At 38.9% G+C, this 60,948-nt stretch overlaps 6 protein-coding genes and 1 long non-coding RNA gene across 10 annotated transcripts in view; all 7 read left to right on the forward strand.

Moving 5' to 3' along the window:
* Positions 1-1,687, forward strand: part of LOC129350277 (signal-regulatory protein beta-2-like) — a 1,795-nt gene extending 108 nt beyond the window's left edge. Inside the window, exons 2-6 of the mRNA XM_055016291.1 lie at positions 123-455; positions 567-926; positions 1,063-1,194; positions 1,313-1,350; positions 1,452-1,687. Of these exons, the coding sequence (XP_054872266.1) occupies positions 123-455; positions 567-926; positions 1,063-1,194; positions 1,313-1,350; positions 1,452-1,577 (989 nt within the window). The 3' untranslated portion in view covers positions 1,578-1,687. The remainder of the gene's footprint in view (positions 1-122; positions 456-566; positions 927-1,062; positions 1,195-1,312; positions 1,351-1,451) is intronic.
* Positions 1,688-8,956: 7,269 nt separating this feature from the next.
* Positions 8,957-9,994, forward strand: LOC111581224 (uncharacterized). The gene is made up of 3 exons (XR_008603619.1): positions 8,957-9,087; positions 9,172-9,233; positions 9,325-9,994. It is a non-coding gene; the product is annotated as an uncharacterized LOC111581224 (long non-coding RNA).
* A 5,178-nt stretch (positions 9,995-15,172) lies between these two features.
* LOC129350275 (signal-regulatory protein beta-2-like) lies at positions 15,173-17,049 on the forward strand. Of its 2 annotated transcripts, XM_055016288.1 has the most exons (6): positions 15,173-15,226; positions 15,360-15,692; positions 15,804-16,163; positions 16,301-16,426; positions 16,552-16,589; positions 16,712-17,049. In XM_055016288.1, exons 1-6 carry the CDS (start codon positions 15,184-15,186, stop codon positions 16,844-16,846), a joined length of 1,035 nt encoding a protein of 344 aa, XP_054872263.1. In that variant the 5' UTR covers positions 15,173-15,183; the 3' UTR covers positions 16,847-17,049. The 2 variants fall into 2 exon arrangements, with proteins under 2 accessions (XP_054872263.1, XP_054872262.1); XM_055016287.1 differs by having other exon boundaries at positions 16,301-16,589.
* A 6,929-nt stretch (positions 17,050-23,978) lies between these two features.
* On the forward strand, positions 23,979-26,326 carry LOC129350276 (signal-regulatory protein beta-2-like). 2 transcript variants are annotated; one of them, XM_055016290.1, is made up of 6 exons: positions 23,979-24,032; positions 24,170-24,502; positions 24,614-24,973; positions 25,111-25,236; positions 25,362-25,399; positions 25,522-26,326. In XM_055016290.1, the coding sequence occupies exons 1-6, from the start codon at positions 23,990-23,992 to the stop codon at positions 25,654-25,656; spliced, it is 1,035 nt and encodes a 344-aa protein (XP_054872265.1). In that variant the 5' UTR covers positions 23,979-23,989; the 3' UTR covers positions 25,657-26,326. The 2 variants fall into 2 exon arrangements, with proteins under 2 accessions (XP_054872265.1, XP_054872264.1); XM_055016289.1 differs by having other exon boundaries at positions 25,111-25,399.
* A 5,047-nt stretch (positions 26,327-31,373) lies between these two features.
* LOC111581190 (signal-regulatory protein beta-2-like) lies at positions 31,374-57,305 on the forward strand. Of its 2 annotated transcripts, XM_023289283.3 has the most exons (6): positions 31,374-31,475; positions 31,609-31,941; positions 32,052-32,411; positions 32,551-32,682; positions 32,801-32,838; positions 32,943-33,784. In XM_023289283.3, the coding sequence occupies exons 1-6, from the start codon at positions 31,376-31,378 to the stop codon at positions 33,066-33,068; spliced, it is 1,089 nt and encodes a 362-aa protein (XP_023145051.2). In that variant the 5' UTR covers positions 31,374-31,375; the 3' UTR covers positions 33,069-33,784. The 2 variants fall into 2 exon arrangements, with proteins under 2 accessions (XP_023145051.2, XP_054872261.1); XM_055016286.1 differs by lacking the exons at positions 31,609-31,941; positions 32,052-32,411; positions 32,551-32,682; positions 32,801-32,838; positions 32,943-33,784 and adding exons at positions 55,083-55,412; positions 55,524-55,883; positions 56,034-56,322; positions 56,444-57,305 and having other exon boundaries at positions 31,427-31,475.
* Positions 39,718-42,483, forward strand: LOC111581267 (uncharacterized). The gene is made up of 6 exons (XM_035956974.2): positions 39,718-39,771; positions 39,872-40,198; positions 40,503-40,859; positions 40,939-41,067; positions 41,279-41,334; positions 41,434-42,483. Exons 1-6 carry the CDS (start codon positions 39,729-39,731, stop codon positions 41,554-41,556), a joined length of 1,035 nt encoding a protein of 344 aa, XP_035812867.2. The 5' UTR covers positions 39,718-39,728; the 3' UTR covers positions 41,557-42,483.
* Positions 44,354-46,777, forward strand: LOC111581276 (uncharacterized). Its single transcript, XM_023289398.3, has 6 exons — positions 44,354-44,489; positions 44,591-44,923; positions 45,034-45,393; positions 45,552-45,680; positions 45,774-45,817; positions 45,926-46,777. Exons 1-6 carry the CDS (start codon positions 44,447-44,449, stop codon positions 46,055-46,057), a joined length of 1,041 nt encoding a protein of 346 aa, XP_023145166.3. The 5' UTR covers positions 44,354-44,446; the 3' UTR covers positions 46,058-46,777.
* Positions 57,306-60,948: the final 3,643 nt, after the last annotated feature.

Here is a 60,948-nt window from a genome sequence, read left to right on the forward strand (position 1 = left end):
TAGAGAGGTCACACTTACTGCACAAATCAATGTCTATTATTTATACATGATTTTACATTCATGATTGTGTCTGTTGTCGTTAATGAGTCTTTTTCTTTCTTTTCATTTCTTTGTTTTTTCAGGCTGCACCGACGATCATAACTTTGTCACACAGACTGTTGGTGTCGGACAAAATGTGACTCTCACATGCACTCGCCAGAGATCTTCGAATGAACGATCACCTTTGCACTGGATCAGACTTGTTTCTGGAAAATCTCCTGAACTCTTGGGAGGGACACATACTCTTTATTATGATGGTGTCAGTAAGACTCCTCACATTACAGCAAAACAAGGGCCTGGAACATTTATTCTGCAAATTCATGAAACTCAGCTAAGTGATACCGGTTTTTACTACTGTATAAAAGTCAACCGGTTCGACTTGGAATTTATGAACGCAACGTTCCTGAGAATCACAGGTAAATAGATTAGATTTTTCCTTCTGTTAGACTACAAATTCATAGTTTCAACAGATTTCTTGGAGATAAACTGACTCAAAACTGGTTTATATTTTTGTACATATTTCTAAGGACCAGAACCAGATATCATTGACATCATTCAAGTTCCTCCATCTGATCCAGAACATCCAGGAGACTCAGTGTCTCTGCAGTGTTCAGTTCTCTCTAACTCTGAGAAGAAAACATGTCCAGAACAACAAGACAGGATGTTCTGGTTCAGAACTGGATCAGATGAATCTCATCCCAGATTAATTTATGCTGATGGAAACAATCAAGATGAATGTGAGACGAATCCTGAGGCTCAGTCTCCTCAGAAATGTATCTACAGCTTCTCTAAAACCGTCACCTCCTCTGATGCTGGGACTTATTACTGTGCTGTGGCCACATGTGGACAGATATTATTTGGAAATGGAACAAAACTGGACAATGAAGGTAATTATAAGACATTTTTTACATACTGGTTCAATAATATTTGTCTTTTTTAATTTAGAATCTGGTAGCATGATATTATGAAACATTTTCCCAAATGTGTAATCTTACCAAAATATTTCTGATTGTATTTTTTCAGCACTCAACATGCGAGATTTGAAGCCAGACAATACAGCTCTCTTTCTGGTGTCTGCTGCTTTGGCTACAAGCCTGGTTGTTATAGCCTTTCTCATTTATTTCATCAAGACAAAAACTTGTGATTTCTGCAACGGTAATATAAGTTTCCCACACATTAATGTATCTAAAAATATTTTGTCAAATGGGGTTTTGCATTATTTAATTGTGTAGTTTAACCAACACCCTCTTTAATCTTAAATCTCTGCAAACAGATGCTGCAGCAGCCAGTGGTCATCAGGAAAGACCACAGGTACTGTATTGAAAGAATAGATTAGAAATAACCCTACATTAGGTAATTACCACCTGTCAGCTCACATTTCATATTTTAAAAGATGTCATATTTTTCCTCAGAGAAATGAGGACTCGTTGGTTTATTCTGCACCAACCTTCAACAAGAGAAAAGCTGAGAGAAGAAATGCAAAAACATCTCAAGAAGAGACGATCTACGCTGATGTCAACACTTCTGCAAGAAATTAACAACACACTGAATTTGCAAATTTGTGGTAATGTTCCTTTTTTTCTCTGATGCAGTGTGAGAAAGCTTCAGCCACACTGGGGCTTGTATTTCAGTTCTGAACAAGTAAGAGAATATTCACTATTGGATGACTTTAATGCTATTTCATTTTAACATTATTTAGTCCGGAGATTTTTTGACAGAACTTGAGAAGAGCGATTCACTCGATTCCAGTGTAACCTGACAAAGTTTGAGCAGTTTTTTAAAAAAAAAAGACTGGCTAAAATTCATCAGAAAATGTTGGTCTTGTTTTATTTCCTGCTGATGCTCAGAGTGGCAGAGTGGGGCGTAAGTATATTTAGAGAGGTCACACTTACTGCACAAATCAATGTCTATTATTTATACATGATTTTACATTCATGATTGTGTCTGTTGTCGTAATGAGTCTTTTTCTTTCTTTTCATTTCTTTGTTTTTTCAGGCTGCACCGACGATCATAACTTTGTCACACAGACTGTTGGTGTCGGACAAAATCGGAAAGTCATTTATGGTCATTACACGTTCCTCCAATTGCTGCCTCGACCTTTCCAGAAGTGACCCCATATATCCATTGACTCAAGAGAACTAAATGAATGTAATTTTGTGATAATTAAGAGGTTTTGGATGAAATTTGCTAAATAGGAGAGGAGAAGTTCTGAAGTAAGAACTGCTGACCTGGACTGTGGACATAATCAGGCAAAGAAAAGAGAACTTCAAGGAATGCCTTTATCCAGATAATACATCCTCTGCTGAGGAATTGGGAAAACCTTCGCACATATCTATGGCAGAGGTCATCAAAGTAGTCAAGAAACTCCTCAGTGGCAAGGTGCCAGATGTGGACAAGATTCATCCTGAGAAGCTGAAGGTTCTGGACATTGTTCAACAGTCTTGGCTGAAATGTTTCTTCAGTATTGCGTGGTTATTGAGTACGGTGCTTGTAGAGGGGCAGACCATGGTGCTGGTTCCCTTCTTTGTTTTGTTTTGTTTTTTGTTGTGGAACCATGGATTCAAGAGGAGCAATGCAGATTTCTCCAAAGTCAAGTACATCTTGTGTACGTGCTGGACTCTGCCATGGCTGCCCCTTATCTTTGATCCTGTTTGTGGTTTTCATGGACAGGATCTCAAGGTGAAGGAGGTTAAGTATCTCCAGATCTTGTTCATGAGTGACGGGAAAATGCATAAGAGCGTGAGATGGACAGGCAGCTTGTTGCAGCATCAGCAGTAATGCAGACATTGTTCCAGACTGCTGTGGTGAAGAAGGTTTGATTTACCAGTCAACCTAAATTCCAGCCCTCATCTATGGTCATGAGCTGTGGGTAGTGACCAAAAGAACAAGACTGTGGTTATAAGTGGCCGACATGAGTTTCATCTGTAGGGTAACTGTGCTGAGCCTTAGAGATAGGGTGAGGAGCTCAGACATCCACTGGGAGCTCGGAGCCCCTACAGACCTCGCAGCACCCAGCTGACCACCCTGATCCTGCCTACAGTCTGCCCATACCTGCTGCCAACCCCACCGTGGCATTTCCCCAGCCTTTTCCAGCTCATCTCGCCGAACCCCAATCCCCAGAGCTTGCCTGCTCCCTTAAGCTTTAGTCTCCTGTTACGGCCTTGAAACAGAGTATCTCTGTTTTGTTACTACAGCTTAAGTCATTCATATTTGTTTTTCTTCGATTTGCCATCTCTTGTTAATTAGAGTTTTATCTAGGTTTTGTACTTTCACCCCTTTTTTTGAAATAGGGCTGATTTGCTCCTGTAGTGTTCTCCCATTCTCGACTGGTTTAACTCCCCTATCCTGTGAGTATCCCTGTTTTTGTTAGTATAGCTTAGTCGATTCATATTTGTTCTTCTTAGATTCACCGTCTCTTGACAATTAGAGTTTTTTCAGATTTTTCTACTTTCGCCCCTTTTTTGAATAAGAGCTGGTGTGCTCACGTTGTTTTTTCCCCGTCACTTAGTTCTCCCATTCTAGACTGGTTTGGGTTTACTTTCTGTGTTAGATAAACCTTTTTGTAATCTCCACCTGCTCCTGTGTTCCAGCATCCATTGTGACAATAAGGGCTTGTTGTGCAAATGGAAAATTCAAGTCAAATTTACAAAATTTTCACACCGAAACTACCAAAATATTTTCCTATTTGGCACTGACTGGTGTGTTTTTATTTCTCTGACAAAAGTGTCATCTTAAGTCAAATCTTAATCACCTTGTGAGCACTTTTGAGGAGGCCTGTATTTTTATTATATTCTAATGTATCATTTTGTCAGTCTTTTATTACAATTTGTCAAGGCATGAAAAGCACAGGAGACACTTTGTGGTTGACCCTTCTAACAATGCAGTGCAGCAATGCAATTGAACAGTGGAAACCAAGAACATGAATAAAAAACACCGAATGTATGGAACAACTACGCTAAGAACAATACAAGAATTGAAGGGTTTGCAGTAGAAAAACAATAATGGGAACCAGTGAAGGCACTTGTTTAAGTTCATGATCTGCCACTGAGTGATGTCTGAGAGAGGGTTTTACAGAGAAGAGTGGTAATTGGTGACAGGAGAGCCAGCCTCTGCCCAGGTGTCTACATTTGTGACTGAAGGAGGAGGAAAGACTGACAGCAAATCAGGGCAGAAGCAGGGACTCTGACACCTTTACAAGTTTCACATGATGTGTTTGCCATGTGTGCATACAGACACAAACTGAGAACGACTGAAACTTAGAGACAGACAGTAGTTCTGACAAAGTATTTGTACACCACAGCTTTCCACAGCTGCAGATAGAAGCATGAAATTTTATGATGTTGACACAATGTCTATGTTTTAAATTTAAAAAAAGTTAAATGTAAATATAAATATATTATATCATATTATTTCCTGGTGTCAGAGCACTTTGTAAAGGCCTCCTGCATGTCTGTCAAGAGAACAAGCAGAGCCACATGCAGCAGCTACACTGACAGAGAAAAGCTGTGGTGAAACATTTCTCCACCTTTGACCAACCACTGAAACTGTTTACAGAGAACAGACCTAATTATGGCCTCTAACCAGATATGAAGTTAAAGAAGAACTGCAAAAGGCTTTAACGGCCTAATTTTACCTGAACAAAGTGGGATTATTGTTGTAGTTTTACTGTCTTCTTTTTTAAAATACAGCCAGTATCTCTCTTGTTTTTAAACTACAGATATCTACAACTGTGTTCATCTATAAGCTGAAACTATGCAGTATATAGTGTTAATTTCTGTTTTATTTTAAATGCATACTTCCTGATTTATTCATCATTAATTTGAAGAGATTGCCATCACTGTGCCAAAGTGATGCAAATTAGAACAGACTTTAGGAAGTCAAATCAATAGTCAATAACAAAGTCCTGCTTTTGCCAAAAAGATCAGGGTGGGGCAAGTGAATGATTAGCACCTCCCCTCGTGTCTCAGCCATTACCAGTAATAAACACAAAACCATAGACAAGTGTGATTAAAAATGCTGAGTCCAACGTGACTGAGCAGGTGTGAGTTTGTGTCCATCCCTCTTGTGTCCTTTAAGTTCCTCTGTAAGTTGTTCTGATATTATTAATATACATAACGGCAAAATCATGTTATTCCACTTGTATATTTAAAAAAAAAACATAAAATAGTCGTGCAGGACCACCTTCTGAGATTAAAGCAGAGTGAAACAGGAAGAAAAGCCCCTTTCAACTTATATTCACACATTTAGAAGTCCAACCACAGCGGTGCCAAAGTTTCCATGCATCATTTGTTTGTCAGTGTTGACTGTTAATTTGTGTTTGTGTCTCTGAGTTTCAGGTGCAAAGAAGGACATAATAAAGTTTCAGAAGTATTTATCAGGGTGCTCTGGTAGCTCACTGGTAGCTCTTTAAAATGAAGGCAAAAATACTGGAAAAATTATCTGCAAATATTTTTTTTGGTTGTTGTTCGTTAGCTTTAAATTGCATTTTAAAATTACTCTTTCTGAGCCCGCCCTTCTGTTTATGTATCTTTGAGCTACTTGTATAGCTGAGACACAACATTGTGTCACAGATTTACACACATGATTGAACGCAACACAGAGCTCTTTTGCTGATATTGAACTGGGGAAATTGTGGTTTTATGCAATTTAAACATTCCATATTAAGAACAACTTCATATTTAGGCCAACATGTCTTCACTTGCGGTTGACAATATGTTGACCTTCATAAAACCCACAAACCAAAATGTTCCAGTCTGTCAAATGTTGCTTTTTAGATTGTGTGTATACTTTCAGTCTCAGTACATGTAGAGTAGTTGTGCCTGAAACATCCACTAGACTACTTCATAGTGTCAGGTGAGGTGCATTATTATGCTGCCTCACAAATATTCAAAATGTTCAAATATTATTCCATTTGTGATTCGCTTTCACATTCACCAAGCTTTATGACCACTGACAGGTGAAGTGAATAACACTGATTATCTCTTCATCATGGCACCTGTTAGTGGGTTAGATATGTCCGACAGGAAGTGAACATTTTGTCCTCAAAGTTGATGTGTTAGAAGCAGGAAAAATGGGCAAGCGTAAAGATATGAGTGAGTTTGACAAGGGCCAAATTGAGATGGCTAGACGACAGGGTCAGAGCATCTCCAAAACTGCAGCTCTTGTGGGGTGTTCCCAGTCAGCAGTGGTCAGTTTCTCTCAAAAGTGGAACAGGAAAAAGGAAGGAACAGCGACAGGGTCATGGGTGGCCAAGGCTCAGTGATGCATGTGGGGAGCGAAAGCTGGCCCACGTGGTCCTATCACAGACAGACGAGCTACTGTTATTTAAATTACTGAAGAAGTTAATCCTGGTTTTGACAGAAAGGTGTCAAAAATACACAGTGCATCACAGTTTGTTGTGTATGGGGCTGTATAGCTGCAGACCAGTCAGGGTGACCATGCTGACCCCTGTGCACTGCCAGAAGTACCAACAATGGGCATGTGAGCATCAGAACTGGACCACGGAACAATGGAAGAAGGTGGCCTTGTCAGATGAATCACATTTTGTTTTACATCACATGGATGGCCGGGTGCGTCACTTACCTGGGGAACACATGACACCAGGATGCACTATGGGAAGAAGGCAAGTCGGCAAAGGCAGTGTGATGCTTTGGGCAATGTTCTGCTGGGAAACCTTGGGTCCTGCCATCCATGTCGATGTTACTTTGACAGGTACCACCTACCTAAGCATTGCTGCAGACCATGCATGAATAGTTTGCGGCACACAACGAGTTTGAGGTGTTGACTTTGCCTAAAATTCACCAAATCTCAATCCAATCGAGCATCTGTGGGATGTGCTGGACAAACAAGTCAGATCCATGGAGGCTCCACCTCGCAACTTCCAGGACTTAAAGGATCTGCTGCTAACATCTTGGTGCCAGATACCACAGCACACCTTCAGGGGTCCACATATTGTTCTGTTCTGGTTCACTGTTGCTGCTCTTATCAGAGTCATTTCCAGATGCTGCAGGCAGCTGTTTTCCTTAAAACTCCTTTCATAGCACCTGCCCTTCAACAAGCAAACTTAGCAAATGCATGTTAAATGTAGTGAAACATTTTATTTTTCAAGAGCCTCACACTCCCTCAGTAGTTGGTGGAGGCTAAAAACAGAGCTAAGGAGGGTTTTGGAGTCACATTTGCGAGGTTAGCAAAATGTACAAATGAAGGATAATCTCATTCCATATCTGCTAGAAATGAGCATCTGTTTGCTTTTCCTCTGTTTGTTGGGTTCTCTGATTTACAACTGTGGATTTAAAATTACATCAGTGAGCAGATTATCCAAGATATATGTTGACTAAATTCAATCACACAACATTCTTGGAAGTAGCAGGTACACACTTTAACAGCATTAGAGCTCTGAACATGTAATCTAACGCTCAATGCCACAGCAGGAAGTAAAAAGCATGATTTTGCTCATTTTCCTCAAGCAGACATGGTATAAAGTCATCAGTCATGTTTAAGTTTCAGTTACTGAAACCCACAATGAGAATCAAATCTGAGATGACAGGGGCTCACTGTTGGTGTTGTTTCATGTGTTTAGGTTAGAAAGACGGTTGATTTTATTTCCACTGGGGTAGTGCAGGGACACGCCAACATAACGAGAAGCCAATCAGATTGCTCTGAGGTTGTTTCCTCCCTCTTCATATGATTATATTTAGGTGAAACAATTTTAATACGCTTTAAATTACACCAGACTCCAGTGGAATAACAAGAAAATGCAGACTGTATTTTATTCACTGCTGATGCTCGCAATGGTCTGTAAGTATATGTAAAAAGGTTGTGCTTATTTCATTTAAGTATTTAAAGTATTATCAAGATCATTTAGAAGAGAAGGTACATGATTATCTGTTGTTCATCACTGATGTGTTTTTTGTCTTTGTTCTGTTCAGGTTTCACAGATGAGCAGATCTTTGAGACAAAGACTGTTCGTATTGGAGATGATGTAAACATGTCTTGTCCTCGCAGAGCTTCAGGAAGCTTGTTTTGGATCAAATTTGGTTCTGGAAACTTTCCTGAAATCTTAAGAAAAACATTTCGCTCTGAGTTCTCTCACCAGCTCAACAGAGTTAAAACTGAGCCTGGAACTTTAGTTCTGTACATTAGTAAAGCTAAATTAAGTCATTCAGCACTTTACTATTGTGTTAAAATTCTACAGCAAAACATTACATTTTTGAAAGGAACAAACCTGAGAGTTGAAGGTAAGTACACCAAGCTAAAGATTTTTTAGATTCCTTAAAATAATTTACATGCCCTACTTTCTTTAGTTTTGTATGTTATATGTTTGAAAATAATTTTGTTGGGAATAAAATGTCAAAATTGTTTTGTGTATAAAAATTACTAATTTGCCTTCCGTTTCTCAGGATCTTCTGTCTCTACAGTCCCTCCATCTGATCCAGTGCCTCCAGGAGACTCAGTTACTCTGCAGTGTTCAATCCTCCATGACTCTGAGAAGAAAACATGTCCAGATGAAGACAGCATGTTCTGTTGTGCTGAATCACATCAGTCTCACCCAAGTTTAATTTACACTCAAGACAACAGGAGAGATGAAAATGAGGGGATTTCTACAAAGAAATGCTTCTACAGTTACTTCAAAAACATCAGCTCCTCTGATGCTCGGACGTGTCGCTGTGCTGCGGTCACATGTGTGGAGATATTTTTAGGAAATAAATCATCAGAAGTCAACAGTCAAGGTAACTATGTTGTATTTCTATGTAGTGGGGGAGATAAGTATATTTGTGTATTTAATTAGGGTCATGTGTTTAATCGTAATATTTTGTTATGCATTATTAAACAATTAAGGAGTATATTTTAATTTTTTTTTAAGTCATAATTGCTCGCTTTTATTATTTGCTATTTTCCATTGCATGTCAGCAGATACATTGGATTCAATGAAGATCAATATGGCTCTCTATCTGTTGTGTGCTGCTTTAGCTTTAAGTCTGCTTGTTATCGCCTTTCTGATTTATTCAGTCAAGAAACTGAAGCGAGAATCACATGCGTATTGTGATGGTAAGCAAAGTCACTCATACATTAATGTATCAATCAGTAGATGGCAAAACTGGATTTATATTCATATTGTTTTTTTATTTTAAGATACAGCTGCGGTTGCTCTGCAAACAAATGCACCAGACAGTGGAATTCAGGAAAACCAGCAGGTATTTATAAAGAAGAAATATAGCTGCTAGTTATCAGCATGTTTTAATGTAACATCTGCAGACTTAACTTTTTGTTTGTTTGTTTCTTTAGACAGATGAGGAATCTTTGGTTTATTCTGCACCGACTTTCATTAATAGAAAAGCTACTAAAACAGGGAGAAGGAAGACAACACCTACAGAGGAGGAGAGCATCTACACTGATGTCAAGATTCATGGATGAACATCTTGACACCGGATTTACTTCACTATGATTTTGTTGAACATTGTGGTAAATGTGTTTTCGTTTTTCCTTTTGGATGATCTAAAAGCATTCTTATATATCTGATCATTTTTGTGTGCAAAGAGAAAGAATCATGATGCAACATACCGTTAATTAAATCAGTTTAGATGTTGCAGTAGACATAAGTACAATGTATCCCATAAGAACTTTTGTTAAAGCTGTGCACCGAGAGAATATTTTCCTAAATATATTTACGGACGGTTGATGTATATGTACGTATTTCTTCATGACTCATATCTACACCTCACTGCCATGTCAACACAATAAACTGAAAGGAAATGCTGGTTTTGTAGATGTGTTGCTTTTTAGTTATTAATCAATTATATCAATCAACCTTCATTTAAAGTTGGAGCTACACTGAGGCACAGGACACGTGGTTTAATTGCTTTTATGACATCTATTTTTAATCTGCTATTTTCAGTTGTGATGTGTTTATTTTAGAAACACCTCAATCAATGTAAGTTGCTTTGTGTTAATTAAAAGAGACTTGTTTTAAAAATTGTGTTTCCTGACTTTCGACAACACAGTGTAAATATTTACTAAAAACCACCCAGGAGGTAATCACATGTAGCAAAAATGTCTCTTGAGTCTGTGCATCCTCCACAAGCACTAAAGATATGATGTGTCCTTTTCTCATACTGGTCTTGAAGTCCTAGTATCATAAATTAGTAGGAAGAGAGAAAGGACAAAAGGTCACACTGAAAGATGTCCTCTTCTCCAAAGGTGTGGTTATTGTCTCAGCTGACACTTTATGACTATTACCAGGCTCTTGGGGAGGTAGGAGACATCCTGTTGTCTTCAAGAGAGCCGTGTGGTAATTTTGCAGTAAACATCTAATATGCAGATGCTCCATTTAGATGGGAGTTTTGGGTTAGCTTTCGCCTCAAATGGTTCCCGACCAGATTTACAGCTGTGAGAAAGGGTCTCTGGATTCTCCTGCACCTGTTGTTCTGCTTCTCAGTCCGCTACACACATTATATCACCTAAATATTCTAAACTCATTTTAGTATTGGGCTGCACAGTGGCTCAGTGGTGTTGCCTCAGCTCGAAGATCCCCGGTTCATGTCCTGGAGTTCCCAGGATCTTTCTGCATGGAGTTTGCATGTTGCCCCTGTGCATGCATAGATTTTCTCCGGGTTCTCCAGCTTCCTCCCACAGTCTAAAAACATGTTGAGTTTTATTGATAATTCTAAATTGTCCCTAGGTGTGAATGTGAGTGTGCTTGTTGGTCTCTGTAGGATCTCCTATCTCCAGAAGAGTTTTGCCTGCATCCAGTGGACACCAATGTGAAGGATGTACAGCCATAGGGGAAAACCCATTGTTAAGCAGTTGAAAGAACTCCTTCTAACACATCCTCTGCTGAAGAGGCAAAACCTGAAGGCTTAGGGGAACCTTCACCAATATCTACGTTCCAGGTCGCTGAGATGGTTGAAAAACTCTTCTGTGTCAAGGCAGCAGGTGTGGACAAAATTCGCTGCTAGGGACATTGTTGAACTGTCATGGTGGACACATAGGGTCCAGTGGTCATCGGAGACAGTTCCTGTGGAGTAGCAGACTGAGGTAGTGGTTCCCATTCTTAAAAAGGGGGCCGGAGGGTGTGCACCAATTATCGGGGTATCATACTACTCAGCCTTCCCAGGAAAGTTTACTCCAGTGAGATGGACTGAAGGCTCTGAGTGATTGTTGAACCTGGCCATGAAACAGGCGAGGAGGGTCATGGGAGATTGACAAGCTAATCCTCATATCTGTTGTGGATTTTGGGAAAGGCTTATGACTGTGTCCTTTGAGGGGCCCTGTGGGGGGTATTGAGATGGGAGTATGGAGTAACAGGGCCATTGTTACAAACCATTCAGAAACTTGTTCAACCAAAGTGAGAGCTGTGTTCGCTTTCTAAGCACAAAGTCTAGCATATTTCCTGTCAGTGTTGGACTCTTTCTAAGCTGCCCCTTGTCTCCAATCCTGATTGTGGTATTCATGGTCAGGACCTCAAGGTGCATCCAGGGTGAGGAAGGTGTCCAGTTTGGGGACCTTGGGATCTCATCTCCACTATTTGTAGATGACTTGATACTGTTGACTACATCAGACGCTGACTTTCAACACGTTGTGGTTTGTAGTAGAGTGTAATGCGGCTGGGTTTCCAGTCAGTACATTTAAGTCTGCAACCATGGTTCTCTCTTGGAAACTGGTGGACTTAAGTATCTTGGGATCTTCTTTGTGAGTGATAAGAAATTGGAGCATATGATGGACAGATGGCTTAGTGTAGCATCAGCGAAATGCAGGCATTATACCGGATTGTTAAGGTCAAGAGGGAGCTGAGCCGCAGGGTGAAATTCTCAATTTACCAGTCAGTCTAAATTCAATTTGTCTTCTGCTTTCATTAGTTCTGGGTTGTTTTCAAACTTATGAGCTTTCGTCGATATTTCTTCCATGTACACATGGAGATGCAAAGTGACAGTGAGAGAGAAGAACAGACATGTGGTCGGTTAACCATTGAACTTCAGTTTGTTTGTCCACCACAACCAGTCAAAACTGGAGACAAAAGAGTGCCTAGTAGAAATGTATTAGTTTTTGTTAATTTTGTTTCAAACATCATTAATCTGTCTTTAGTAAACTTGTGGACATTGATGAAACCTCTAAAAACTCATGTCTATCAATGAAACGCTGACTGAATTAATGTTTTTGAGATGGTCAGGAATGACTTTTAAAGATTATTTCCCTAATATGTGGTCTAGCTTTTAAAAAAAAAAAAGAAACTCCATATGGACATGTCTACAAGGTAAAAATTACTGATTTTCAAAAGAGAAATTCTTCTTATTTCAGAATAGATAGTTCCATAAATGAAAAGTTATTTTATCTTCCTGGCTTCACAGCACTGTAAAGGCCTTCTGTATGTCTGTCATGAGAACAACAAACTGAGCCACATGCAGCAGCTACACTGACAGAGAAAAACTGTGGTGAACCATTTCTCCGCCCTTTGACCAACAACTGAAGCTGTTTATAGCCGGATATGAAGTGAGAGAAGAGCTACAAAAGGCTTCAGCCGTTTAATTTTAGCTAAACAAAATTAAATGATTGTTTTCATTTTACTTTATTCTTATTTCAAACACAAACTGTATCTTTCTTGTGTTTTTAAACTACATGCCTCTGTAAGCTAACAGTAAATAGGTCATTTTTGTTTTAACTTGAATGCATACTTATTGAATCATTAATCCTTAATTTGGACAGACTGCCAGTCCATCACTGAACAAAGTGATATAAACCAGAACGGAGCTCCTCAATGCTGTCAAATCAACAATCAATCACATTTCAAACCTTATTCGCACAACATTCAGCCAATTCCAATGAAAAAACACCAAACCACAGACAAGTGTGATGAAAAAGGTCAGGAAAGTCTGACTGAGCAGGTTCGTGTGTCCATCTTTCTGATAGCTTTTAACTTCTCCTGTAAGTTATGATTCTACAATAATTACAACATTTCATAAGATATAAGTTAATTAAACTGCACTTTTGAAATAGATACACAGCAGTGCAAGACCAGCTTCCTGACATTAAAGCTGAGTGAAACAGGAAGAACAGCCCCTTTGTATTCACACCTTTAGAAGACCAACCACAGCAGTGCTAAAGTTTCCATGCATCAATTGTTTGTCTGTAGTGACTGAATTTGTGTGTCTGTGTTTCAGGTGTGAACAGTGCTGTGCACACAAAGAGAAGCCATAAAATACAATGAAGTACACAAAGTAAAAGCAACTTTTTATGAAGGTGTTTTGTTTTAAATTACATTTTATAGTCGTTACTTTTCCTGTATGTGGAACTGCATTTGTATTTTGTGTAAACTGATTAACTAACTGTTTGGACAGTAGGACGATCTTTGTGGTATATATATATATATATATATATATATATATATATATATATATATATATATATATATATATATATATATATATACAGTATATAGTTTTGTCTTTATTGGACTGTTCACTGTCCAATAAAGAACAGTGAATTGACAACATGGGGTTATAGAGGGAGCTGTGACATGTGATGCAGTCCACAGCTGAAGTTGAACCAAAGATGTTGGGTGGTTTTATGCTGCTGAGGAGCTTTGTGTTAAAAATGTCATTGTCAGACCAGCATGCTAGGCCTTGTGGTCAACAGTATGTTGAACCAGATAAAAGCCACAAACCAAAACGTTCCAGTGTGACAAATGTTGCTGCAATTTTAACATCTTCTCTACTCTTTGGAAGTTGGTGAAAGTTGTTTCAGAAACCTCTACTTTATTCCTGCCAGAGTCTCTGCTGTTGGCTTGAACTGTAGTCTTTTGTCATGTGTTCTGTTACTGTTGTAGTGAAGCTGCAGCACACAGGATTTCTTCACATTAGTCGGCTTAGTAATTTTATCATTTTACTGCAACCAGAAGCATCCATTTTATTGAAAATATCCTTGGCAAAGTCTCTCATGCTGCCTCACAATCAGGTCTTTGGTTCAGATCTCCACTGGTTTATTTTATTTTCTGACATGATCACATGAATTCTCTCTCTCACATCAGTACATGTGAGCTGATGAGTCAGAAACTTTTGATGTCTTCAGTGTGAATGTGTTTCTGTGATACTATCAGCAGTGTTCTACTTCTCCTTCTAACCAGCCTCCTGAACAGAGATGAAGCAGTGTAGAGGATGGAGGCTGAGACCACAACCACCTGCCCAACTCTGTCTGCTGTGATCTTCCTGCTGAAGTGATTGACAGCAGAGTGGGCGGGTCATCACTGATGATGTGGAACTTCTGAATTGGTTAATCCACACAATATTCAAGATCGCTCTTTTGTCTTTATTTATCATTGTGGGATCAATAATTTGTTTAAAATGAGAATGTTGAAAAAAATCACTTAACTGTTAACTTAATGAGTCATTAATCATTGGTCATAAATGTATTTACTTTTCCTTTATGTTGACATTGATGTTAAGAAAGACCAAAGGAAATTTGATTGGATAAGATCCAATGAAACACATAAAACAACAGAAAGGGAGCTGGTTTGTTGCACATACATAAACTAAGCGTTAGTAACTGAGCCTGGTCATCCCTGATAATTTCCTGCAGTGTCGCTTACAGGTCATCTTTGTCTTTGCTGCTTCACTTTTGATCATTCTTGTTAAGTCTGTCTATTTTAAGTAACCAAATTCATGGAGATTTCAGTTCTAAATTGCTAGAGTGGCATTTTAACCATGACTTGAATCACACTTAATTTATAATTATAATCTTCCTCTGACCTTCAGAAAGTAGTTTAAGCTGCTCAACCTTCACCAAACCTGAATTACAACGTTGAAAAATTATCATTGGACAAAAGCTTGTGTTCGTCTGAATTAATTATTTTAAAGGTTTTGTTTCTAAATGTGTTTGAACATCTGCTGGTTTGATTGTGAATATCGCACATTTATTTCTTGTGTTTATAGAAGCATGAAAGAAGAATTTGCTGTTGGTGTTGTTTCATGTGTTTCAGTTGGAAAGATGTTTGGTATTATTTCCACTGTGGTAATACAGTGAAAAGCCAACAAGACCAGAAGCCAATCAGATCGCTCTGAAATTGTTCCCTCCCACTTGATGCGATTACATTTAGGCATGCCATCTTCTCGTCTGCTTCAATTTGAAATCAGTCACCAGTGGATTCATCAGAAAATGTTGGTCCTGTTTTATTTCCTGCTGATGCTCAGAGTAGGGTGTAAGTATATTTAGAGAGGTCACATTTACTGCATAAATCAATGTCTATTATTTATACATGATATTACATATATGATTGTGTCTGTTGTCGTTAATGAGTCTTTTTCTTTCTTTTCATTTCTTTGTTTGTTCAGGCTGCACCGACGATCATAACTTTGTCACACAGACTGTTGGTGTCGGACAAAGTGTGACTCTCACATGCACTCGCCAGACATATTTGTATCAACAGCCAACTTTGCACTGGATCAGACTTGTTTCTGGAAAATCACCTGAACTCTTGGGAGGAACAAATACTTTTGATTATGATGGTATTTATGAAACTCCTCACATTACAGCAAAACAAGGGCCTGGAACTTTTATTCTGCAAATTCATGAAACTCAGCTAAATGACTCTGGTTTTTACTACTGTATAAAAGTCAACCAGCTCAACATGGAATTTATGAACACAACATTCTTGAGAATCAAAGGTAAATAATCTAGATTTTTGCTTCTATTAGACTATAAATTCATAGTTTCAACAAATTTCTTGTAAATAAAATGACTCAAAACTGGTTTATATTTTTGTATATATTTCCAAGGACCAGAACCAGATGTCATTGACATCATTCAAGTTCCTCCATCTGATCCAGAACATCCAGGAGACTCAGTGTCTCTGCAGTGTTCAGTCCTCTCTGACTCTGAGAAGAAAACATGTCCAGAACAGCAACACAGGATGTTCTGGTTCAGAGCTGGATCAGATGAATCTCATCCCAGATTAATTTATGCTGATGGAAACAGTCAAGATGAATGTGAGACGAAACCTGAGGCTCAGTCTCTTCAGAAATGTATCTACAGCTTCTCTAAAACCGTCACCTCCTCTGATGCTGGGACTTATTACTGTGCTGTGGCCACATGTGGACAGATATTATTTGGAAATGGAGTAAAATCAGACAATAAAGGTAATTAGAAGACATTTTTTACATATTGGTTAAATAATATTTGTCATTTTTAATTTAGAATCTAGTTGAGTGATGATATGAAACTTTTTCCCCAAATGTGTAATGTTACCAAAATATTTATGACTGTATTTTTTCAGCACTCAACATGCGAGATTTGAAGACAGACAATACAGCTCTCTTTCTGGTATCTGCTGCTTTGGCTGCAAGCCTGATTGTTATAGCCTTTCTCATTTATACCATCAAGATGAAAACTTTCTGCAATGGTAATACAATTTTCCCGCACATTAATGTATCTGAAAGTATTTTGCTAAAGCTAGCTCTGAGTTTTGCATTATTTAATTGTGTAATTGAACCAACACCATCTTTTACCTTAAATCTGTGCAAACAGATGCTGCAGCAGCCAGTGGTCATCAGGAAAGATCACAGGTACAGTACTGAAAGAAAAGATTAGAAATGACCCTACATTATATAATTACCACCTGCCAGCTCACATTTTTTACATTAAGGTGTTGACATTGCTCATATTTTTCATTCATCTGTTTTTATAGAATGATTCAGACACATGGATTTATTCTGCTGTTACCTTTACCGTGGTAAAAATTGACAGCGGTGCAATAAAAGAGGCCAAAGCAGCAGAGAGAGAGAGGATCTACACTGCTGTCAAGGCTTTTGGACTGGATTAGTGAGTTAACAGATGTTATGCAGCTGTTTGTATTGAATAATGTAGTATTGTTTGTTACTACTAAAGGGCTTTGCATATGCTGTAGTACGATGTATCGGTAACATTTAGTGAAGAAGTTATGTCATTATTTTTAAATGTATTTAGACTGAATTTTTTTTTTCAACCAAACACTTGCAAACAGGAATGACCTCAAACTGAAAGACATTTGTTTCACCATAGCAGTCATGTTCCCACTATGATTTCTCAGCTCTTCTACCCACGTTTCTTGTCGATCTTTATCACAACTCTCCATTAAAGTCAAAATGCTATCAAAGAAATCTTCATTTAATTATTGCTGGCTATTATGTTGTTTATCAGTATCAGGACAATGTATTTACCATGGTACTGTATATGTCTAAAATTAAGTTTCTTGTATCATCATCTGTGAATCTCGTGTGGAGACAAAGACCACATTGCTGCAATAAAATATATAAAACTTCATTCTTGTTTTTAATGTGTGTGTGAAATGCAAACTGATTGTCACCATGATTTATTTGTGTATCCAGTGATACAAAACTGAGGAAATATCCTTATAAGAACTAAAAGATGTTATTTCAAAGATGGCATTTGGGCGACTTTAGATTTTCAAATTAACACTTAAGACTATGAGCTACAAGACAATGGGCTACTATTAGCTGAGGAAGCTCGCTGTTTAGAAACACATCTACATTTGTCAATTTTACTGACATTATTTTCAGATATGATATCAGGAGACTCTTACAAAATAACAATTCAGCCTTATAGGGTGGCATGGCTCAGTGGGTAGAGTGGCCGTCTTGTAACCGGAGGGTTGCTGAGCAAGACACTGAACCCCTAACTGCTTCTGATGGGTCGTGGTTAGCACCTTGCGTGGCAGCTTCCGCCATCTGTGTGTGAATGGGTGAATGTGATGTATAATGCAAAGCGCTTTGGGTATCGTTTCAGGTATAGTAAAGCGCTATATAAATACAGACCATTTGCTGAGAGGCAGCAAAATATTCCTTTCCACACACTGCCATGAATGTCGTCCAACTTACTATCCTTCAAGGTTTTTGTATTCGAATGGATTTAAGCTCTTTCTGTAAATGAGTCTCGAATCTGTGATTACTGAAGTGCCCTGAATTTGCAACCAAAATGTTGTCCAAACTTTCATTTGAAATTGCTAGGGAGCTTCTGTAATTTTCTAGCAGAAAGGAGGAAGAAGAAAGGTGCACAATTATTACAAACTGACAGGTCCCCAGGTTAATACTAGTTCTTGGTGAACAGGGCTTCATAGAACACAAAGCTAACTTGAAAGTATGTGAGCTGTGTTCATCTGTGAGTTTGATGAAAAGTTGGAGGGTCTAAGGGAGAGGAAATGTGGCCAAACCCACAACAAAAGTCATGAGAAGACTGTTTGTGTGAGACAGAGAGAGAAAAATCCCTCTTAAATGTGTAATTTGTCATGTAGATAGAGCTTTGCATTTTTATCAGTGCACACAAATATTGAGAAAACAAGTGATGAATTGCTCCTTGAGGAATCGCTACCTTATGGAGAAATTTGAGTGTCTCTGTGATCCTGAAATGTTGTCAGGGGAAATGGCACTTGATGGAGTCTCCCAAGGCAAATTGTTTCTGGGGAAAAGACCACACAAAGAGCAATTTATAAAACCCAAATGACATCAAGGACAAGCAAAGGTGCCACCTCACCTGAAAAAGGGAGACCGGAGGCCCCTCTTGGGGTGAGGCTCAGGAGGGAAGCTCATGAGGGTCGTTTCTCTTTGAGTCCAGATTGTGGAGGGGACAACTCTGACTGTTGTTTGTGCAATGCACTGAACGGCAGCTCGGAGTACCTGGCTTTCTGGGAGTCTCTGGGTGCTGTCCTGGATGGGGATGGAGGAACAGCACACCTGATCTGAACCTGAGTGGTGTTCTGTCATTGGATGTCTATGCTAGTCATGGATCAGCCATAGCAAACGCCATGTTTGAGCACAAGGTGTCTCATAAGTGTACCTGGTAACAGAGTACCTTAGGCCAAAGGTCGATGAATTACTTTGTAGTTGTGTTATTAGACCTGTGACCTGTTGTCTCAGCCATGTTCAAAGCCAACCTTTCTGAAGTGGTAGTTAGGAGCTGTGACCAGAAGGTCACTAGTGCCTGTTGTGACCCACTGGTTGACATCTGTGGTGAAGGAAACAGTCAGGCTGAAGAAGGAGGTCTTTTGGGCCTGTTTGGCTTAGGGGGTCTCTTGAAACGGTGGATGGATACCAGTCAGCCAAAAGGGTTGCATCTGTGGCAGCAACAAAAACTCAAGTCTGAGAACCGTTTGGAGAGGCTATCTAGAAGGACTTTTGGAGGGCCTAAAAGAGATTTTGGAAAACTGTTCAACATCTCAGGAAGGGGAGGCGGGGCTTGGCCCAGGCTGTGTGCAGCCAGGTGGAACCGCTGACCTGGACTGGGGACACTGTCAGGCAGTCGAAAGAGGATTTCAAGGAGCTTCATAATCCAGTTAACATGTCCTCTCTTGAGGAAGCAGAACCTGAAAATTTGGTGGAGGCTTCGCCCACATTCGTGGTAGTGATTGCCAATGCCAACTCCCCTCGTATTTCTCTTCTCAAAGTACTTTGTAAAGGCCTTCCACATGTCTGTCATGAGAATAACAGGCAGAGCCACATGCAGCAGCGGCACTGACAGAGAAAATCTGTGGTGAACCATTTCTCTGCATCTGTAAGCTAACCAGGCCCAGAGTGGCTAAACGGGAGGACCGGGACAATTCCCGGTGGGCCGGTCTGATGTTTGGCCACGAGGGCCGGTGTTCACTTTCTGTTTTGGTTTTTTGGGACCGGTTTTCAGTCATGGCACTGGGTTGATCACGTATACTGCTACAGCGGTCCCTGGGCCGCCTCCACTGGCAGCTTTTTCTTCTTTTCTTTGCAGGCGCACTCTGACATAACACGGCCGTGCACACGGTCAGAGGTGTTTGAAAGATGGAAAATAGAACGAGCAAGGGTGGCGCGAAGAAGGCAAGAATTAAAAAGAGAAAAGCTCTAGAAACATCTGCAGCCAAATGTGCTGAAATTGTAGACTTTGTCACTAAAACGAGCTCGTGGTTTGAAACAACAAATGAGGATGATGAAACGGACACGACAAGATGTTGAACGTTTCCTGCAAACCACCATTCAAGTTAATTCATTATCAAGTCAATGAACTGTGTGGCGTTGTGGCAAATAACATAACATTATAGAATTTAAATAATAGTAAGATGCGACACCACATAGCTGGGAAACTGTGTCTTGTAGCCCCTCAGAGTCTGAAGAAATCCAGCACCAAGCAGCAGCCATGAGTCCACAAGTCCAAAGTGGGCAGGTCAGAGCTCATTGAGTGAATATTATTAGAATTAATATAATGAAGAGTATAGTGTAGACCTGCTCTATATGAGAAGTGCCCTGAGAATGCTAGATGATTCAGCACTACATTAATGAGACTGACCTGAACTGATCAGAAGGCTTTGAAAAAAGGGGAGATTTGTGCTGAGAATTTTGACCATTTTTAAAATGTGATTTAGTGTCAGAAGCAGAGCCAGTAGTGATGAGGGGATTACTACTGTCAGTAAAGGAACAGGTGAGCTGTTGTAACAGAATGTGTGAACAAGCAAGCATTAGTTCCAATATAACCACTTTCTATGCCCAAAAAATAGCAGTGACTCATTTTACATTTTATTTTTTAATCATTAAAACTAAGATAGTAAATACACGAGGCAATTGAACATGAATAGAATGAAAGTAATATGAAATAAGCCTGCATATTTTGCCATTGAAAATATCTTAATTGGTTAAGTCAAAATGTGTGTACAGATTATTATTTTTTATTGTGATACAGATGCAGGCGAGCCTAGGGAAACTAGAGGAAGTGTGAAAGGGAGAGCAGAGTCACTCAGGGACTGAACACAAGAGGCAGCAGCACAGCAGCAGAATCTTGAAAAAATTAGTCCCACTCCGGCCCTGAAGCTAACAGTATATACTTGATTTTTGTTTTAAATTGAATGCATATTTATTGATTTATTAACCCTTAATTTGGACATACTGCCACTCCTTAACTGAATATAGTGATGCAAACTGGAACAGAGCTCATCAAGGCTGTCAAATCAACAATAACATTTCAAAGCTCTGATGTTGCCAAAAAAAAAAAAAAAGTCGAGGTGGAACAAGTGAACCTTCCTCGCACCTCCCCTCAACATTCAGCCAAAACCAATGAAGCACACCAAACCATAGCACAGCCAAGTGTAAAGAAAATGATCAGGACAGCCTGACTGAGCAGGTTTGTGTGTCCATCTCTCTTATAGCTCAATTCAATTCAATTTTATTTATATAGCACCAATTACAGTCAAATTGTCTCGAGACGCTTTACAGAACCCATATGCCTGACCCCCAGAGCAGCCCCAAGGCGACAGTGGCAAGGAAAACACCCTTTTAACAGGGAAAAAAAGCCTTGAGTAGAACCCGGCTCTTTATGTGGGGGAACCCATCTGCCTGCTGGCCGGTCAGGTTGAGAGGGACAGAAGAGGTAGAGAGGTAGAGGTAGAAGGATAAAGGTAGAGGTAGAGGGGTAGAGGTAGAAGGATAAGGGTAGAGGTAGAGGGGGAGGTAGAGGGGTAGAGGGGGAGGGATGGGAGAAGAGGGGGGTGGGGAACAAGGAACATATACAGTTGGATACACGTATGATAAGCTAGATGATACAAAGTACAAGCTAGCATTGAAATTGATTTGTAGTTTACTGTTATGGTGTACGGCTCTGGCATAAATACACTACATATATAGCTGGTAGTAAAATTCAAACAGTATGTAGGTGAGCACATCAAGTATAGTGAGGGTGATGCAGAGTAGACTGGTGTAAATGGGCAGCTGGAAGCAGTGGGCTGGAGGAAGGTCAGCAGCAGCATCCACAGATGGAGACTAGGCCAGTTGGTGGGAGAACAACCACAGATCTGAAGCATCCAGCTCTGGGACCAGGGATACTCAGAGAAAGGACACAGGGAGAAACAGAGTGAGTGTAATGCAATAACGGTATATAAATTAAATATCATGGTAGATCGAGAAAGGCTCTTTAAAAGCTTTTAACTTTTCCTATAAATTATGATTTTAGACCAATCATAACATTTTGTAAGATAGAAGTTCATTAAATTGCACTTTTAAAATAGGTATACAGCAGTGCAAGGCCAACTTCCTGACATTAAAGCCGAGTGAAACAGGAAGAACAGCCCCTTTGTATTCACACCTTAGAAGACCAACCACAGCAGTGCTAAAGTTTCCATGCATCATTTGTTTGTCAGTGGTGACTGAATTTGCGTGTTTGTGTGTCTGTGTTTCAGGTGTGAGCAGTGCTGTGCACACAAAGAGAAGCCATAAAGTACAACAAATGATACAAAGTATAGGTAACTTTTAGTCTGTGTTTTGTTTTAAATCACATTTTATGTTGTTGTTTGCACTCTCCAGTATGTATAACTGCATGTGTATTTTGTGTAAATTTACTGGATGCAGCTTTGTGTCAGAAATCACTGATTTAGGGAACTAACTGTTTAGACTGTAGGACGATCTTTATGGTCAAAACTCCAGCTCCATTTGTACCATTAACAGCATTTTTTTTTTTAAAGTTCATTTTTTGATATTTTTGCCCTTATTGGACAGTGAACAGGGAACAGACAACATGGGGTTAAATGTTTTAGTACGTTTTTTGTAAATTGATTTCTGGGGATAAAGGGGCAGATAAAATAAGACTTGTCTTCTTTCTGCTCCCGTTCATTCTAGTTTGGCGAACGTTTGTATTTACATAAAAAAAAAACATTGTTTTACAAATGAATGAAATAAAGAATAAATAAAAATAGAGGGAGGTATGACATGTGAGTCAGAAACTTTTGATCTCTTCAGTGTGAATGTGTTTCTGTGATACTATCAGCAGTGTTCTACTTCTCCTTCTAACCAGCCTCCTGAACAGAGATGAAGCAGTGTAGAGGATGGAGGCTGAGACCACAACCACCTACCCAACTCTGTCTGCTGTGATCTTCCTGCTGAAGTGACTGACAGCAGAGTGGGCGGGTCATCACTGATGATGTGGAGCTTCTGAACTGGTTGATCCACACATGGCTCCTTTATTTTTATGTTATTGTGTTATTGTGGTATCAAACATTTTTAAATGGGTATTTAGCAACTAAACAACATGTTAAATAACTGAATCATTTGTAAATGTATTTACTTTTCCTTTATTGTGACACTGATGTTAAGAAAGACCTTGTTTGGATAAGATCCAATGAAACACAGAAAACAACAGAAAGGGAGCTGGTTGAATGTAGAAAAACAATGAAATCAATTTGCCTTGACAGTATCACATTCAGAAATAATCTGGCAAACTCTTTGGAATTGAAAAATAGGGGGTCAGACCTCATCCAATCTAATCCCTGGAAGTGTGACAGTCACATGTTTGTTTCTCAGGCAGTTTTTTTTTCATTTCTCAAGTTAATTCTTGCACATACATAAACAAAGTGTTAGTAACTGAGCCTGGTCATCCCTGATCATTTCATGCAGTGTCTTGCAGGTCATCTTTGTCTTTGCTGCTTCATTTTTGATTTTTTAAATCTGTCTATTTTAAGTCCTCAAACTCATGGAGATTTCAGTTCTAAATTGCTGGAGTGGATTTTTCACCATTACTTTAATCATAGTTTATTTACAATTAGAATCTTCCTCTGGCCTTCATAAAGGAGTTTAAGCTGCTCAACCTTCATCAAACCTGAATCACAATGTTGAAAAATCATCATTGAACAAAAGTTTGTGTTTATCTGAATTAATTATTTTAAAGGTTTTGTTTCTAAATGTGTTTGAACGTCTGCTGGTTTGATTGTGAACATTGCACCTGTATTTCTTGTGTTTATAGAAACATGAAAGAAGAACTTGCTGTTGGTGTTGTTTCATGTGTTTCAGTTGGAAAGATGTTTGGTATTATTTCCACTGTGGTAATACAGTGAAAAGCCAACAAGACCAGAAGCCAATCAGATCGCTCTGAAATTGTTCCCTCCCACTTGATGCGATTACATTTAGGCATGCCATCTTCTCGTCTGCTTCAATTTGAAATCAGTCACCAGTGGATTCATCAGAAAATGTTGGTCCTGTTTTATTTCCTGCTGATGCTCAGAGTGGGGCGTAAGTATATTTAGAGAGGTCACATTTACTGCACAAATCAATGTCTATTATTTATACGTGATATTACATTCATGATTGTATCTGCTGTCTTTAATGAGTCTTTTTCTTTCTTTCTTTCTTTTTGTTTCTTTATTCAGGCTGCATCGATCATCAAAACTTTGTCACAAAGACTGTTGGTGTCGGACAAAGTGTGACTCTCACATGCACTCGCCAGACATCTTTGTATCAACAGCCAACTTTGCACTGGATCAGACTTGTTTCTGGAAAATCACCTGAATTCTTGGGAGGAACACATACTTTTGATTATCATGGTGTTAATAAGACTCCTCACATTACAGCAAAACAAGGGCCTGGAACATTTATTGTGCAAATTCATGAAACTCAGCTAAATGACTCTGGTTTTTACTACTGTATAAAAGTCAAACGGCTCAACATGGAATTTATGAACACAACATTCCTGAAAGTGAAGGGTAAATAAACTAGATTTTTGTTTCTGTTGGACTATAAATTCGTAGTTTCAACAAATTTCTTGTAAATAAAGTGACTCTGAAGTGTTTTATTTTTTTGTGTATATTTCCAAGGACCAGAACCAGACATCATTGACATCATTCAAGTCCCTCCATCTGATCCAGAACATCCAGGAGACTCAGTGACTCTGCAGTGTTCAGTCCTCTCTGACTCTGAGAAGAAAACATGTCCAGAACAACAACACAGAGTGTTCTGGTTCAGAGCTGGATCAGATGAATCTCATCCCAGATTAATTTATGCTGATGGAAACAGTCAAGATGAATGTGAGACGAAACCTGAGGCTCAGTCTCTTCAGAAATGTATCTACAGCTTCTCTAAAACCATCACCTCCTCTGATGCTGGGACTTATTACTGTGCTGTGGCCACATGTGGACAGATATTATTTGGAAATGGAGTAAAATCAGACAATAAAGGTAATTAGAAGACATTTTTTACATATTGGTTAAATAATATTTGTCATTTTTAATTTAGAATCTAGTTGAGTGATGATATGAAACTTTTTCCCCAAATGTGTAATGTTACCAAAATATTTATGACTGTATTTTTTCAGCACTCAACATGCGAGATTTGAAGACAGACAATACAGCTCTCTTTCTGGTATCTGCTGCTTTGGCTGCAAGCCTGATTGTTATAGCCTTTCTCATTTATACCATCAAGATGAAAACTTTCTGCAATGGTAATACAATTTTCCCGCACATTAATGTATCTGAAAGTATTTTGCTAAAGCTAGCTCTGAGTTTTGCATTATTTAATTGTGTAATTGAACCAACACCATCTTTTACCTTAAATCTGTGCAAACAGATGCTGCAGCAGCCAGTGGTCATCAGGAAAGATCACAGGTACAGTATTGAAAGAAAAGATTAGAAATGACCCTACATTATATAATTACCACCTGCCAGCTCACATTTTTTACATTAAGGTGTTGACATTGCTCATATTTTTCATTCATCTGTTTTTATAGAATGATTCAGACACATGGATTTATTCTGCTGTTACCTTTACCGTGGTAAAAATTGACAGCGGTGCAATAAAAGAGGCCAAAGCAGCAGAGAGAGAGAGGATCTACACTGCTGTCAAGGCTTTTGGACTGGATTAGTGAGTTAACAGATGTTATGCAGCTGTTTGTATTGAATAATGTAGTATTGTTTGTTACTACTAAAGGGCTTTGCATATGCTGTAGTACGATGTATCGGTAACATTTAGTGAAGAAGTTATGTCATTATTTTTAAATGTATTTAGACTGAATTTTTTTTTTCAACCAAACACTTGCAAACAGGAATGACCTCAAACTGAAAGACATTTGTTTCATCTCTCTTCCTCATTTTATGTCACTTCTATCTGTAATAAAGCTAAAAAAAAAAAAAAAAACTTCAAAACGCGAACAATTCATGTTTTTCAAGCAGAAATACAAAAACTTTGCTGTTCATAATTCTTCAAGTTAAATACAGATACTTGGTTTCAGTGGAAATTACAGAAATCATAAACAATGTGCACAAATGCTGTCAGCAGCTGAGTTCCAGCTATGATTTCTCAGCTCTTTTACCCATGTTTCATGTCGATCTTCATCACAGCTCTCCAATAAAGTCAAAATTCCAACAAAGAAATCCTCAAGTTCTTACTACTGACAATTATCACGTTGTTTATCATTATCAGGACAAGGTATTTACCATGGTGTATGTCTACAGTTAACTTTCTTGTATCATCATCACTGAATGTTGTGTGGAGACAAAGATCATATTGCTGAAATAAAATATATAAAGAGCTAATTTCTGTTTTTACTGTGTCTGTGAAACTCAAACTGATTGTCACCATGATTTATTTGTGCAACCAATGATCCAAAACTGAGGGAATATCCTCATAAGAGCTAGAAGATGTTATTTCAAAGATGGCATTTGGGCGACTTTATATTTTCAAATTAACACTTAAGACCTTTTCACAATGGACTGCTATTAGCTGAGGTTTAGATTGTTTAGAAACACATCTACATTTCTCAAATTTACTGACATTATTTTCAGATATGATATCAGGAGACTGATACATAATAACGATTCAGCCTGCTGAGAGGCAGCAAAATATTCCTTTACCCACACTGCCATGAATGTTGTTCATCTGACTATCCTTCAAGATTTTTGTATTTGAATGGATTTGAGCTCTTTCTGTAAATGAGTCTCGATTCTGTGACTACTGAAGTGCCCTAAATTTAGAACCAAAATGCTGTCTCAACTTTTATTTAAAATTGCTAGGTAGCCTCTATAATTTTCTAACAGAAAGGAGGAAGAAGAAAGGTGTACAATTATTACAAATTGCCAGAGGTCCCCAGGTAATAGTTGTGTGTGAACAGGGCTTCATAGGACACAAAGCTGACTTAAAAGTATATGAGCTTTGTTCCCCTGTGAGTCTGATGAAAAGTTGGAGGGTAAAAATGAGAGGAAATGTGGCCAAACCCACAACAAAAGTCATGAGATGTATAACTCGAAGCTAAGATTGTTTGTGCAAGACACAGAGATGAAAATCACTCATAAATGTGTAATTTGTCATTCAGATAAAGATTTGCATTTCTATCAGTGCACACAAATTCAAGGATGTCCCCCGAGGAATCATCATGTTATCATGGTGGAGAGATTCAAGTGTCTCTGTGATCGTGGGAGCTATGTTGTCAGGGACAATGGCCCGTGGTGTAGTCTCCCAAGGCAAATTGTTTCTGGGGGAAAGAGCACACAAAGAGCAATTTGCAAAACCCCAATGACATCAAGTAAAAGGAAAGGTGCCACCTCACCTGGAAAAGGGAGAACAAGGCCCCTTCTTGGAGCAAGGCTCAGGAGGGAAGCTTGGCAACGAGCATCTGGTGGCCTAGTCTTGCCCTGTGGGGCTCAGTTGAGACCAGCCTGAAACGGTGACATGGGGTCATCGCCCGGTGGGCCCACCACCTGCAGGGCTGGAAATTAGGGTCAGGTGCTGTGCCCACTAGGTGGCACACAGGAGCAGGTGCCTAGATGTGCCGCCCCATGGTGGCTTAGATTAGTTGTTGGGACGTGGAACGTCACCTCACTGGCAGGGAAGGGACCGGAGCTAGTGCGGAAAATGGAGAAATAGCGACTAGATACAATTGGGCTCACCTCCACCCACGGCACAGGTTCCTGAAACAAACTCCTGGAGAGGGGCTGGACTTTCTGTTTTTCTGGAGTTGCCCAGGTTGAGAGGCTCCAGGTGGGTGTGGGGAGACTCACAAGTCCCCAGCTGAGCGTCGCTCTGTTGGAGTTCTCGTTGGAGAACAAGGGGGTCGTGTCTCTTCGAATCCGGAAGGGAGGGGACAATTCTGTCTGTTGTTTGTGCTTATGCACCGTGCAGCAGCTTGGAGTACCTGACCTTCTGGGAGTCTCTGGTGCTGTCCTGGAAGGGGAACTTGAACCTCAGAAATGCAGATTCATCATGGTCGTGGGACAGTGTGCCACTGGACCAGCTCTTTACCCTTGCAGAGCTGCTAAGGGGGTAATGGGAATTCGACAAGCCAGTCCAGATGTGTTTTATGGATTTGGAAACGGCTTCTGTCCATGTCTCTCGAAGGGTTCTGTGGGGGGTACTGTGGGAATATGGTCTCCCGGGGTCCTTGTTACAAGCCATATGGTTCTTGTAGCAGTTTGCAGTAAATTGTATAGCTGGAAAACGTTGTTCAGGAGAGGGATGCCTGGAATGACCTACTTCAACTCCACAACTGCTTCTACAACTCAACCCTGGATGAGTGGAAGGAAACGGATGGATAGGTGAAGAATTGCATAATTTACTCATATTTCTCATTAGATCCTAACCGCTTAATATTACACACAAAAGACACAGGACTCCCATCTTTTACCATCAGTAAACTCAAGAGACTGACAGACTATTCATCTATGAACACTAATGTTACCAGTTTCACCTGTGTGAGTCTGAATGTCTGCTATGACAAAGATCTTTCCACCTGGAGTAAATATTTCTTCAATGTATGCATGGAGACAAAAATGATAGGGAGAGAAGAAGAATAGACAGGTAGTGGGTTTACTAACTTCAATATGTATTCTTGCATATAAAACCAGCATATGGACATGTCTACAAGGTAAAAATAGAGGGATTCTTCTTATTTCAGTAAAGATGTTTACTCCTTGTATTTCTAGTCTCAGAGCACTTTGTGAAGACCTTCTGCATGTCTGTCATGAGAAACACAAGCAGAGCCACATACAGCAGCTACACTGACAGAAAAAAAAGCTGTGGTGAACCATTTCTTGGTTGCAAGCTTCTAGTACATAGCTGATTTTTGTTTAAAATTGAATGTATATTTCTTGATTCATTAACGCTTGATTTGGACAGACTGCCAGTAAAACACCGACCAAAGTGATGCAAACTGGAACAGAGCTCATCAAGGCTGTCAAGTCAACAATCAGTAACATTTCAAAGCTCTGATGTTGCGACAAAATAAAAGAAGCAAGCTGGGACAAGTTTGTTTTCTTTGCACCTCCCCTCAACATTCAGCCTATACCAGTGAAAAACACCAAACCACAGACAGGTGTGATCAAAATGAGCAGGTTTGTATCCATCTCTCTTATACTTTTTAACTTCTCCTGTAAGTTATGATTTTACAATAATTACATTTCATAAGACATAAGTTAATTAAATTGCACTTTTGAAATAGATACACAGCAGTGCAAGGCCAGCTTCCTGACATTAAAGCTGAGTGAAACAGGAAGAACAGCCCCTTTGTATTCACACCCTAGAAGACCAACCACAGCAGTGCTAAAGTTTCCATGCATCGTTTGTTTGTCAGTGGTGACTGAATTTGTGTGTTTGTGTGTCTGTGTTTCAGGTGTGAACAGTGCTATGCACACAAAGAGAAGCCATAAAGTACAATGAAGGATACAAACTAAAAGCAACTTTTAGTCTGTGTTTTGTTTTAAATCACAGTTTATGTTGTTTCCACCCTCCTGTATGTGGAACTGCATTTGTATTTTGTGTAAACCGATTGGATGCAGCTTTGTGTCAGAAATCATTGATTGAGGTAACTAACTGTTTTGACTGTAGGATAATCTTTATGGTCAAAACTCCAGCTCCATTTGTACTATTAATAACTGTGTTTGAAGTTAATTTTTTTGGTGTTTTTGCCTGTTATTGGACAATGAACAGTGACTCGACAACGTAGGGTTATAGAGGGAGATGTGAAGTGATGCAGTTCCACAGCTGAAGGTGAACCAGAGATGTTGTGGTTTTATGCTGCTGAGGAGCTTTGTGTTAAAAACGTCATTGTCAGACCAGCATGCTTTGCCTTGTGGTCAACAGTATGTTGAACCAGATAAAAGTCACAAACCAAAATGTTCGAGTTTGATAAATGTTGCTGCAGTTTAAACATCTTCTGTACTTTTTGCAAGTAGATGAAAGTTGTTCCAGAAACCTCTACTCTACTCTGGTATTGTTTTAATGCCAGAGTTGTTGCTGGTGGCCTGAACTGTAGTATATTGTTGTGTGTTCTGTCACTGTTGTAGTGAAGCTGCAGCACACAGGATTTCTTAAAGTTAATCAGTTGAGTTATTTTATCATTTTAGTGCAACCAAAAGTATCCATTTTATTGAACATATCCTTGGCAACGTCTCTCATGCTGCCTCACAATCAGTTCTTGGCTTCAAGTCTCCACTGTTTTATTTTATTTTCTGACAGGTTCACATGAATTCTCTCTCTCACATCAGTACATGTGAACTGATGAGTCAGAAACTTTTGATCTCTTCAGTGTGAATGTGTTTCTGTGATACTATCAGCAGTGTTCTACTTCTCCTTCTAACCAGCCTCCTGAACAGAGATGAAGCAGTGTAGAGGATGGAGGCTGAGACCACAACCACCTGCCCAACTCTGTCTGCTGTGATCTTCCTGCTGAAGTGATTGACAGCAGAGTGGGCGGGTCATCACTGATGATGTGGAGCTTCTGAACTGGTTGATCCACACAATATTTAAGATGGCTCTTTTGTCTTTATTTATCATTGTGGTATCAATAATTTTTTTAAAATGAGAATGCAGCAAATAAAAAAGAAACTTAACTGTTAACTTAATGAGTCATTTGTAAATGTATTTACTTTTCCTTGATGGTCACATTGATGTTAAGTAAGACCCAATTTTGTTTGGATAGGACCCAGTGAAACCTCATCCAATCTAATCCCCAGAAGTGACAGAGCCACATTTCTGATGCTCTGGAAGTTTATTCATTTCTCAAGTTAATTCTTGCACAGACATAAACTAAGTGTTAGTAACTGAGCCTGGTCACCCCTGATAATTTCCTGCAGTGTCACTTACAGGTCATCTTTGTCTTTGCTGATTCACTTTAGATCATTCTTTTTAGGGCTGTCTATTTTAAGTCACCAAATTCATGGAGATTTCAGTTCTAAATTGCTAGAGTGGCATTTTAACCATGACTTTAATCACACTTCATTTATAATTATAATCTTCCTCTGACCTTCAGTAATGAGTTTAAGCTGCTCAACCTTCACCAAACCTGAATCACAATGTTGAAAAATTATCATTGGACAAAAGCTTGTGTTTATCTGAATTAATTATTTTAAAGGTTTTGTTCCTAAATGTGTTTGAACGTCTGCTGGTTTGATTGTGAATATTGCACATTTATTTATTGTGTTTATAGAAACATGAAAGAAAAATTTGCTGTTGGTGTTGTTTCATGTGTTTCAGTTGGAAAGATGTTTGATATTATTTCCACTGTGGTAATACAGTGAAAAGCCAACAAGACCAGAAGCCAATCAGATCGCTCTGAAATTGTTCCCTCCTACTTGATGCGATTACATTTAGGCATGTCATCTTCTCGTCTGCTTCAGTTTGAATTCAGTCACCAGTGGATTCATCAGAAAATGCTGGTCCTGTTTTATTTCCTGCTGATGCTCAGAGTGGGGTGTAAGTATATTTAGAGAGGTCACACTTACTGCACAAATCAATGTCTATTATTTATACATGATTTTACATTCATGATTGTGTCTGTTGTCGTTAATGAGTCTTTTTCTTTCTTTTCATTTCTTTGTTTGTTCAGGCTGCACCGGCGATCATAACTTTGTCACACAGACTGTTGGTGTCGGACAAAATGTGACTCTCACATGCACTCGCCAGAAATATTTGTATGAACAGCCAACTTTGCACTGGATCAGACTGGTTTCTGGAAAATCACCTGAACTCTTGGGAGGAACACATGCTTTTGATTATGATGGTATTTATGAAACTCCTCACATTACAGCAAAACAAGGGCCTGGAACTTTTATTCTGCAAATTCATGAAACTCAGCTAAATGACTCTGGTTTTTACTACTGTATAAAAGTCAAACGGCTCAACATGGAATTTATGAATGCAACATTCTTGAGAATCAGAGGTAAATAAACTAGATTTTTGCTTCTATTAGACTATAAATTCATAGTTTCAACAGATTTCTTGGAGATGAACTGACTCAAAAGTGTTTATATTTTTGTATATGTTTCTAAGGGCCAGAACCAGATATCATTGACATCATTCAAGTTCCTCCATCTGATCCAGAACATCCAGGAGACTCAGTGTCTCTGCAGTGTTCAGTCCTCTCTGACTCTGAGAAGAAAACATGTCCAGAACAGCAACACAGAGTGTTCTGGTTCAGAACTGGATCAGATGAATCTCATCCCAGATTAATTTATGCAGATGGAAACAATCAAGATGAATGTGAGACGAAACCTGAGGCTCAGTCTCTTCAGAAATGTATCTACAACTTCTCTAAAACCGTCACCTCCTCTGATGCTGGGACTTATTACTGTGCTGTGGCCACATGTGGACAGATATTATTTGGAAATGGAACAAAATTGGACAATAAAGGTAACTACAGGACATTTTTTTTACATGTTGGTTAAATAATATTTGTCATTTTTAATTTAGAATTTAGTTGAGTGATGATATGAAACTTTTTTCCCAAATGTGTAATCTTACCAAAATATTTCTGATTGTATTTTTTCAGCACTCAACATGCGAGATTTGAAGCCAGACAATACAGCTCTCTTTCTGGTGTCTGCTGCTTTGGCTACAAGTCTGATTGTTATAGCCTTTCTCATTTATTTCATCAAGACAAAAACTTGTGAATTCTGCAACGGTAATATAAGTTTCCCACACATTAATGTATATAAAAATATTTTGTCAAATGGGGTTTTGCATTATTTAATTGTGTAGTTTAACCAACACCCTCTTTATTCATAAATCCCTGCAAACAGATGCTGCAGCAGCCAGTGGTCATCAGGAAAGACCACAGGTACAGTATTGAAAGAATAGATTAGAAATAACCCTACATTAGGTAATTACCACCTGTCAGCTCACATTTCATATTTTAAAATACAACTTCGTATTTTTCCTCAGAGAAATGAGGACTCGTTGGTTTATTCTGCTCCAGCCTTCAACAAGAGAAAAGTTGAGAGAAGAAATGCAAAAACATCTCAAGAAGAGACGATCTACACTGATGTCAACACTTCTGCAAGAAATTAACAGACGGAATTTGCAAATTGTTGGTAATATTCCTTTTTTTCTCTGATGCACTGTGAGAAACCTTCAGCCACATTGGGGCTTGTATTTCAGTTCTGAGCAAGTAAGAGAATATTCACTATTGGATGACTTTAATGCTATTTCATTTTAACATTATTGAGTCCAGACCTCAATCCAACTGAGATTTTTTGACAGAACTTGAAAAGAGCGAATCACTCGATTCCAGTGTAACCTGATAAAGTTTGAGCAGTTTTTGCAAAGAAAGACTGGATAAAATTACAATGTCCAGATGTGAGACTGATTGAGATCTACCCAGATAGGCTTTCTGCTATAATTGTTGCCAAAGGTGCATCTACTGAATACTGACTTGAAAGGGGACATTTTTAATGCAACTACTTGTTGACCAATTTATACTTTTAATTTATTGACAATGGTTTGTAGAAATCTCTTTTAACTTTAACATGGAAAAACCTTTTTGTGTGTATATTATTGTCAAAATCAATGATTCAATGCTGAAAAGCAATTCAAATTGAACACTTCCAAGCAGGATGAATACTTTTTATTGGCACTGTATAATGGATTTTCACAAAGCTAAACTATTTGTCTTAATGTAACGTAAAACAAATCTGCTAAATGAAATAATGTTTGTATACATTTGTTGCTTCTTTCTTTTAAAGAAAAAATGCATTGGAAAAAACCAATGTATAAATAAAGTTCACATGAAATGTAAAAGCTGTTAAGGTTTTTTTTTTCATTTCTTTGCTGAAACTTTCTCTTTTTACATTTGCTTTAAGATTCATTTGTTTTCAAGATGTGTGTAGTTTGAAAGCATAAACTTGCATTCATTGCAGAATTAAATCTTAGCATATGTATCATATATGCATATTATGCATATGCATATTATCTGACTGAATAGTTTTTCTAATATTTGCAATGTTACAGACAGATTTTGACACTAATGAAATGTCAAATTTAAGACTATTTACTCAAGGAATCAATGCCACGATGATTCCTGTACGACTGTTTTTCTGGCCTCGTACAAAGTACAGTGACGATGGAAACAGGCCGACAGAACAGAGAACAATAACTGAACACTATCAGAGCAGAATCTGAAAGACTCTCAAACACTAAATGCTCCAAACTTGTTTGATCAATGTGATTTCTCAAAATTATCAGATCAAACATTAACAAATGTTTCACAGCTATAATCAACATTTGTAAGTGTTAAAATCTGACTATGTTAGAAAATAATGTTGACATAGAAAGCATCATATCTTAAAGATGAGTCTAGTATGAAATGTAGGAAAAAACTCAGACCTTTCATTTGCTACAATTTGTTTTGACCAACCGCTTCTTTCACATGGTGATAGGTCCCTTGAAATTTTATCCAAAATGCACTTTTTAAACTTTCTTCAGTGAATGATCAGAAAACAGATGCATCCACTTGTTTATATGTCAAAGATATTAAATGTTTTGATCCTAAGCAAAGTGAGGCACACAGAGGTTAAGGTTCTGTAGACCCAGACAAAAGTACAAAGTAAGAGTTCTTAAGCAAAATGAAGATAATGAAGCTGAATTTTCATGTCATAGATTTGACTATTAAAACAAACTCATTCTCATTTATACATATATGGTTTAACAATTTTATGCACATTCATGGCGTGGCTCTAGGGTTTTCATTGCTGCTCTACTGCTCAAACGTCCTTTCTTTCACCTGACCTGCTATCCAGGGGTTGGTAATACTCTGGCTATGATTTGTCACGACTTCTCAGTCTGTTCCCAGCACAGAAAGTCATTTATAGTCTTTACACTTTTCCCTAACTGATGCCTTGACTTTGCCGGAAGTGACCCCATATATCCATGGACTAAGGAGAACTAAATGAAAATAATTTGTGTGATAATTAAGAGATTTTGGACAAAAACTGATAAATAGGAAAAGAGGCGTTCTGAAGTAAGAACTGCTAACCCTGACTGAGGACATAATCAGGCAGAGGAAAGAGAACTTCAAGGAATGCCTTTATCCAGATAATACATCCTCTGCTGAGGACTCAGGAGAATCTTTGCACATATCTATGGCAGAGATCATCAAAGTAGTCAAGAAACTCCTCAGTGGCAAGGTGCCAGATGTGGACAAGATTCACTCTGAGAAACTGAAGGTTCTGGACATTGTTTGACTGTCTCTGCTGAAATGTTTCTTCAGTATTGCGTGGTTATTGAGTACGGTGCTTGTAGAGGGGCAGACCATGGTGCTGGTTCCCTTCTTTGTTTTGTTTTGTTTGTTTTTTGTTGTGGAACCATGGATTCAGGAGGAGCAATGCAGATTTCTCCAGGCCTTGGAACAGTGGACCACATCTTTACCTCAGCAGAGCTGCAGATGGAGTCATGGGAGTTCGACCAGCCGGTTCATATGTGTTTTGTGGATTTAACAAAGGCTTAACTTTGAGTGGATCAGAGGGTTGTTACAAGCCATTTGTTCCTTGTACAACTAAAGTGAGAGCTGTATTTGCATTCTTGGTCCAAAGTCAAGTACATCTTGTGTGGGTGATGGACTCTGCCATGGCTGCCCCTTAACATTGATCCTGTTTGTGGTTTTCATGGACAGGATCTCAAGGTGAAGGAGGTTAAGTATCTCCAGATTTTGTCCATGAGTGACGGGAAAATGCATAAGAGCGTGAGATGGACAGGCAGCTTGTTGCAGCATCAGCAGTAATGCAGACATTGTTCCAGACTGCTGTGGTGAAGAAGGTTTGATTTACCAGTCAATCTAAATTCCAGCCCTCATCTATGGTCATGAGCTGTGGGTAGTGACCAAAAGAACAAGACTGTGGTTATAAGGGGCCGACATGAGTTTCATCCATAGTGTAACTGTGCTCAGCCTTAGAGATAGGGTGAGGAGCTCAGACATCCACTGGGAGGTCGGAGCCCCTACAGACCTCGCAGCACCCAGCTGACCACCCTGATCCTGCCTACAGTCTGTCCATACCTGCTGCCAACCCCACTCTGACATTTCCCAGCCTTTTCCAGCTCCAGCTCATCTCGCTGAACCCCAATCCCCTGAGCTTGCCTGCTCCCTTTAGCTTAACTCTCCTGTTACGGCCTTGAAACAGAGTATCTCTGTTTTGTTACTACAGCTTAATTAATTCATTTTTGTTTTTCTTAGATTTGCCATCTCTTGTTAATTAGAGTTTTATCTAGGTTTTGTACTTTCACCCCTTTTTTTGAAATAGGGCTGATTTGCTCCTGTAGTGTTCTCCCATTCTAGACTGGTTTGGGTTTACTTTCTGTGCTAAATAAACCTTTTTGTAATCTCCACCTGCTCCTGTGTTCCAGCATCCATTGTGACAATAAGGGCTTGTTGTGCAAATGGAAAATTCAAGTCAAACTTAGAAAATTTTCCCACCGAAACTACCGAAGTATTTTCCCATTTGGGACTGACTGGTGTGTTTTTATTTCTGTGACAAAAGTCTGTCCATCTTGAACATCACAATCACCTGGGTTTCCTAATAAATCTTATTAGACTAAATCTTAATCATGTTGTGAGCACTTGAGCAGGCCTTTTTTTAAATATTCTAATGTATGCTTTTGTCAATCTTTTATGACAATTTGTCAGGGCATGAAAAGCACAGGAGACACTTTTGTGGTTGACCCTTCTAGCAATGCAGTGCAGCAATGGTGTCCACACTTGTGGCTGAAGGAGGAGGAAAGACTGACAGCAAATCAGGGCAGAAGCAGGGACTCTGACACCTTTACAAGTTTCACATGATGTGTTTGCCATGTGTGCATACAGACACAAACTGAGAACGACTGAAACTTAGAGACAGACAGTAGTTCTGACAAAGTATTTGTACACCACAGCTTTCCACAGCTGCAGATAGAAGCATGAAATTTTATGATGTTGACACAATGTCTATGTTTTAAATTTAAAAAAAGTTAAATGTAAATATAAATATATTATATCATATTATTTCCTGGTGTCAAAGCACTTTGTAAAGGCCTCCTGCATGTCTGTCAAGAGAACAAGCAGAGCCACATGCAGCAGCTACACTGACAGAGAAAAGCTGTGGTGAAACATTTCTCCACCTTTGACCAACCACTGAAACTGTTTACAGAGAACAGACCTAATTATGGCCTCTAACCAGATATGAAGTTAAAGAAGAACTGCAAAAGGCTTTAACGGCCTAATTTTACCTGAACAAAGTGGGATTATTGTTGTAGTTTTACTGTCTTCTTTTTTAAAATACAGCCAGTATCTCTTGTGTTTTTAAACTACAGATATCTACAACTGTGTTCATCTATAAACTGAAACTATGCAGTATATATTGTTCATTTTTGTTTTATTTTAAATGCATACTTCCTGATTTATTCATCATTAATTTGAAGAGATTGCCATCACTGTGCCAAAGTGATGCAAACTAGAACAGACTACAGGAAGTCTAATCAGTAGTCAATGACGTCCTGCTCTTGCCAAAAAGATCAGGGTGGGACAAATGAATGATTAGATCCTCCCTTCATGTATCAGCCAACACCAGCAATAACCACAAAACCACAGATTGGTGAGATTAAAGATGGTCAATTTCTCCTGTAAGTTGTTCTGATATTATTAATATACATAACAGTAAGATCGTGTTATTCCACTTGTATGTTTAAAAAACATAAATAGCAGTGCGAGACCACCTTCTTGAGATTAAAGCAGAGTGAAACAGGAAGAAAAGCCCCTGATAAATACTTCTGAAATTTTATTATGTCCTTCTTTTTTTCCAGTATTTTTGCCTTCATTTTAAAGGGCTACCAGTGAGCTACCACAGCACCGCTGTTCTTGTAGCTCACTGGTAGCCCTTTAAAATGAAGGCAAAAATAATCTGCAAATATTTTTTGGTTGTTGTTCTTTTGTTTTAAATTGCATTTTAAAATTACTCTTTCTTTCTGCTTAGCTTTCAGGGAGGGCTGGTGATGGTCACACACATGCACTAAATATTAAAATATTTGGCTGCAAGACTAAAATATGCATCAATCTCATACATTGTTGACACCTCTTTTGTGGAGTTAAACAATGAGAACAAATGCAGACAAAAAAAAAGAAAAAAAAATTACTCTTTCTGAGCCCGCCCTTCTGTTTATGTATCTTTGAGCTACTTGTACAGCTGAGACACAACATTGTGTCACAGATTTACACACATGATTGAATGCAACACAGAGCTCTTTGGCTGATATTGAACTGGGGAAATTGTGGTTTTATGGTATTCAAACATTCCATATTAAGAACAACTTCATATTTAGGCCAACATGTCTTCACTTGCGGTTGACAATATGTTGACCTTCATAAAAGCCACAAACCAAAATGTTCCAGTCTGTCAAATGCTGCTTTTTAGATTGTGTGTATACTTTCAGTCTCAGTAGATGTAGAGTAGTTGTCCCTGAAACATCCACTAGACTACTTCATAGTGTCAGGTGAGGTGCATTATTATGCTGCCTCACAAATATTCAAAATGTTCAAATATTATTCCATTTGTGATTCGCTTTCACATTCACCAAGCTTTATGACCACTGACAGGTGAAGTGAATAACACTGATTATCTCTTCATCATAGCACCTGTTAGTAGGTTGGATATATTCGGTAGCAAGTGAATCTCAAGCCAGCTTCAGAGTCAGCAAACCTCGAAATTGCATTCATTTTCCAGCAGGCCTGCACTAGATCATGCTCCTCAAGATTACCTGAACACACCTCCACTTTAGAGCTCTTCCAGAAAGAAGAGTGGCTCTCGCCAAAGGCAGGCCTCAATGCTCCCCAGCGCCATGGCAAACACTGTGGAAGAATACGCCTAACGCAGTGGAGGTCCTGGTCAACCAGTCCTGCCCAGCAGTGGTGACAGCCAGGCCAGCGGGGTGTTTGTCCAGCTAGCAGTGATAAAAGCCCAATCAGCAGTGGAGGTGATCCAGCTGATGGTGCTGTTATTGTTTGTCCAGCTAGCAATAATGAATATTGGGGTCCAGAGTTTACCTCAACATCACCAGCCAAAAGCAGCATCAGTATGAGATTAAAGGCTCCCAGGGATGGCCTGCTTGTGACAGACTATTTGTGTTCATCTGGGGGTAGCCTGACATGGTTATCGCCCAGTACTCACTCTAGATAATAACTGTGCCAAATTGTGTGTCTGCACCCTGGCAGCCATCTCATATAGTCAAGTGTTGAAGGTAAGAAGAGGAGGTATTTAAGCTCATCAGTGTTCAGGCACAATGAGACCCAGAAGTGTGATTGAACTAATGCTTGTGGTTTCATACTTTCACAGTGGACACATCAAAGGAAATGTATGTTGTCTGAAGCTGCTGGTTGTGTGTTCAGCTGTGCAGCTGACAATGAGGGCAGAGGATGGAAATTACTGAACAAAGATGGAAAGCTGTAAGATTAAAATTGTAACATTCATTAAAACAAAATGCTGAAACACTGTCATTAAAATGAGTTACTGGAAAGAGGAGAATGAAGTGTGACACTCCTCAAAGCTCTGGACAAGACCAATGTGGCAGAAAGTGCACTTTTAAATCTTTATTGTGTGACAACCAATCAGATGCATTTAGTAGTGTGACATAGAGGGTTCTGGCCAAGTTACATCCCCTCCTACACTCATTTAAACAGCGACAAGGTCCCTGACAGGAGACAATGCCAAGATGATCGTGTTGTGGATTACACTGCTTGTTCTTCATCAAGGATGTAAGTACTTTCTCATTTTTACACGATGTTTCTAGATGGTGGATTTCCTAAATTACTGTGCATTAGCTTCATATGCATTTTATGTTTTCTTTTAATTCAGATACACTCATTCCAGTGATCCCCGTTCAACTTGGTGAATCTACAACCTTCATATGTGCTCGGTCTAATACTGGTCTCGACCGAGGAGAAATCCACTGGTACAAGCAAAGTGTTGGAGATAATCTGAAACTAATTGTGACTCTGCTGAGATCAGCACCTCAGTTTGCACCAGAGTTTTCTACCTCAAGATGGAAAGTTAATAGTGATCACAATTTCAGCAACCTGACTATTTTGAGAACAATCCAGGAGGACGAGGGAATCTATCACTGTGCAATCATTGAGTGGGCTGCCAATTTTAAATGCAGTTCAACATTTTTGATAGTAAAAGGTAATAATATGAGCTGCTTTCAACATATTTTGCAAATGCTTTAACCACTAAAGTTGTACTGTATACATGTTGAAGAATATCTATCAGGGAACATGTAATGAAAATTGACTAACCCTATTTCAGTTCAGTCTGATTATGAAGACATTTATTATGCATTTCTTAAATGTATGTCCAAATTATTATTATAATAATTCCTGTTCACATGAGTATGATGTAAAACTACTAAGTCACATTTGAGGTTTTTCTCAGACCTTCAAAATGTGCTTTGAAGTCTCATCCTGTTAACAGTTTTTTCATTACACAGGAGACAGTCAGAAGACATCAGACTACACTGTTGTTCAGCAGTCCACAGCATCACATTCAGTCCATCCAGGAGAATCACAGACTCTCCACTGTTCAGTCTTCTCTGACTCTGAGAACAAAACATGTTCAGGAGATCTGAGTGTGTTCTGGTTCAGACCTGGATCAGATAAATCTCATCCAGACATCATCTACACTGATGGAAACAGACCTGATGAATGTGAGAAGAGATCTGACACTCAGAAGAGCTGTGTTTATCACTCCTCTAAGACCTTCAACTCCTCTGATGCTGGGACTTACTACTGTGCTGTGGCCACATGTGGACAGATACTGTTTGGAAATGGAAATACTCTGACCAATGGTATGATTTTATGTTCAGCACTGAAGATATACAAAATATGTTAATAACATCCTCAGTAATTATTCTATTTCTCTTTCAGATGCTCATTTACAAGCTGCACAGTCTCAGATGATTGCTCTGGTGGCAGCAATAATCTGCTTGGTCATTTCTGTGATTGTGAATATCGTTGTCATTTGCCAGCGAAGAGCAGCACAGGAACAGTTCACAAGTAAATGTTATATATTGATTTCTCATTTTAGTACAGCTGAGATTTTATTCAAGAAGTTCCAAATTTGTGGTCTGACTAAATGGATCTTTGTAGATAAATGTGAATTAATACACTCATGCACGCATGAGACCTTCACCATATAAATGTGACTGTGGGAAAAAATTCTAAAGTTTTCCATAATATTTCTGCTTTTATTCCTCATTGGGAATAGAATCCACCTCATCACAAGGAAGACATGACAATTTGAGCCAACCAGTGTTTGATACTGTAAGTAATGATACTAAATCACATTATTTATGGTTATTTCAATAAAATGATTGCCAATAGTAGTATGATTGTATAATGAGCGCTTTATTTCCTGCTCAGACTGAAGGTGGACATGATCTGAACTACGCTGCGCTGCATTTCTCTGGAAGGAAAGCTGCACGAGGAGAGAAGAAGATGGAGTTGAAGACTGAGGAAAGTGTGTATTCTCAAGTTAAAAGCTAAATGTGAATGTGTCTATGAAAAACTTTAGATTCGCTTATAGTGCTGATCTTTTCCAATGAAAATGAATGAATGCAAATTCTCAATTTTGTTGACAGCAAACTGTTTTTTGAAAAAAGACAAAATCTCCTCGACCCCGTCAATCTGCTGAAGGCTCACTTGAGAAATGGGCTTAACGATCAAAGATGTGTTTATTATCATTGTATATAAAAATATAATGAAATTCTGTTGGCAGTCTCTTACAGTATTCAAACAAATACAGATGTATATACACAAATAACAGCAGGAATGTAAAGCACAGAATAGAACTTGAGATGTTGACAAAGCAGTTTGTTGGTTGACTGCGTTCCCTGAGATGTTTACTTACAGTAGTTACTTCATGTTTCTGCTGATATCAACCTGATGATCAGATCCACGTGTCACTCTAAAAGCTTCTCTTCAGCTGAGAACGATGACAGTTCAGAGACATTGTATTGTGACCCTCAAAATTCATTCATTCAGGAAATGTTTGTTTATATTTTTTATCTGTTTAGTAAAATATTATGAGCAGCAGGATGCAGTTTGGCTGTAGTAAGCATGAAGACTGTAACAGAAGTTGAAGACAAGAAAATGTTTAAAAATTTGCTTTGTAACATTTAATTTAATTAATTTCAGTTTGCTGACCATTCAAGCTCCTGCAGATTATGTTTCAAACCATACCTTTGATTTTTGACTGGACGAAATAGCTGATTTCAGGAAAACAATGAAAACAAGAATCCTACTGAAATATTACTGGAAAATGTAATTCGATTACTGTTGTGCTCAAAACTGTGTCCACAATCTGAAGTTTACAGAATCTGAATCTGTACTGAAATAAACTTCTCAGCACTGGTTATCTAATGGAGTTGGATCATTGGACGAATAAAGTGGATAATACCATCAGAGGTTGTTTTTAATTCTTCAAGGAATATTGAAAAATTGCACTTTTTTTGTAATTTTATTGTGCTAATTTAATGTTGTACCTCTTTGAGAATTCCACTTGGCTCATAATTAACCTGTAAAACACAGTTTAAAGTGCGCAATAATGGGGACTTAGCAGTTTATGTTGGACCAAATTATTCTTGTAGCACTATTTTCCATCTTTCCCAGAAAGGAGCAGTGGCTAAACGACAGGCTGTTTATAGTGCTAGGTGTCCCTCTTAAAGAAAGAACACCAAATCTACCATCAAGCATGTTGGTGCCAGTATTATGCTCTGGCTGTTATGCTGCCAGTGGAATTGATACTTTACACAAAATGATGAAATACAGAAGGAGAATTCCCTTTACATTCTTTGGAAACACCTACAATATCAGCCAGAAGATTGGATTATTAACACAGTCAGATGTTCCAACAAGACAGTCACCTCAAACAGCCTCACAAGTGGTAAAGAAATGATTAAATAAAGGTAGAACTAAGCTTTTGAACTGGCCTTAAGAAAATTTTCAGTGTACTGAAGAATCTGATCTGTAGCTCAGTTTGTTCAGGGTTTACCTGTGGAGCTGCAGGTCCCTGGTTCAAAACCAGACCCTTCTTTGGGGCAGTGGTGGCGCAACGGTTAAGTCTCTGGACTACAGATCAGAAGGTCAGAGGTTCAAGCCCTGATGTGGCCACTGTTGGGCCCTTGAGCAAGGCCCTTAACCCTTCCTGCTCCAGGGGCGCTGTACCGTGGCTGACCCGTCGCTCTGACTCCCCCCAATTGGGAGATATGCGAAAATCAGAATTTTCCCTCGTGGGATTAATAAGGGATAATAAAAATTTAAAAAAATTAAAAATAAAAAAAAAAACAAGTCCATATTGGAGAGCCAACAGCTGTACTTCTGCTGCAATAATTCTGTCAAAAAGACTGATCAAAGATATAACCAGAAGTACCCAGAAGCTTGTGGACGGCTCCATCACATTATGAAAATGACAAAAGGACATTTAACCAAGAACTGACATTGCTATATGTATATTGCTAACTCAGCAGATTGTTCTTATATTTTCTGAAGATCAAGAATAAATCTATGAAAGAAACAAAATGTATGAATGTTCTTTGTGACAAAAAAAAACATGGGTTTCAATGATTCCATGATACAAGATTCAAAGTTAAGGAGTCATTGAAAACTCAGACTACTGTGGTGTACACAGATTTTTCAAGTGTATGTGAAATTTTGTTCACAACTGTATGTATTGTTCCCAGATTGTGGGCAAGCGGAAAAAACGATCTGGAGTTCCCCTTTATTACTGATGTGTTCCTTATTACGAACAATCTGTATATGTAGGAATCTAACTTCAGGAGATTATTCATTTTGAAGGATTTTGAAGAGGAGCACATTTTCTTGTTGAACAGTAAACAGTAAAAAAGTTAGCACACGCAACACTACGCCCCTGGCCTGATTTAAACCATGAACTTCCTGTTTCTGTGGCGAAATCTGTGAACCTGTAATCATTTGGCCAAGAGAGAGCGTCACAAATCTACTGAAACATATGTTTAGCTGAAGTAATACTTGTTCACACTTTTACAGTGGACACATCATAAGACATCTCTGCTGTCTTTAGTACCTGGTTGTGTGTACAGATGTGCAGCTGATAGTGAGGGCAGAGGATGGTAATACCTTTCAACCCAGATTTTTTTTTTTTTATTTGAGCATGTAACATTCACTAACACAAAATGCTTTATCATCTAAATGAGTGAGGAAATGAATAAGTGGGGGTGAGACGTGCCGCAAACCCTGGATGAGACCAGTGACGCAGGAAGTGCACTTTTGAATCTTTCTTCTGTGACAACCAATCAGGTGCATTTGTCAGTGTAACAAAGAGGGTTTTGGCCAAGTTACATCACCGCCTACACTCCTTCAAACAGCGACAAGGTCCCTGACATGAAACAATGTCAAGATGATCGTCTTCTGGATAACGTTGCTTCTTCTTCATCAAGGATGTGAGTGCTTTCTAATTGTAAGCATGACATTTTTGTATGGTAGATTTTTTTGATCATTTTATTTACTGTCCAGTGTATTTTATGTTTTTTTTTCAATCCAGATACACTCATTCCAGTGATCCCAGTTCAAACTGGTGAATCTACAACCTTCCCATGTGCTCGGTCTAATAATGATCATGACCGAGGAGAAGTCCACTGGTATAAGCAGAGTGTTGGAGATAATCTGAAACTAGTTGTGACTCTGCGGAAGCATACACTGCCTCAATTTGCACCAAAGTTTTCTAGCTCAAGATGGAAAGTTAATAGTGACGACAGATTTACCAACCTGACTATTTTGACAACAATCCAAGAAGACGAGGGAATCTACCATTGTGCAATATTTGCATTCTATGGCGTGGAATCAAAATGGAGTGGGACATATTTGATAGTAAAAGGTAAAAATGTGAGCAACTTTCATCATGTTTTATAAATGTTTCAAGCACTAAAGTACTACTGTATACATGTTTTGAGGTGTCATCCTGTTAACAGTTTTTTCATTACACAGGAGACAGTCAGAAGACATCAGACTACACTGTTGTTCAGCAGTCCACAGCATCACATTCAGTCCATCCAGGAGAATCACAGACTCTCCACTGTTCAGTCTTCTCTGACTCTGAGAACAAAACATGTTCAGGAGATCTGAGTGTGTTCTGGTTCAGACCTGGATCAGATAAATCTCATCCAGACATCATCTACACTGATGGAAACAGACCTGATGAATGTGAGAAGAGATCTGACACTCAGAAGAGCTGTGTTTATCACTCCTCTAAGACCTTCAACTCCTCTGATGCTGGGACTTACTACTGTGCTGTGGCCACATGTGGACAGATACTGTTTGGAAATGGAACTAGTTTGGTTAATCAAGGTAACAAATCATCATTCTGTTTATCAGAAAATTAGAATATTCAGACGTTACATTATAGAGTCAAGATCAACAATCATCTAAGAAGTGGTGGCATTACATATCATTTACTTTTACTCATCTTTCACTTTCAATATTTCCTCCTTTTTATTGTGTTTCAGGATTCAGCATGTGGTCACAGACGGTCAGTTCAGTCATTTTTCTGCTGTGCATCTTCTTAGCTCTAAGTGTCATTATTATAGCCATCCTCATTTACAGCATCAAGGAAAACAACTGTGATTATGGCAAAGGTAATGCAAGTTATTCATATTTCTCTCAACAAACTAAATACTTTCAAACAATTGCATTGTTATTTATTGTTATCTATGTATTTTATAATATAGCTGCTGTTGCCCAGCAGAAAAAATGTGGTCAGAAAAGTCATCAGGTGGAGTACTGAAAACTCAGACTGACAACATTTAAAACATGTATTAATTCATTAAAGTGATTAAGGCATTGGCATTTCTCATTTTTTTTAATTAATCTATTTTTACAGAAGGATTTGGACACATGGATTTATTCTGCTGTCACCTTTACCATGGTAAAGACTGACAGTGCAATAAAGGAGGCCAAAGCAGCAGAGAGAGAGAGGATCTACACTGCTGTCAAGGCTTTTGGCCTGGATTAGTGAGTTAACAGATGTTTGGCGTCTGTATTGAATAATGTAGTGTTGTTTGTTTAACTACTAAAGGGCTTTGTATATGCTGTAATATGATGTATCAGGAACATTTCGTGAACAAGTTGTCTCCTCATGTTCAAATGTATTAAGATTACATGCATCTTGTTCATCCAAGCACTTGTAAATAAGATTGATCTCGAGCTGAAATGTTCTTACTTTTAAGTTTGGCAGAAAACATTTGTTGCATCTCTCTTCCTCATTTCACCTCACTCCTGTCTACAATGAAACAAAAACAAATAAATACTTTAAAAAGTTTTTTTTTTAAAGGCAAAGTAATTTTTTTTTCAAGCAGAAATGTATAACTGTGCTGTTCCTAATTCTGGAAGGTGAATACAGATACTTGTTTTAAGGGGAAATAACAGAACTCAGGTTTTTATTGGGGCATCAGGTGTTTAAGAACATGCACAAATAATGTCAACAGCAGAGTTCTCACTATGATTTCTCAGCTCTTTCCCCACATTTAGTGTCATTCATCCCAACTCTCCATTAAAGTCAAAATGCCAACAAAGAAATCTTCAGGTTATTACTGCTGACGATTGTTATGTTGTCTGTCAGTGTTAGTAAAAGGTATTTACCATGGTGCATTTCAGGAAATAAGTTTTTTGTATCATCTGTGAATCTTGTTTGGAGACAAAGACTATGTTGCTCTAATAAAATACAGAAAGAGTGTTTTGTTGTTATCATTGTGTGTATGAAACTCAAAATGATTGTCAACATGATTTGGTTTTGCAAAGAAAAATGTTATTTCAAAGACAGTATTTGGGGCAGTTTAGATTTCCAAATCAACACCTAAGTCCTACTTGCACTGAACTATTAGCTAAGGACCTTCTGATTTAGAAATGACCTCCCATGTCTACAATTCATGCAGCACATTGACAGGAGAAATGAGAAATCTGTGCTTGAATTTACTGGCAACATCTTCAGATATGATATCAGTAGGCTGTCACATAATAACTCGTCGACCTGCTGGAAGACAGCAAAGTGTTTCCTTCCCATGTGCTACAATGACTGACATCCATCTAACTATTCTTCAAGATTTTAGTTTTGTAATGGTTTGGAGCTCTAAAGGAGTAAATGCTGTGACACAAGTCTACCGAATTTGCTAGCAAAATGCTGATCAATATTTCATTTGAAATATGGACAGCTGTAATTTTCTAGCAGGCAGGAGGCAGAAGAAAGGTGCAGAAAAAACAATAAATGTTACAAAAGTTATAAATAAATATACCATAGCAAATAAATTAAATGCTAATTTGTACAAAATGGATATTATCACAGGACCTTTGTGCAGTGGAAGACCAATTATAGATATGACAGGTTCCATGGAATTAAAATCGCAAACAACTTTCACAATTCTTACAAACTGCCATCCTTAGTAGTACTAGTCATGTGTGAACAGGGTTTTATAGTATACAAAATGAACTTGAAAATATTTGAGCTGTACTTACCTGCAGATTTGAGGAAGAGTTGCAAAGTAAATGAGAGGAAATGTGACCAAACCCACAACAAAAGTAATGAGATGTGGAGAACTCAAAATAAGACTGATTGTGAGACACACAGAAAGGAAAATCACTCATAAAAGTGTACTTTGTCAATGAGATACAGAGATTATGGTAAACCCAAAGGTGTAGTGAGGGTGAATTAGGAATGTCCAGTGAAGGCCCCTGTCTGTAGGGTCTCCTACCTCTAGAAGAGTTTCTCCTATATCCCTGTGAAAGTTGGGGACATGAGATTTGAGTGGGCCATGTTTATTGCCTCCATTGTAGAAGCAGCTGTTAGGAGCTGTGGCCAGAAGATTACAAGTGCCTGTCGTGGCCTGCTGGTGGACACAAATGTGGTGGATGTACAGCCATGTGGGAAAACCCATTGTTGGGCAGTTGAAAGAGCTGCTTCTAATACATCTTGTGCTGTGGAGACAACGACTGAAGGCTTCAGGGAACTTCATCAATATCTGTGTTCGTGGTCGCTGAGATAGTCAAAAAACTCCTCAGTGGCAAGGCAGCAGGTGTGCACAAAATTCACTGCTATGGACATTGTTGAACTGCCTTGATGGACACATCTCTATCGGATCCAGTGGCCATCGGGGACAGTGCCTGTGGAGTAGCAGACTGGGACAGTGGTTCCCAATTTTAAAAAGGTGGCCAGAGGGTGTGTACCAATTATCGGGGAATCATACTACTCAGCCTCCCGAGGGAAGTTTACTCCAGGGAGCTGGAGTGGAGGCTCAAACTGATTGTTGAATCTCAGATTCACTCGGACCAATGTGGATTATGTCCTGGCCATGGAACAGTGGACCTGCTCTTTACCCCTGCAGAGCTGCTAAGAGATGGGGAGATGGGAGTTTGACCAGCCAATCCTCATGTCTTTTGTGGATTATGATTGTGTCGTTTGAGGGGCCCTGGCGGGGTATTATGGGAGTATGGGGTAACAGGGCCACTGTTATGAACCATTCAGAAACTCGTAAAACCAGAGCCATTCTAAGCAAAAATCTAATGGTACGTGTCCACTGGATCCATTTTTCCTGCATGTAAATGCACCGCATCCGAAAATCGCCCGCTTGGTGGGTGGTCACTCGTGGGCCACTACATGGTCACATGACAGCACTTTCAGCTTGAGTCTGGTAGATGCGTTGGCTCAGTCACAAACTTTGTCTTTTATTATGAAAAAAGTTCAGCGAAAAGTATTTCTGAAAGCATTTGAGACAAGAAATAACTTGTGCAGTTGCTGAATCTGTCCTCGTTTCGTTCGATGGCGAGTTTAGACGTTTGACGGAAGTTTTGTGATGCATCAGATGCCACATCGAATTTTCATAAAGTAGAAGCCGAGTCTACTTTATGCAAATGAGGTCTAGAGAGATGCATGGGATCGCAGCTCAAAATGCACCACAATGGAACCACTATGCAACATGGTCCGTTTCACATCGACAATGAATGGGATGCGACAAATTGATGGATCCAGTGAACACATACCTTAACACGTTTCCTTTTGGTGTTGGACTCTGCCAAAGGTGCCCCGTGTCTCCAATCCTGACTGTGACATGCATGGACAGGACCTCAAGGTGCAGCAAAAGTGAGGAGGGTGTCCAGTTTGGGGACCTCAGGATCTCGTTTCTACTATTTGCAGATGACATGGTACTGTTGGCTTCATCAGACCATGACTTTCAGCATGCTGTGCTTTGCAACAGTGTGTGACTCGGTTTAAATGCCAATCAGTACATTTAAGTCTGAGGTCATGGTTCTCTCTTGGAAACTGGTGGACTGCTCCCTCTGGGTTTGGGGGTAGGTGCTGCCCCAAGTGAAGAAGTTTAAATATCATGGGATCTTCTTCGTGAGTGATAGGAAATTGGAGCATATGATGGACAGATGGTGTAGTGTAGCGTCAGCAGGAATGCAGGCATTATACCAGATTGTTAAGGTCAAGAGGGAGCTGAGCCGCAGGGTGAAGGTCTCATCTGTGGTCATTAACTCTGGGCTGTGGCCTAAAGAACGAGATTGCGTTCGAAATGAGTTTTCTCTGTAGGGTGACTGAGCTCAGCCTTAGAGGTAGAGCAAGAAGCTTGAACATTCAGAGGGAAGTCAGAGTAGAGCTGCTGCTCAATGTTCTGAGATACATTTATGTTTTGTGAGTCTGAATGTCTGCTGTGAATAAGATCTTTTCAAACTTTTTAGCTGTCGCCAGTATTTCTTCCATGCACACATGGAGACACAAAGTAACAGAGAAGAGTAGACATGTGATAGGTTAACCAATGAATTTCAGTGTGTTTGTCCACCACAACCAGCCAAAACTGTACACAAAAGTGTGTCTAGTATAAATGTGTTAGTTGCATTTTGTTTCAAACATCATTAATCTGTCTTTATTAAACTTCTGGACATTAATTAAACCCCTAAAAACTGTCTGTCTATGAAACCCTGACCGTCTGAATTCATGTTTTCAAGATGGTCAGGAATGATTTTTAAAGATTATTTCCCTCATGATAGTGTTCTGGCTTTTTTTATTTATTATTATTATTATTATTATTTATTTTTTTTTTTTTTTTTTTTTAAAGAAACACTATATGGACATGTCTACAAGGTAAAACATCTTGATTTTCACTTGAGAAATTCTTCGTATTTAAGAAACGATGGTTCCTTCAATGAAAAGACCTTTTATCTTCCTGATCTCACAGCACTTCTAAAGGCCTTCTGTATGTCTGTCATGAGAACAACAAACTGAGCCACATGCAGCAGCTACACTGACAGAGAAAACCTGTGGTGAACCATTTCTCCGCCCTTTGACCAACAACTGAAGCTGTTTATAGCCGGATATGAAGTGAGAGAAGAGCTACAAAAGGCTTCAGCCGTTTAATTTTAGCTTAACAAAATGAAATGATTGTTTTCATTTCACTTTATTCTCATGTCAAACACAAACTGTATCTTTCTTGTGTTTTTAAACTACAGGCATCTGTAAGCTAACAGTAAATAGGTCATTTTATTTTAACTTGAATGCATACTTATTGATTCATTAATTCTTAATTTGGACAGACTGCCAGTCCATCACTGAACAAAGTGATATAAACCAGGACAGAGCTCCTCAATGCTGTCAAATCAATAATCAATCACATTTCAAACCTTATTCGCACAACATTCAGCCACTTCTCCTGTAAGTTATGATTCTACAATAATTACAACATTTCATAAGATATAAGTTCATTAAATTGCACTTTTGAAATAGATACACAGCAGTGCAAGACCAGCTTCCTGACATTAAAGCCGAGTGAAACAGGAAGAACAGCCCCTTTGTATTCACACCTTTAGAAGACCAACCACAGCAGTGCTAAAGTTTCCATGCATCATTTGTTTGTCAGAGGTGACTGAATTTGTGTGTTTGTGTGTCTGTGCTTCAGGTGTGAACAGTGCTGTGCACACAAAGAGAAGCCATAAAGTACAACAGATATAAGTAAAAGCAACTTTTTATGTCGGTGTTTTGTTTTAAATCACATTTTCTGGTCGTTACTTTTCTTGTATGTAGAACTGCATTTGTATTTTGTATAATCTGATTGGATGCAGCTTTGTGTCAGAAATGACTGATTTAGGGAACTAATTGTTTGGACTGTAGGACGATCTTTATGGTCAAAACTCCATTTCCATTTGTACTATTAACAGCTGTTTTCTAGATATTTTTTTCATAGATTTGCCTTTTTGGACAATGAAGAGTGAACAGACAACATGGGGTTATAGAGGGAGGTGTGAAGTGATGCAGTCCACAGCTGAAGTTGAACCAGGGATGTTGTGGTTTTATGCTGCTGAGGAGCTTTGTGTTAAAACGTCATTGTCAGACCAGCATGCTTTGCCTTGTGGTCAACAGTATGTTGACCTTGATAAAAGCCCAAACAAAAATGTTCCAATGAGACAAACGTTACTGCAGTTTTAACATCTTCTCTACTTTTTGCAAGTAGGTGAAAGTTGTTCCAGAAACTCCTACTCTACTCTGGTATTGCTTTAATGCCAAAGTCATTGCTGGTGGCCTGAACTGTAGTATATTGTCATGTGTTCTGTCACTTTTGTAGTGAAGCTGCAGCACACAGAATTTCTTAAAGTTAGTCGACTTAGTAGTTTTATCATTTAACTGCAACCAAAAGCATATTCTTGGGAAAGTCTCTCATGCTGCCTCCCAGTTTGGTCTTGGGTTCTGGTTTATTTTAATTTCTGACAGGATCACATGAATTCTCTCTCTCACATCAGTACATGTGAGCTGATGAGTCAGAAACTTTTGATCTCTTCAGTGTGAATGTGTTTCTGTGATACTATCAGCAGTGTTCTACTTCTCCTTCTAACCAGCCTCCTGAACAGAGATGAAGCAGTGTAGAGGATGGAGGCTGAGACCACAACCACCTGCCCAACTCTGTCTGCTGTGATCTTCCTGCTGAAGTGACTGACAGCAGAGTGGGCGGGTCATCACTGATGATGTGGAGCTTCTGAACCGGTTGAGCCACACAATATCTAAGATGGCGTCTTTATCTTTATGTATTATTGTGGTGATAGGTTGGATTTTTTTTTTTAGAAATTCACACAAATCAGACATCATGTAAATTATTTATTAAACTGAGTGCTGCAGACATCGTACTATTCTTTGTGAGGCCTATACATTCTTAATGCATATAATGTGATGCATTTCAAATCCAGTCAAATGGGAAAATAAGGAAGGGAGAAGATTTAATGTAGAAAAATACTGAATAACAGTTTCCCTAGACAGTATCGCATTCAGAAAATCCAGTAAAGTCTTTGGAATTAAAATCATTTTGCAGGTGTTAAATGTCCTGCGGCTCAAACCTCGTCCAATGTCATCAATGGAAGTATGAGAGCCACATTTGTTTCTCAGGAAGTTCATTCATTTCTTAAGTTGATTCTCACACATACATAAACAAAGTAATGGAGCCTGGTCATTCCTGGTGATACATTTCCTGAAGTGTCCCATATATCAATCTGTGGGTTCAAAAAAAGCAGATTTATTACAGGACCTTCACACTGGATATGTTGATTTTAAAAGACACTTGTATACGGTATTCCAGTCAAGCAAATTCTAATCAAATGTTTCAATTATTTTGGGGAATGTCAGATGTATCCCAAATGACTCAGAATGGTCTGAAACATGCTCCTCAGTCTTCTCTGTGGGCTAAATTTTGGGAGTCACACTTAGAAAAATATCACTTCTGTGTATCCCCATTGAAAGTGAAAGGGCAAAAATGTTTGCAAATATCTCCCAAACTGAACATCCTAAACGTTTGCTAGTGTGATCCACCGACCACGCTGAACACGCCAGTCTTGATCCCGAGTCTCTTCTGTTCCCAAAATACAGAAAAAATAAAAAAATTTCCAAAGTAATGCCCACTTCCTTACGTCATACAGACTTGTGGGCAGGCTCATTGGAAAGGCCATGTGCACAAATGGGGGGGGTAGACCCGGGTTTCATGATTCTACTGTGTTTACAAAATAAGTTATTTAAAAACAGATGATCCTCAAAACGATGATAGTGGTTATTACCCGTATTCCTAACCCTAATCCTACACTAACTTATAGTGTGGGACCCAAAAAGTGTCACCAAAAACCTATCCCAAATGACTCAGAATGGTCTGAAACATGCTCCTAAGCCCTCTCTGTGGGGTAAATTTTGGGAGTCACACTGCGGAAAATATCACTTCTGTGTATCCCCATGGAAAGTGCATGGGACGCATGGTGGCCTGCCAATGACTGCCCACCATGCTTGCCATTTTCAGATGCAGTGTGTTTACATGCGGGAAAAATGCATCTAGTGGACATATACCCTTTAGTGGCAACGAAATCTATGGAACATACAAAACACAAAGAGGTACCAGGGTGAACTGGTCACACTAAATCCCAGCCACCTCGACTGAGAGTTAGGTTGTAGGATTTATCTCCTCCAGGTGTGGTGATGGCTGCAACTGGTTGGCTGAAGGTGGAGGGAACTGGGTGGTGGCCCAATCAGACAGGTCATTAGGTGGGGAGAACAAAGGCTGGAGTGCAGGATCTTCAACTCCAGACTCATTAACTGAGATAACTGGCAGCTGGGGTTCTGGAAAGGCTCTCAAACCAGCCACGGTTGGGCCCACACATGCCATCTCCCCATACAGAGGCCCAAAAGAAATCCAACCGAGAAACAAGACGGCCAACTATCATTTGTGGCCATAACAGAATGCCTCTGAATCTCCACAAACAAGGTACTCTAAATATTGAGGACTCGAAAACAGGTTATCTTTCTCTTTGCTGCTTCACATTAGATCATTCTTTTGAAAATCTGTCTTTTGCAAGTGCTCAATTTTTTTGGAGAGCGCAGGTCTAAATTTGCTGGAGTGGCCATTTAACGTTCTTTTTTTCACAATATTTTTTATTGGATTTTTTTCAAAAACAACAACAACAAAACGAAATTTGCATTCAATCATAACAACCACAGACAAAATCAAACCAACAACAGTGCTTCTCTGCTTTGACTAACCTGTTACAAGAAGTACGTTACAAACATCTGAATAAAAAAATCTAAATAAAAAAAAAGCAAATTACAAACGTGAAATCTGCATGGTCCACAGTCATCATGCACCTTCTTCTTCAGGTGTTATATTTGAGTTCATAACATAATCAAAAACTATTTAAACATAATATACAATAACAATCTTCCCCTGACCTTCAAAAAGTAGTTTAAGCCTCTTAACCATCACCAAACCTGAATCACAATGTTAAAAAACATCATTGAACAACCGCTTGTGTTTTTCAGAATTACTTGTTTCAAAGTTTTGTCTAGAAATGTGTTGCAGTTTGATTTTAATGGGAAGGAAATTTTGCACCGAATAATGAAAGTGTTTCTGTCATAAATGCTGCAGAAACAAAACACTAATGAGGACAAAAATACAAAAATGTGCTGTGTTGTGTTCATGTAGTGCAAAATACAATAATGTATCAGGCTGGAAAATATATGTATGATCTGTGTTTGACCATATTAGTTAGTTTCCTTTGTAGAAACACAAATGAAATGTTGTGAACAAGAGCGTTAGGTTTTACTTTAGTTTATTTCTTTTGTTTATTCTTTTCTAGAAACATGAAAAAAAGCTGTTGTTGCTGTTGGTGTTGTTTCATGTGTTTGGAAAGATGTTTGGTATTATTTCCACTGTGGTAATACAGTGAAAAGCCAACAAGACCAGAAGCCAATCAGATCGCTCTGAAATTGTTCCCTCCCACTTGATGCGATTACATTTAGGCATGCCATCTTGTCGTCTGCTTCAATTTGAATTCAGTCACCAGTGGATTCATCAGAAAATGTTGGTCCTGTTTTATTTCCTGCTGATGCTCAGAGTAGGGTGTAAGTATATTTAGAGAGGTCACACTTACTGCAATCAATCTCTGTTATTTATACATGATTTTACATTCATGATTGTGTCTGTTGTCGTTAATGAGTCTTTTTCTTTCTGTCTGTCTCTGTGTTTTTTCAGGCTGCACCGACGATCATACCTTTGTCACAAAGACTGTTGGTGTCGGACAAAGTGTGACTCTCACATGCACTCGCCAGAGATCTGTTCATAAGGAAACCTTGTACTGGATCAGACTTGTTTCTGGAAAATATCCAGAATTCTTGGGAGGAACACATGCTTTTGAGTATGATGGTATTTATGAAACTCCTCACATTACAGCAAAACAAGGACCTGGAACTTTTATTCTGCAATTTCATGAAACTCAGCTAAATGACTCAGGTTTTTACTACTGTATAAAAGTCAACCTGCTCAACATGGAATTTATGAACACAACATTCCTGAGAATTGAAGGTAAGTGAACTTATTTGTTTTTAGTTTGACTGTAAATCAATATTTTCAGCAAGTTTTCTTCTCAATAAACTGACTCAAACTTGTTAATTTTTGCTTTCTTACATTTCCAAGGACCAGAACCAGATGTCATTGACATCATTCAAGTTCCTCCATCTGATCCAGAACATCCAGGAGCCTCAGTGACTCTGCAGTGTTCAGTCCTCTCTAACTCTGAGAAGAAAACATGTCCAGAACAACAACACAGAGTGTTCTGGTTCAGAGCTGGATCAGATGAATCTCATCCCAGATTAATTTATGCTGATGGAAACAGTCAAGATGAATGTGAGACGAATCCTGAGGCTCAGTCTCTTCAGAAATGTATCTACAGCTTCTCTAAAACCGTCACCTCCTCTGATGCTGGGACTTATTACTGTGCTGTGGCCACATGTGGACAGATATTATTTGGAAATGGAACAAAATTGGACATCAAAGGTAATTACAGAACATTTTTTTATATACTGCTTTAATAATATTTGTCTTTTTTAATGTAGAATCTGGTTGGTCTATTGATGTCATGAAACATTACTGCTAAATGTGTAATTTTACCAAAATATTTATGATTGTATCTTTGCATCTTTTCAGCACCCAGCATGTGGGATTTGGAGACAGACAATACAGCTCTCTTTCTGGTATCTGCTGCTTTGGCTACAAGTCTGATTGTTATAGCCTTTCTCATTTTTAATCTCAAGATGAAAACTTTCTGCAACGGTAATACAAGCTTCCCGCACTTCAGTGTATCTAAAAATATTTTGCTAAAGCTAGCTCTGAGTTTTGCATTATTTATTTGTGTCACTGAACCAACACCATCTTTCATCTTAAATCTCTGCAAACAGATGCTGCAGAAGCCAGTGGTCATCAGGAAAGATCACAGGTACAGTATTGAAAGACAAGATTAGAAATGACCCTATATGATATAATTACCACCTGCCAGCTCACATTTCATATATTAAGGTGTTGACATTGCTCATTTTTTAATTCATCTATTTTTACAGAAGGATTTGGACACATGGATTTATTCTGCTGTTACCTTTACCGTGGTAAAGGCTGACAGTGCAATGAAAGAGGCCAAAGCAGCAGAGAGAGAGAGACTCTACACTGCTGTCAAGGCTTTTGGACTGGATTAGTGAGTCAACAGATGTTTGTCAGCAATTTGTATTGAAATTGTGTAGTGTTGTTTGTTTAACTACTAAAGGGCTTTGTATATGCTGTAGTACGATGTATCGGTAACATTTAGTGAACAACTTGTATCCTCATGATTAAATGTATTAAAATTACATGCATCTTGTTCATCCAAGCACTTGCAAACAGGATTGACCACGAGCTGAAATGTTCTTAGTTTTAAGTTTGGCAGAAAAAATTTGTTGCATCTCTCTTTCTCATTTCATCTCACTCCTGTCCACAATGAAACCAAAACAAAAAAATACTTTGAAAAGTGCTTTTTTAAAGGCAAAAAAAATAATTTTTCAAGCAGAAATGTATAAACTGTGCTGTTCCTAATTCTGGACGGTGAGTACGGACACTTGTTTAGTAATAGAACTCAGGTTTTTATTGGAGCATCAGATGTTTAAGGCACAAAGAACATGCACAAATGCTGTCAACAACAGTTCTCACTATGATTTCTTAGTTCTGTTCTCCATATTTAGTGTCATTCTTCTTCGCAACTCTCCAATAAAGTCAAAATGCCAACAAAGTAATGTTCAGGTTATTACTACCGACGGTTATTATGTTGTGTATCAGTATCAGGAAAAGGTATTTACCATGGTGCATTTCTGGAAATGAGTTTCTTGTATCATCATCTGTCAATCTTGTTTGGAGACAAAAACCTTATTGCTCTAATAAAATATATAAAGAGTGTTTTGTTGTTATCATTGTGTGTATGAAACTCAAAATGATTGTCAACATGATTTGGTTTTGCAAAGAAAAATGTTATTTCAAAGACAGTATTTGGGGCAGTTTAGATTTCCAAATCAACACCTAAGTCCTACTTGCACTGGACTATTAGCTAAGAACCTTCTATTTAGAAATGACCTCCCATGTCTACAATTCATGCAGCACATTGACAGGAGAAATGAGAAATCTGTGTTTTGCTTGAATTTATTGGCAACATCTTCAGATATGATATCAGTAGGCTGTCACATAATAACTCGTCGACCTGCTGGAAGACAGCAAAGTGTTTCCTTCCCATGTGCTACAATGACTGACATCCATCTCACTATTCTTCAAGATTTTAGTTTTGTAATGGTTTGGAGCTCTAAATGAGTAAATGCTGTGACACAAGTCTACTGAATTTGCTCGCAAAATGCTGATCAATATTTCATTTGAAACATCCAAGCAGCACCCGTAATTTCCTAGCAGGCAGGAGGTAAAGGAAATATGCAGAAAACAAAAATAAACCTGACATAAACTACAAATAAATATACCACAACAAATCTATGAAATGCTGATTTGCACAAAATGCATATTATCACAGAACCTTTTTGCAGTGGAAGACCAATTACAGACATGGCAGCTTCACATGGAATTAAAATCACAAATAATTTTCACAATTCTTACAAACTACTCTATGTCCTTATCAGTACTAGTCATCTGTGAAGGCTCCTGTCTGTAGGATCTCCTACCTCCAGAAGAGTTTCTCCTGCATTTTGGTGGAAGTTGGGGACATGGAATTTGAATGGGCCATGTTCATTGTCCCCGTTGAAGAAGTAGCTGTTAGGAGCTGTGTCCAGAAGATTACAGGTTCTTGTTGTGGCCTGTTGGTGGACACCATTGTGAAGGCTGTACAGCCATGTGGGAAAACCCATTGTCGGGCAGTTGAAGGGGCTCCTTCTAACACATCCTCTGCTGATGAGGAAAAGCCTGAAGGCTTAGAGGAACCTTTGCCCATATCTGTGTTCGAGGTCACTGAGATAGTCAAAAAACTCCTCAGTGGCAAGGCAGCAGGTGTGTGGACAAAATTTGCTGCTATGGATATTGTTGGACTGTCTTAGCGGACACATCTCTATTGGGTCCAGTGGTCTTGGAGGACAGTGCCTGTGGAGTAGCAGACTGGGACAGTGGTTCCCAATTTTAAAAAGGCGGCCAGAGGGTGTGCACCAATTATCGGGGTATCATACTACTCAGCCTTCCAAGGGAAGTTTACTCCAGGGAGCTCTGGGGGGAAGCTCTGAGTGATTGTTAAACCTCAGATTCATTAGGACCAATGCAGATTATGTCCTGGCCATGGAACAGTGGACCTGCTCTATACCTCTGCAGAGCTGCTTGGAGGGCCATGGGAGTTTTACCAGCCAATCCTCATGTCTTTTGTGGATTTTCGAATAGATCCTTTATAGGGCCCTGTGGATAGTATTTTGGGAGAATAGGGTAACAGGACCATTGTTACGAACCATTCAGAAACTTGTACAACCAAAGTGAGAGCTGTGTTCACATTCTAAGCACAAAGTCTAACGTGTTTCATGTCGGTGTTGGACTCTACCAAAGCTGTCCCTCATCTCCAATCCTGATTGTGGTATTCATGGACAGGACCTCAAGGTGCATCCAGGGAGATCAGGGTGTCCAGTTTGGGGACCTCAGGGTCGAATCTCTACTATTTGTAGATGACATGGTACTGTTGGCTTCACGCTGTGGTTTGCAGTAGAGTGTAATGCGGCTGGGTTTCCAGTCAGTACATTTAAGTCTGCGACCATGGTTCTCTCTTGGAAACTGGTGGACTGCTCCCTCTGGGTTTGAGGGTAGGTGCTGCCTCAAGTGAAAGAGTTTAAGTATCTTGGGATCTTCTTAATGAGTGATAGGAAATCGGAGCATGTGATGGACAGGTGGCTTAGTGTAGCATCAGCAGGAATGCAGGCATTATACCGGAACGTTGTGGTCAAGAGGGAGCTGAGCAACAGGGTGAAGTTCTCGATTTACCAGTCAGCCTAAATTCCATCCCTTATCTTTGGTCATTAGCTCTGGGTTGTGGCCAAAAGAAGGAGATTGCAGTTGCAAATGGCCGAAATGAGTTTTCTCCGTAGGGTGACTGGGCTCAGTCTTAGAAGTAGAGCGAGGGGCTTGAACATTCAGAGGGTACTCGGAGTAGAGTTGCTGCCCAATGTTACAAGATACATTTATAGTTTATAAGTCTGAATGTCTGCTGCAAAAAAGATCTTCTCAGATTTTTGAGCTGTCACTAATATTTCTTCCATGTAAACATGGAGACACAAAGTGACGGGTTAACCAATGAACTTCTGTCTGTTTGTCCACCACAATCAGCCACAACTGTAGACAAATGCGTGCCTAATAGGAACATGGAAATAGCATTTCGTTTCAAACATCATTAATCTGTCTTTATTAAACTTCTGGACATTGATTAAACCCCTAAAAACTCATCTCTGTCTATGAAACCCTGACTGTCTGAATCCATGTTTTTGAGGCAGTCAGGAATGGCTTCTAAAGATTATTTCCCTCATGATATGTGTTCGAGCTTTTTTAAAAAAAAAAAAAAAAAAAAAAAACACCATATGGACAAGTCTACAAGGCACATAATCTTAATTTTCACTTGAGAAATTCTTCTTATTTCAGAAACGATGGTTCCTTCAATGAAAAGTTATTTTATCTTCCTGGCTTCACAGCACTTCTAAAGGCCTTCTGTATGTCTGTCATGAGAACAACAAACTGAGCCACATGCAGCAGCTACACTGACAGAGAAAAACTGTGGTGAACCATTTCTCCGCCCTTTGACCAACAACTGAAGCTGTTTATAGCCGGATATGAAGGGAGAGAAGAGCTACAAAAGGCTTCAGCCGTTTAATTTTAGCTTAACAAAATGAAATGATTGTTTTCATTTCACTTTATTCTCATTTCAAACACAAACTGTATCTTTCTTGTGTTTTTAAACTACAGGCATCTGTAAGCTAACAGTAAATAGGTCATTTTTGTTTTAACTTGAATGCATACTTCTTGATTCATTAATCCTTAATTTGGACAGACTGCCAGTCCATCACTGAACAAAGTGATATAAACCAGGACAGAGCTCCTCAAGGCTGTCAAATCAACAATCAATCACATTTCAAACCTTATTTGCACAACATTCAGCCAATTCCAATGAAAACACCAAACCACAGACAAGTGTTATGAAAAAGGTCAGGACAGTCTGACTGAGCAGGTTCGTGTGTCCATCTTTCTGATAGCTTTTAACTTCTCCTGTAAGTTATGATTTTACAGTAATTACAACAGCATTTTGTAAGATATAAGTTAATTAAATTGCACTTTTGAAATAGATATACAGCAATGCAAGACCAGCTTCCTGGCATTACAGCCGAGTGAAACAGGAAGAACGGCCCCTTTGTATTCACACCTTTAGAAGACCAACCACAGCAGTGCTAAAGTTTCCATGCATCAATTGTTTGTCTGTGGTGACTGAATTTGTGTGTTTGTGTGTCTGTGCTTCAGGTGTGAACAGTGCTATGCACACAAATAGAAGCCGTAAAGTACAACAGATACAAAGTAAAAGAAACTTTAT

Source organism: Amphiprion ocellaris, chromosome 13 (assembly GCF_022539595.1).
Source record: "Amphiprion ocellaris isolate individual 3 ecotype Okinawa chromosome 13, ASM2253959v1, whole genome shotgun sequence".
Lineage (NCBI taxonomy): Eukaryota > Metazoa > Chordata > Actinopteri > Pomacentridae > Amphiprion > Amphiprion ocellaris.

Excerpts from the sequence above, each read along its gene's own strand:
- LOC129350276 (XM_055016289.1), top strand. The coding sequence starts at position 23,990 with ATGTTGGTCCTGTTTTATTTCCTGCTGATGCTCAGAGTGGGGC. Across the intron at positions 24,033-24,169 it reads GCTGATGCTCAGAGTGGGGC|GCTGCATCGATCATCAAAAC; the intron begins GTAAGTATATTT and ends TTCTTTATTCAG. Across the intron at positions 25,400-25,521 it reads GTCATCAGGAAAGATCACAG|AATGATTCAGACACATGGAT; the intron begins GTACAGTATTGA and ends CTGTTTTTATAG.
- LOC111581276 (XM_023289398.3), top strand. The coding sequence starts at position 44,447 with ATGATCGTCTTCTGGATAACGTTGCTTCTTCTTCATCAAGGAT. Across the intron at positions 44,490-44,590 it reads GCTTCTTCTTCATCAAGGAT|ATACACTCATTCCAGTGATC; the intron begins GTGAGTGCTTTC and ends TTTTCAATCCAG. Across the intron at positions 45,394-45,551 it reads AACTAGTTTGGTTAATCAAG|GATTCAGCATGTGGTCACAG; the intron begins GTAACAAATCAT and ends ATTGTGTTTCAG.
- LOC111581267 (XM_035956974.2), top strand. The coding sequence starts at position 39,729 with ATGATCGTGTTGTGGATTACACTGCTTGTTCTTCATCAAGGAT. Across the intron at positions 40,199-40,502 it reads AACATTTTTGATAGTAAAAG|GAGACAGTCAGAAGACATCA; the intron begins GTAATAATATGA and ends TTCATTACACAG. Across the intron at positions 41,068-41,278 it reads AGCACAGGAACAGTTCACAA|AATCCACCTCATCACAAGGA; the intron begins GTAAATGTTATA and ends CATTGGGAATAG.
- LOC129350275 (XM_055016287.1), top strand. The coding sequence starts at position 15,184 with ATGTTGGTCCTGTTTTATTTCCTGCTGATGCTCAGAGTAGGGT. Across the intron at positions 15,227-15,359 it reads GCTGATGCTCAGAGTAGGGT|GCTGCACCGACGATCATAAC; the intron begins GTAAGTATATTT and ends TTGTTTGTTCAG. Across the intron at positions 16,590-16,711 it reads GTCATCAGGAAAGATCACAG|AATGATTCAGACACATGGAT; the intron begins GTACAGTACTGA and ends CTGTTTTTATAG.
- LOC111581190 (XM_023289283.3), top strand. The coding sequence starts at position 31,376 with ATGTCATCTTCTCGTCTGCTTCAGTTTGAATTCAGTCACCAGTGGATT. Across the intron at positions 32,412-32,550 it reads AACAAAATTGGACAATAAAG|CACTCAACATGCGAGATTTG; the intron begins GTAACTACAGGA and ends GTATTTTTTCAG. Across the intron at positions 32,839-32,942 it reads GTCATCAGGAAAGACCACAG|AGAAATGAGGACTCGTTGGT; the intron begins GTACAGTATTGA and ends ATTTTTCCTCAG.